This window comes from Lathamus discolor, chromosome W (genome assembly GCF_037157495.1).
Source record: "Lathamus discolor isolate bLatDis1 chromosome W, bLatDis1.hap1, whole genome shotgun sequence".
In the NCBI taxonomy this organism is placed as follows: Eukaryota; Metazoa; Chordata; class Aves; order Psittaciformes; family Psittacidae; genus Lathamus; species Lathamus discolor.
In genome coordinates, this window is record NC_088908.1 from 27,790,349 (window position 1) to 27,862,437 (window position 72,089).

Sequence of the window (72,089 nt, forward strand, 5' to 3'; positions counted from 1 at the left end):
TTTGATACTGTCTCCCACAGCATCCTCATAGATAAGCTAAGGAAGTGTGGGCTTGACGATCAAGTAGTGAGGTGGATCGAGAACTGGTTGAAAGGAAGAAGGCAGAGAGTTGTGGTCAATGGCACAGAATCTAGCTGGAGGTCTGTGACTAGTGGAGTCCCTCAGGGGTCGGTGCTGGGACCGGTGCTGTTTAATATTTTCATCAATGACCTGGATGAGGGAACTGAGTGCACCCTCAGCAAGTTCACTGATGACACAAAACTGGGAATAGTGGCTGACACACCAGAAGGCTGTGCTGCCATTCAGCGAGACCTGGACAGGCTGGAGAGTTGGGCAGGGAGAAACTTGATGAAATTTAACAAGGGCAAGTGTAGAGTCTTGCATCTGGGGAAGAACAACCCCATGTACCAGTACAGGTTGGGGGTTGACCTGCTGGAAAGTAGCGAAGGGGAAAGGGACCTGGGGGTCCTGGTGGATAGGAGGATGACCATGAGCCAGCTATGTGCTCTTGCGGCCAAGAAGGCAAATGGCATCTTAGGGTGCATTAAAAAGGGTGTGGTTAGTAGGTCAAGAGAGGTTCTCCTCCCCCTCTACTCAGCCTTGGTGCGGCCGCATCTGGAATATTGCGTCCAGTTCTGGGCCCCTCTGTTCAAGAAGGACAGGGAATTGCTGGAAGGAGTCCAGCGCAGAGCCACAAAGATGATTAAGGGAGTGGAACATCTCCCTTATGAGGAGAGGCTGAGGGAGCTGGGTCTCTTTAGCTTGGAGAAGAGGAGACTGAGGGGTGACCTCATCAATGTTTACAAATATGTAAAGGGTGGGTGTCAGGATGATGGAGCTAGGCTTTTTTCAGTGATATCCAGTGATAGGACAAGGGGCAATGGGTGTAAACTGGAGCATAGGAAGTTCCACATTAACATCAGGAAGAACTTCTTTACTGTAAGAGTGACAGAGCACTGGAACAGGTTGCCCAGGGGGGTTGTGGAATCTCCTACACTGGAGATATTCAAGGCCCGCCTGGACAAGTTCCTGTGTGATGTACTGTAGGTTACCCTGATCTTACGGGGGGGTTGGACTAGATGATCTTTTGAGGTACCCTTCCAACCCTTGGGATTCTGTGATTCTGTGATTCTGTGAATATCAGCCAACACTCTTGGGCCCCCCTGACCTCCAGGGCTATATCCCATGGAACCTTATTAAGCAGGTTCCTGAAGAGGCCAAAGTCTGCTCTTTTGAAGTCCAGGGCAGTGAGCTTGCTGCACGCTCTTCTCACTGTCCTGGGGATCTCAAATTCGACCATCTTGTGATCGCTGCATCCAAGGCTGCCCTGGAGTACCACATTCTCAACAAGCCCTTCCCTGTTGCTGAGCACAAGGTCAAGCATGGCACCTCTCCTTGTCGGCTCCTCTATTACTTGCAGAAGGAAGTTGTCTTCCACACAATCGAGGAACCTCCTGGATTGCTTGTGCCGTGCAGTGCCATCGTTCCAACACATGTCAGGGTGGTTGAAATCCCCCATGAGAACAAGGGCCTGCGAGCGTGAGGCTTTTCCTATCTGTCTGTAGAGTGCTTCATCCACAGGTTCTCCTTGATCAGGCGGCCTGTAACAGATTCCCACAGTAATGTCTCCCTTTAAAAGTAATTCAGCAAATCTTAACAAGGTGGCCATTGGGGAGCAAACCCATTTAAACTTTAAAACCTTTGGCAAGACTCCAATAGAGTTTATTGCCTCCTTGTGCTAAGCAATGAGATCACACAGACTGGCACCAAGCCTGGCACCACACACCAGATTGGAATGACATGCTGGAACAGGAAGCTTGCCAAGTCTGCCTATTGAGACTTCCGCCAGCAATAAAGGATTAGAGCCAAAGAAGTCTTATCATGTGCTTGTCTGCAACTTAGACACGTATTATTTTCAGCAGTGGGTTGAGTAAATAACTTACATCATCTACAAAAGAAAGGACATACAATACACGGTACATGCCCAAATAGAATAGAATATAGCAGAGAATGAAAGCTTTTAATTCAAAATACTTTGTGCATTTGTTTTTAGTCTGCTGTATGTCAGCTATATTGACAACTACCCAAACTACAAGAAGCTAGTTCAAAGATAACAAATACAGGTTGCTCTTTCAATACAGGTTGAAAATCATGTGTCTCTGAATGTCAACCAACCGCTGAGTATTGTCAAAAAGCAATTTATTTAATATCAAGGTTAACTGAAATATCATTAAAAGCTGATTTCTATTTTACAATCAAAATTAGTGGCTTTATCTGAAAAATCAAATTGGCATTGATAAAGGTTGCTAGCTGATCATAAAATGATGAGAAGACTAGCTGAATGAGTAAAATCATGGACAGGGAAAGAGAACATGAGACATTTGGGTGAACTGTTGAACATGAATATCCTCTACTGCCAGAAAATGATAATTAATAATTGAGTCAATCATGAACTTACTAAAAATGTTGGAAAACCATAGGAGATTTTAGATTCCTAAGCACTGGGAAAGCACATCTCTGAAATTCAGCAGTCTCGGTGAAGAAAATGTAGCAGACTCATAGCTGCATGGGACAAGCTGCCTTTTCTGTCTTCCCTTGCTGGTGAGTACTGCATTTGGTTTTAGTGTTGGTATGATTCAAACATGCTCTTCTTATACTATAGTAAGAGTTTCCAAAAACAAGATCTTAAAAGAATGGTAAAAATTTGAAGTTTGTAATGAAATCTGAAACTAACAGATATTTTTCTTCTACAGTTCTGCTTATGTACATGAAAGCAATCTCTAACACAAGTCTGATACAAACACCAAGGTAAATGTCAGCCTTTCCATTGCCCTCACTGGGGTTTAGATGAGGCCTACAGTGTTCATTTGTTCCTCGTTTAGGCAGGAACAGAAAAGATTCTCAAGCCACTGCAGAACTCCAACCTCCAGACTCAAACAGAAAATTAAGCAGTATGTAAAAAATACCAAAAAATACCAAAATACCAAAACCAGTGAGAAATGATCTTTTGTTTTGTAGCAAACTCAAAAAGCATCACAGCCCATATTGTACAGACTGTGACACTTTCAAATCAGGCCTCAGCAGTAATAAACTCCTATGAAGAAGATGTAAAGGAATGTGAGTTGAGAGGGAAAGTTTGTAGGCGTTCCTTCCACTGGAATTCTGTCCCCATGTAGTAGAAATCTAAAGTAATTAAAATTGATTCAACTTTAGAAAGCAAAGAATGGGATGCTTTTTAGTGACTCAGTTTGGGATTGCCAGACTCCTGCAGAAGACACACGGGATTACTTTTCAAGAACAAACACTGCTGTCCCTATCGTCAGGATCTATCTTAGTAGTGACATTTGGCTCTTTCTCATGGGAGAGAAGTTTTTCCAGTAATGCACCGAGTTTATTATAAAACACAGAACACGTAACATGAATATTCACTTCAAGCAAAACAACAGCTCTGCTGCTGTTTCGCTTTTCATTCCTACCAATTCAATAAGATTAACACTCAGCCGCTGGAAAGCTTTTTCACAGTTAAGCCAGAATGAATTTTAGTCAGTAGAGCAATATGCCCTGAATACAAATAAAGCCCTTACATTTTTTGATTAATGCTATTTCATGCTCCCAGGACACTGGGACAGTATCACACGAGAAACTGGAAAAGTCCCAGTAAAACTAGAACGTATGTTACTGTAAAGAACAGAAATGTACACACTGGGGAAAGAAGTATCATTGGAATTGCACCCAGAAAATGCTTTTCCCCACACCTCTTCTAGGGCAGGTTCCCTCAAGGACACTTGCTACAAGAACAACCAGTCTACTCCTAAATTTCCAGTGTAATGGTATTTCTATCACCTCTTCTGATAGGCTGGATTTATGAGCTTCTTATACAAAGTCATTCCGCTGCTGTTTTCTCTCATCAGTGCCTCCCTGCTTCAGTAGTCACGAAGTACCTGAACAATCCTCAAACCAGAATCCAAACATAGGTTTTGTTCAGATACAGGCAGGACTGAGCATAGTCAGATTTTTATGGTACCAATCAATACCTTCAGCAGATCCCTTCAGTTCACTCACTGCTTGATGAATTTGACACTTGTGCACTGTTAATCTAATGGATAAGCATATAATTTTTGCAGCTTGCATTCAGAAAGCACTCTCAGGTAGTCTGAGCTCTGAGAATCAGGATTCCTAGTTCCTGCATTGCTCATTGGCCTTTTTGACTGATACTGGGCTAATTACTTCAGATCTACAACTTCAGTCTGTACACCTATACAACAGGATCGCAGAACCATGGCAAATGTTCACTTTGTAAATCAAATTTCAGTGGCTTTAACCTGTATACTGACAAATACTAATAATTCTTTTTACCAAATAAAATATCTTGATGGCATCCTTTTTAAAGGATATTCCTTACCCAAGTGCTTTGTTTTCTAATTAAATTCAAGGAACTAAATATTTGTTTTCCTTTTTTAGGAGATCATTCAGGTGTAGGACCTTGCACTTGTTGTGGTGGAACTTCATAAGGTTGGTATCAGCCCACCTCACAAGCGTGTCGAGGTCCCTCTGGATGGCATCCCTTTCCTCCAGCGTATCAACCGAACCACACAGCTTGGTGTCATGGGCAAACTTGCTGAGGGCGCACTCAATACCACTGTCCATGTCAGCGATGAAGATGTTAAACAAGACCGGTCCCAACACCGATCCCTGAGGGACACCACTCGTTACTGGTCTCCAGCCAGACATTGAGCCATTGATCACAACTCTTTGTGTGCAGCCATCCAGCCAGTTCTTTGTCCACCAAGTGGTCCATCCATCAAATTGATATCTCTCCAATTTAGAGACAAGGATGTCTCTAAAAAAAAATTATTTCAGTCAAAAGGATCTACCCTTTTGCTCATAATTTAAAATCATTATTTTAACATGACTTTTTACATTTGATTTAAACTTAGCCCGAGAGCACCTTCTGCTCTCTCTCCATATATATACTGCAGTGTGAATATCAGAGCTGGTTAAGTGTGGACATTTTTTAAATGTTAAAAATGTAACTAACTTTTTGTAGTAAGACAACTAAACTGTGGAGCTGAAAACAGAAACAGTCAAAAATAAAACATTTGGGTTTGTTTTATAATTTCCTAGTGAAAAAATATTTAGAAAAACATCTCCACTGATTGCAAAAAACATTGCTATGAGATAACTCAGTACTCAGTGTAACAGTAGGACACCATTTTCAATTAGCACAAGTTAGCTATGCTGTCTTATACTAAAGTCAGGATTAATTCGTTGTCTTTCTGTTACTCACATCTGGTACAGTCATGATAGGAATTCCAGGACTTTCATGGAGGTTTTAGAAATGGCAGAGGATTGCAACAATCAGCACAAGACCAGGATTTGTCTGGGTGCAACTTTGATTCCCACAATGGCTGGTCGGGAGACTTTTTCTCTTCAGATAAATAGTTTTGCAAACAGAAGTTGAGATGACTATGACTCAGATGATTCTGAGTATTAAATACATGTGGATCTTGTTAATGATAGCAAATAAGTCTTGGTGGCTAAAGCCTTGTGTTGTCAGGTCTTGCCAGCATATGAAACAGTTTCATCTTGCACTGGAATCTGGGACACCATTCTTTCCATAGACTGACCATGAGCAGGGTCTCTTTTTGGTACTATTTGTACACCTGTCCCAGTAAAAATATATTGCCTAGTCATTATTTTAACCCATCAGCACTGCTCAGTGAGAGGGTTAAAACCCATTAGCACAATATAAATACTGCCAGCGCTAACAGCCTCCTATCTTTTCCATCAAGGTTAAGGCAAATTGGGGTTATTGGGGAAGAATAAGCTCCAGCCCCAAAACAGGACAGAAATGCCTAAGCAAATAAATTTAGAGCTCAAGGAGGAGACAGCGAGGGGTGACTAGAACATCAGCTAAACATGCCAGAAATGGTCACCTGAAACTGTTAGAGAAAAGGGCAAAATTTTACGATAACTAAATATTAGAAATGATTATATTTGAAAATTTATAAATCAGTAGTGTGGGTTTGGAAATACTGTAATTTTCCAGTACTGTTTGTAGTTTTGTACCACAGTTATTCAGTAACCAGTGTTAACAATGGTAGGCTAGGTGGCAAGAGCTAACATAATTACATATGGTAAAGGGCATACGGGCGGATTTAAAAGACGATCAAGTAGTGAGGTGGATCGAGAACTGGTTGAAAGGAAGAAGGCAGAGAGTTGTGGTCAATGGCGCAGAATCTAGCTGGAGGTCTGTGACTAGTGGAGTTCCTCAGGGGTCGGTGCTGGGACCGGTGCTGTTTAATATTTTCATCAATGACCTGGATGAGGGAACTGAGTGCACCCTCAGCAAGTTTGCTGATGACACAAAACTGGGAGGAGTGGCTGACACACCAGAGGACTGTGCTGCCATTCAGCGAGACCTGGACAGGCTGGAGAGTTGGGCGGGGAGAAACTTGATGAAATTTAACAAGGGCAAGTGTAGAGTCTTGCATCTGGGGAAGAACAACCCCATGTACCAGTACAGGTTGGGGGTTGACCTGCTGGAAAGTAGTGAAGGGGAAAGGGACCTGGGGGTCCTGGTGGATAGGAGGATGACCATGAGCCAGCAATGTGCTCTTGTGGCCAAGAAGGCAAATGGCATCTTAGGGTGCATTAGAAAGGGAGTGGTTAGTAGGTCAAGAGAGGTTCTCCTCCCCCTCTACTCAGCCTTGGTGAGGCCGCATCTGGAATATTGCGTCCAGTTCTGGGCCCCTCTGTTCAAGAAGGACAGGGAATTGCTTGAAGGAGTCCAGCGCAGAGCCACAAAGATGATTAAGGGAGTGGAACATCTCCCTTATGAGGAGAGGCTGAGGGAGCTGGGTCTCTTTAGCCTGCAAAAGAGGAGACTGAGGGGTGACCTCATCAATGTTTACAAATATGTGAAGGGTAGGTGTCAGGATGATGGAGCTAGGCTTTTTTCAGTGATATCCAGTGATAGGACAAGGGGCAATGGGTGTAAACTGGAACATAGGAAGTTTCACGTTAACATCAGGAAGAACTTCTTTACTGTAAGAGTGACAGAGCACTGGAACAGGTTGCCCAGGGGGGTTGTGGAGTCTCCTACACTGGAGATATTCAAGGCCCGCCTGGACAAGTTCCTGTGTGATGTACTGTAGGTTACCCTGCTCTTGCAGGGGGGTTGGACTAGATGATCTTTTGAGGTCCCTTCCAACCCTTGGGATTCTGTGATTCTGTGATTCTGTGTATTGTGAAAGTCTATCGAAATAGAAATTAATGGACACACCAGGGTAGTCAAGTGAGAACAAGACAATGCTGGCGTCCACACAATGATTGGGATATATCCAAAGAATAGAAAGGTGAAGAAGGACAGAGCGAGGAAGACTTCTTACTTCATCTGAGGAAGACTCCTTACTTCATCAATGCGACCACCAGAGGAGGCTGCGCAAGCGCAGAAGAGGCTGATGTCGTAATAGACTGATGTGGCAATCCTTGATACATATGTATTAGTTAATGATGCAATCCGTGTTAAATATGTATTAGCAACCAAATTTTTAGTGTATAAATTGCGAACGCGATGTGACGAGGTAGAAGCCAGATTTGGGCGAGTGCCCCTGGTTTCCCAGCGCTGCAGTAAAGCACCTCATATAACCATTCCGGTGGTTATGTGTTTATTCTTACGCTAACAAAACTGCACTGGAGGGTGTATTTTTTTCCTGACAAGGCTTACCATAACAGCAATAAGCAAATAGTTGCCAAGTATACTCCCTTACAAATCATGCACGGAAAGCTTCGATTTGCCGGGATGTTGTAAGCTGATCTTAATCAAGTCTTCCTCACAAATCACAGGGGAGAGCAGAGGTAAGTAAACTTACCTTTGTAGGCTTAAATTATAGGTTTAAACTAACAATAGTGTGTGTGATTTTAAACTAATATAGTAAAATACAGTAAACTGTACTAACTTGCTAACATGTAGGGAGAAAAGAATGTCCATCTGATGAGGCAAGGAACATCACAGGACTGATAACAACTAAGGAGGCAGTAAAGACCAAAGATGCTAGCCTTCAAGATAACAGACTGGAAGAGAACAAAAGCAAGGACATACCACTGCTACCTCAGTGCTAGGACCTTGCGAGCATGCGCAAGCACTGAGGTCATTCAGTAAACACAGTGAGGAAGACTATTGGTGACTACCAGAGACCCCCACTCAGCAAGAAAGCACATGTGCAATTAGAACGCAAATATTATAATCCGTTCCTGGTGATCTCATGAATACGTGAATCATTTCCTGGAAAAGCTGTAAATATGCATGAGTATGCTAAATATATAGCTGCTGCTGGCAAGTAACAGGCACGCTCACCTTTGCAAAACTATTCACATGTGCACCCAGTGCTGCAGTAAAGAATGCCTGCTTTCTAAAACTCCAAATTGAGTCTTAGAGAGTTTCTCCAACCGAGTTTTGTGGTAATAATTTGGTGCCCAAACAGGAACCCTCTGCCATGTTTCCCACGGATCCAGGGAGTCTCTGGGACCTTGACACCGGGCCTGGGAATTTCCCGAAAGCAACCACAGATTCCCAGACCATCTTGGGACCTCAGTAAGACTCCTGATTTTATTTCTTTAAAAAGGCATTCTTTCTGGTCCCTTATCCCCATTAGTTTCAGGGGACGCCCTGCGCAGTGAGTAAGGTACTCTGGTTCTGGTTGTCCAGATGCTGGTATCTGGGTGGAGGTCAGGATCATGGGTACCCTTGCCTCCAAAGGGGGAGTTGTGAAGAGGTCCCCACTGGGTTGCATTTTGCAACACTGTAAACAAAGTAGACCCCCAGGTGTTAGCGTAAGAATAAACACATAACCACCGGAATGGTTATATGAGGTGCTTTATTGCAGCGCTGGGAAACCAGGGGCACTCGCCCAAATCTGGCTTCGACCTCGTCACATCGCGTTCACAATTTATACACTAAAATTTGGTTACTAATACATATTTAACACGGATTGCATCATTAACTAATACATATGCATCAAGGATTGCCACATCAGTCTATTACGACATCAGCCTCTTCTGCGCTTGCGCAGCCTCTTCTGGTGGTCGCATTGATGAAGTAAGGAGTCTTCCTCAGATGAAGTAAGAAGTCTTCCTCGCTCTGTCCTCCTTCACCTTTCTGTTCTTTGGATATATCCCAACCATTGTGTGGACGCCAGCATTGTCTTGTTCTCACTTGACTACCCTGGTGTGTCCATTAATTTCTACTTCGATAGACTTCACAATACTTTTTAAATCCACCCGTATGCCCTTTACCGTATGTAATTATGTTAGCTCTTACCACCTAGCCTACCATTGTTAACATTGGTTACTGAATAACTCTGGTACAAACTACAAACTGTACTGGAAAATTACAGTATTTCCAAACCCACACTACTGATTTATAAATTTTCAAATATAATCATTTCTAATGTTTAGTTATCGTAAAATTTTGCCCTTTTCTCTAACATTTCCCCCCTTTGAAAATACTTCACTTAACTTAAGTAAGTATTTTCATTCTCTTAGGTAGCTGTTTCCTGATAAGTCAGTGGAGGTGTAGGGTATTTCAGATGTTTCCTAGTTACTGCCTCTATGATTCGATGGGTCCATGCCCTGTTTTGGGCTATTTCCTTTCGAATACAAAGATACATCAAATATAGCATTAAAAATACAATCAGTATCACTATTATAGTTTGTACGAGGGAATGGACCCATCCTGTGAGGTGAAGGCCTAGATCATCAAAAAGTGCTCCGATCCAATTTTGTTCAATATATTCTTTTTCTTTTCTGCTTCCTGTTCAACTTTAGTCAATTGGGAAATATTATATTCTATGTTCGCAGTTACATTGGGAATATGAATACAACAATGGTCTATTCTATCTTTCAAATATTCACAAACGCCATGTTCTTTAATCAGTAACATGTCCAATGCCATTCTGTTCTGCAAGGTCATTTTAGTTGTGGCTTGTAATTGCAAATTTATATCTTTGAATCCCCTTTTTTTTTTTGTTATTCTGGCTAACCCTTTTGTTTGACTAAACAGGTTGTCAATCATTTCTCTGTTTCGATATGCTGCCACTGGGGCAAGTAGAGATTCAAAAGCCCATCCTATCTTAACTCCTGTTGAGGGCTCCTGCCAAATGTCTTCATCATTATTGTCGTTATTATCTATATCTCTTCTTGTTCGAATTTGTAAGATTTCTAATTTGCCTTTGAATGGTGAATTTTTCCAAATTGGACAAAGAGTCGGTAATCCTAAAGTAATTTCTTTAGCTAGACCTTCCATGGGTAGGTGGGTAGTCCAGGTTCCGTCACTTGCTGCCCAAACGAAATGTCCCATACTATGCACTGTTGAATATTTACAATCTATATTGTCAACGGGGACTTGTATTACTTTTCCTCCAATTTTCAGTCCTTGGCACGCGCATCCTGCCTTTAAAGCAATCTTGATTGGAGGTATTGTAATTTTCTCAGGGTCAGTGTCACAATCTAAGATTCTGGTACAATTCCACCAAGGAACATTTTTGATTATATTTTGACTAACCCTATTTATGGACAGTAAGTTACTGATGTTTATATTTTCTGTTAAGTTTTGTTTTCCTGTCCATCTAAGACACCAAGAGATGTTCCCAATATATTGGAATTTCTGTAAAATGCTCACTGACCAAATTGTATTCCAGTCTTGTTTTGAACTATTTGTTTTTCCACATTCCCACACCCTTTTTTGCCTGTTTATCTTGATTTCTTTCTTATAAATGCATTTTCCCCATTCATCTCTTACAGAGGTAAATTGAGCATTTTGGTATCTCTCACAGACTGACCTCAGTACTAAAACTGCAGGATCTCCAAAAACACCTTCTTCTCGATATTCTGTCACTGTCATGTTTTCCGTTACCTCCTTTTCCTGACACGTGATTGCTCTGTTAATTTCTGAAAGTGAGAATGTTATTATTCCCCATTCAGTTGGTTCTCCTGCCGCTTTGGGTATTGGTAAACAAGCTGTTATTCTACTTGTGTTTTTCATCTTTGCAAAATCTTTAATCAGTCCTATCATTAAATTTTCCTCAGGATTTCGATGATACAATTGGATTATTTGTGTTGAATTTACTGATCTTTTAGTCCTTTTTCTTGTAACCTTAGTTTCGCTATGGCTAATTGTATATCCAGTCCTATAGAACCATTTATCTTTTTCACAACTACCCTTGTTGGTGTTGGTCCTATTGGAGTGGTTTTTGCGAACTTGCAAGTCAGAATGGCATCTTGTTTTAGGTCGTTTTAAAACTTCTTTCCGAGGGATTGCTAGGATAAAAACAGATGTCAGCTCTGTTAACGACCATATGAAAATCAAAGTTTTATAATAGAACCCAGGCATCTTATTTACATTCCAGTTTTAGTTTTGTAGGGCCTAGTACCTGTGTTTCCCAGATTTTTGAAACTTTCTTTATTCGTGTATAATGTATCTAAGAATCTATTCCTTTTACCTTCACTGTTGTGAATGTGGTTAGCAATACTAGATATGGTCAGTCCCACTGTTCTTTTAATGGTTCTTTATTCCAGTTCCGGATGTATACTTGGTCTCCTGGTTGGATATCATGTGCTGGATTTTCCAGAGATAGTGTCCTATTCTACACCAGAGTGCTTCGCAGTCGAGTTAAGGTTCTACCGAGAGATAGCACATAATTATAAACATCCTGATTCCCTTTAATATGGGTATTAGGGTTGGGTTCCGGTATCTCATATGGTTTTCCATAGAGGATTTCTTAGGGGCTTACTGACATTTTACTTCTGGGTTTTATTCTAATTCGTAGCAGAGCTATAGGCAATGTTTGTGGCCATTTTATTTTGGCTTCCTGACATATTTTACAGATTTGTCTTTTTATTGTTTGGTTCATCTTTTCTACCTGTCCACTAGATTGGGGCCTCCAAGGAGTGTGTAAGTTCCATGATATTCCTAATAGTTTACTAGCTTCTTGTACTGCGTTGGCAATAAAATGTGGACCCCTATCTGATGATATTCCTAAAGGAACTCCAAACCGTGGAATGATTTCTCTAAGTAACCATTTTACCACTTCTTTTGCTTGATTGGTGCGACAGGGAAAGGCTTCTGGCCATCCAGAAAAGGTGTCAACCCCTACTAACAGATATTTGTATCCTTGTACTTTTGGTAATTCCGCAAAATCAACCTGCCAATTATCTCCTGGCTTCATTCCTATTTTAATTTTTCCTATTTCAATTTGTCTCCTTACTATCGGATTGTTTTTTTTTTTTTTTTTAGACAAATTTCACATTTTGATCCTACTGCTTTTGCCATCGTTAACATCTGTGTGGAAATTATTCCTAGCCTTAAATAAGTTACCAATACTTCTGCACCCCAATGACATTTTTGGTGTTCAGTTTGTAGGATTTTTCGCATTATTGCTGGTGGTACTATTATTTGTCCAGTTGTTGTTGTATACCACCCTTCAGAATTCTTTTGAGCCTCCAATAGTCCTGCCAGCTTTTCATTTTCTTTTAAATAATTAGGATCTTGTGAAAGATAGGTATGGAGTGGGCTTACCTTGAGAGGTATCAGGGCCATCATGTTCCATACCTTTTGGGCAACTTGTCGAGCTGTCCAATCTGCCAGTGTATTTTTTCGGACATCTTCGAAGTTCCTCCTTGGTGTGCTTTACAATGCATACTGGCTATCTGTTTGGGTTTTTGTACAGCAATTATCAGTTTCAAAATTTCTTCTTGATATTTTATATCAGTCCCTGGTGAAGACAACAGTCCTCATTCTTTTTACAATGTTCCGTGTATATGTATTATACCAAACGCATACTTTGAATCAGTTCATACATTCACCTTTTATCGTCGCTCAGTTCCAACGTTCTTGTAAGAGCTATCAGCTCTGCCCATTGAGCTGACGTCCCAGGAGGTAATGTTTTTGCCTCAATTACCTTTTGTTGCATTGTTACAGCATATTCTGCGTACCGTGTTCTGTTCTCCACAAAGCTGCTTCCATCCGTGAAAAGTTCCCAGTCCGGTTGCTCAAGAGGTACCTCTTTTAAGTCTGTTCTGGTTGCATATATATATATGCTCGATGACCTCTGTACAGTCATGTTCAAGAGTTCCTTCCTCTAGGTCAGTTCCTAGAAAAGCTGCTGAATTTAACAAATTAATAGTCTTTAGATTCATATCATCTTGTTCTGTTAAGATTGCTTGATATTTCATCATTCGGCTAGGGGATAACCAATACCCCCCCTTTTGTTCAAAGACAGTTTTTACCATATGTGGTGCAAACACTTCCATATGTTTTCCAGAGTCAGTTTTCTGACCTCCTGTATTAGAACAATAGTTGCCGCTACCGCTCTTAAACATGAAGGCCATCCCGCACTTACCGGATCTAGTTGTTTTGAAAAATATCCTACTGGTCTTTTCCAGCTTCCAATTTTCTGGGTTAATACTCCCAACGTCAATCTCTGCCTCTCATGGACAAATAACTGAAAGTCCTTTGTCAAATCTGGGAGTCCCAATGCTGGTGATTTTATTAACATCTTCTTCAGTTTTTAAAAGCCTCTTTCTGTGGTTTGTCCCAAACAAAAGCATGTGATTTTTGGGCTTCATACAGGGGTTTAGCAATAAGTCCGTAATTCATTATCCACAACGTGCACCATCCTGCCATGCCCAAAAATGTTCTTAACTCATGTAAATTCCATGGTTCTGGAATGGCACAAATTGTCTCTATGCAGTTTTTATTCCTAGCTGGTTCAGGATTTCAATAGTCACTTTTATGCATAATGATTTCTGTTCTGCCACAATAAAGATACCATCTACGTATTGCAATCGGAGATATTGTGATCTCGGTACCTGTACCTTTCCTTGAGTAGTCCATGTCTCCAGTTCCTTAGCCAATTGATTCCCAAAAAGGGTTGGATTGTTTTTGAATCCTTGTGGTAGTTTGGTTCACATTAGTTCTGTTTTTCGTCCACTCTGTGGATTCTTCCCATTCAACTGCAAACAGTTTCCTGCTATTTTTATTAAGAGGAATGCAGAAGAAGGCATCTTTTAAATCAATCACTGTAAACCATTTATATTTTTCCTTCACAGATGTTAACAGTGTATAAGGATTTGCTACTACTGGGGGATATCTTTTGTTATTTTATTTATTGCCCTCAGATCCTGTACTAACCTATATTCACTGTTTCATTTTCTTACTGGAAAAATTAGTGTGTTATATTCTGATTCACATTCTTACAAAATTCGACATTTCAAAAATTTCTCAATTGTTTTTTATAATCCCAAACTTTGCCTCTAGCTTCGAAGGATATTGTTTAACTCTTACTGGCCTAACCCCATCTTTTAATTCCACTGTTACTGGTTGAGCTGCTTTTGATTTTCCTGGGATTTCTGTCTCCCAAACTGTCGGTATCACAGCCACTTTTACCTCTTTTGGAATTTGAGCAATGGTGGTTTTTTTTTTTTTTTTTTTTTTTAAGAACCAAAATCTGTCCTGCTTTTGATTCGGGGATTTGCATTATTAATACACCATCTTCAAAATTATTATTGCATCCAATTTGGCCAATAAGTCCCGTCCTAAAGGGGGAATGGGGCATTCAGGTACATATAGAAATTCGTGTGTTAATTCCTTCCCTCCAAATCGCAGATCTAGGGGCTGCAAGAATGGCCGTATTTCCTCCTTCCCTGTGGCTCTCACAATTGTCATAGTTCTTTCCCTTAACCCCCTGTGTAAATCATTTAAAACTGAATATGTAGCCCCTGTGTCCATTAAAAAAATTTTACTTCCTCCTCTCCTAGTTGGATCTTTACAAGGGGTTCTTTATTTTCTGCTTGGCTTAGTCAGCTTTGATTAACAAAATCCCCCAACAACATTGTTTTAGCCATGTCGGATCCTGCAAAAGGATTTCTTGTTGACATGAACTGCCCCCCTTTTGATGGACATTCATTTTTCCAATGTCCTTCCTGCTTGCAAAGGGCACATTGATTATATCACATTCTGTCTACATTCATTCTCTTTTGTTTTTTTTTTTGTTTTTTTTTTTTGTTTTTGGAATATTGCGTCCAGTTCTGGGCCCCTCTGTACAAGAAGGACAGGGAATTGCTTGAAGGAGTCCAGCGCAGAGCCACAAAGATGATTAAGGGAGTGGAACATCTCCCTTATGAGGAGAGGCTGAGGGAGCTGGGTCTCTTTAGCCTGCAAAAGAGGAGACTGAGGGGTGACCTCATCAATGTTTACAAATATGTGAAGGGTAGGTGTCAGGATGATGGAGCTAGGCTTTTTTCAGTGATATCCAGTGATAGGACAAGGGGCAATGGGTGTAAACTGGAACATAGGAAGTTTCACGTTAACATCAGGAAGAACTTCTTTACTGTAAGAGTGACAGAGCACTGGAACAGGTTGCCCAGGGGGGTTGTGGAGTCTCCTACACTGGAGATATTCAAGGCCCGCCTGGACAAGTTCCTGTGTGATGTACTGTAGGTTACCCTGCTCTTGCAGGGGGGTTGGACTAGATGATCTTTTGAGGTCCCTTCCAACCCTTGGGATTCTGTGATTCTGTGATTCTGTGTATTGTGAAAGTCTATCGAAATAGAAATTAATGGACACACCAGGGTAGTCAAGTGAGAACAAGACAATGCTGGCGTCCACACAATGATTGGGATATATCCAAAGAATAGAAAGGTGAAGAAGGACAGAGCGAGGAAGACTTCTTACTTCATCTGAGGAAGACTCCTTACTTCATCAATGCGACCACCAGAGGAGGCTGCGCAAGCGCAGAAGAGGCTGATGTCGTAATAGACTGATGTGGCAATCCTTGATACATATGTATTAGTTAATGATGCAATCCGTGTTAAATATGTATTAGCAACCAAATTTTTAGTGTATAAATTGCGAACGCGATGTGACGAGGTAGAAGCCAGATTTGGGCGAGTGCCCCTGGTTTCCCAGCGCTGCAGTAAAGCACCTCATATAACCATTCCGGTGGTTATGTGTTTATTCTTACGCTAACAAAACTGCACTGGAGGGTGTATTTTTTTCCTGACAAGGCTTACCATAACAGCAATAAGCAAATAGTTGCCAAGTATACTCCCTTACAAATCATGCACGGAAAGCTTCGATTTGCCGGGATGTTGTAAGCTGATCTTAATCAAGTCTTCCTCACAAATCACAGGGGAGAGCAGAGGTAAGTAAACTTACCTTTGTAGGCTTAAATTATAGGTTTAAACTAACAATAGTGTGTGTGATTTTAAACTAATATAGTAAAATACAGTAAACTGTACTAACTTGCTAACATGTAGGGAGAAAAGAATGTCCATCTGATGAGGCAAGGAACATCACAGGACTGATAACAACTAAGGAGGCAGTAAAGACCAAAGATGCTAGCCTTCAAGATAACAGACTGGAAGAGAACAAAAGCAAGGACATACCACTGCTACCTCAGTGCTAGGACCTTGCGAGCATGCGCAAGCACTGAGGTCATTCAGTAAACACAGTGAGGAAGACTATTGGTGACTACCAGAGACCCCCACTCAGCAAGAAAGCACATGTGCAATTAGAACGCAAATATTATAATCCGTTCCTGGTGATCTCATGAATACGTGAATCATTTCCTGGAAAAGCTGTAAATATGCATGAGTATGCTAAATATATAGCTGCTGCTGGCAAGTAACAGGCACGCTCACCTTTGCAAAACTATTCACATGTGCACCCAGTGCTGCAGTAAAGAATGCCTGCTTTCTAAAACTCCAAATTGAGTCTTAGAGAGTTTCTCCAACCGAGTTTTGTGGTAATAATTTGGTGCCCAAACAGGAACCCTCTGCCATGTTTCCCACGGATCCAGGGAGTCTCTGGGACCTTGACACCGGGCCTGGGAATTTCCCGAAAGCAACCACAGATTCCCAGACCATCTTGGGACCTCAGTAAGACTCCTGATTTTATTTCTTTAAAAAGGCATTCTTTCTGGTCCCTTATCCCCATTAGTTTCAGGGGACGCCCTGCGCAGTGAGTAAGGTACTCTGGTTCTGGTTGTCCAGATGCTGGTATCTGGGTGGAGGTCAGGATCATGGGTACCCTTGCCTCCAAAGGGGGAGTTGTGAAGAGGTCCCCACTGGGTTGCATTTTGCAACACTGTAAACAAAGTAGACCCCCAGGTGTTAGCGTAAGAATAAACACATAACCACCGGAATGGTTATATGAGGTGCTTTATTGCAGCGCTGGGAAACCAGGGGCACTCGCCCAAATCTGGCTTCGACCTCGTCACATCGCGTTCACAATTTATACACTAAAATTTGGTTACTAATACATATTTAACACGGATTGCATCATTAACTAATACATATGCATCAAGGATTGCCACATCAGTCTATTACGACATCAGCCTCTTCTGCGCTTGCGCAGCCTCTTCTGGTGGTCGCATTGATGAAGTAAGGAGTCTTCCTCAGATGAAGTAAGAAGTCTTCCTCGCTCTGTCCTCCTTCACCTTTCTGTTCTTTGGATATATCCCAACCATTGTGTGGACGCCAGCATTGTCTTGTTCTCACTTGACTACCCTGGTGTGTCCATTAATTTCTACTTCGATAGACTTCACAATACTTTTTAAATCCACCCGTATGCCCTTTACCGTATGTAATTATGTTAGCTCTTACCACCTAGCCTACCATTGTTAACATTGGTTACTGAATAACTCTGGTACAAACTACAAACTGTACTGGAAAATTACAGTATTTCCAAACCCACACTACTGATTTATAAATTTTCAAATATAATCATTTCTAATGTTTAGTTATCGTAAAATTTTGCCCTTTTCTCTAACACAGGTGGTTCAGTTACTCAGGAGACTTTGCTAAAATACTGTAATCAGTGGTGGCCATTGTGCGTTATGGGTTCAAACTTAAACAGGGGAAGTTTAGATTGGATATAAGGAGGAAATTCTTTACTGTGAGGGTGGTGAGGCACTGGAATGGGTTGCCCAAGAAAGTTGTGAATGCTCCATCCCTGGCGGTGTTCAAGGCCAGGTTGGACAGAGCCTTGGGTGACATGGCTTAGTGTGACGTGTCCCTTCCCATGGCAGGGGGGTTGGAACTTGATGATCTTAAAGTTCTTTCCAACCCTAACTATTCTATGATTCTATATAGCCTTTTAAAAACTGGATTTTGGGGGAAAGTGGCCTGTGAACAGCACAATTAATTATAATACTTTGTTACAATTGGTGTTATTCTTGAGACGAGAAGGAAAGTGGGATGAAGTAGCTTATGTGGAAATGTTTTCCACTTTGAGAAGTAATTCGGAATGGAAAAAGGATTGTAGTTTTAATTTTGCATCTCAGGACATGTTAGTATTGTCCTTGGAGAAAGTAAAATTCGCTTAAACGCTTTTGCTCTTTGTGCAGCATAGGACAGTTATGCACTAACCATTTGAGGAATGCGGAAGAGGAGGATTTGGATTTGATGATAGCCCCCCAGAGAAAGGGTATTGTGAATCATGGGGTTGAAGGTGCTGACAATGAGAATCAAGCACAGGCACAGGCACCAGAAAGGGAGATGTTGGAGGGGGGCTGAAGGATTTTTTCCCTACAGCAGGGCAAACTAGGGGAAAACGAGGGGAAACTGTGATTGTGCCTTTAAGACAAGCTGTGGGCAATGATGGTCCAGTCATGATAAAGATTCCCTTTACCATTATAGATTAGAATATTTGGGAACAAGTGGCTGGTAATTATGCACCATGTTTTTGAGAGTGTTGACAGGGATATGATTATTCGTACAGCTTGGACCATAGTAGAGCAACAAATAATGGCAGACACATTGGCAGGTATAGTGAATCTTCACATACCTACCACCGATCCTAATTGGTACCCTAATTGGGACCAGGATACGCAGACTTTGAAGTGGATTTTGTTCAGTATTAGGAATGCACTCCCCAAGGCAGTGAACTGATCTAAGGTTTATGAAACAAGGCAAGATATAAATGAATCACCCTCTGTATTTGTGGAAAGATTAAAAGAGGCGATGCATAAATATACTACTATTGAACCTGAATCAGAGGAACGAAGAAGAGAATTAGGCCATTTAATAAAAGGTCAATCCACGGAAGATATAAGGAAAAAGGTACAAAAGCTTAAGGGAGAGGACCAATATGATTGGTCAAAAATAATGTATGTGGCCTGGGAGACCTATCACAATTGGACCAACATTGCTCTGGTGCAAGTTCCCTGAAATGGTTCAAATGGTGGTGGAAAGGGGTTTAATTCCCCGATTATTAATATTGTTGGTTGATATAATACAATATTGTGTATTGTGGTTATAGTATGCCGTGTTTCAACTAGGAATCTGTTATTGTACATGTGGGGGCATAAGATAAGCTCCAGAGTAAAATCAAAATGTTTAGAAAATAAAATAAAACAAAACAAACAAAAAAGTTGTTGGCTCTAGTTCTCACCCAGGAAACCAGGAAATGGGGGAGCTGCCCAGGAGGAAAGGGTCAGAAAGAAGGATTACATGGAAAGGTTTGTGAACAGACTCCACGGGTTGCACTGGAAGAGAGAATGCCCTCAGAATCAAAATAAACACCGGAGATTTAGTGGAATGTCAGGACAGGCAGAGAAAATGGTGAGAACTGAGGAGTACCAGGGGAAGATTCAGAAACCTCCCCAACAGAGCCCCTGGTTACAGTTAGGCTGGGGAATGATAATATAAAATTTCTTGTAGAAACAGAAGCTACTTATTCTGTTACAAATACTTGTAAAGGGCAATTAATCAAACAGCTTCAGTCATTGGTGCCCCAGGGCAGACAGGAACCTTTCTTTCAACCTGTAAATTTTAAAATTGGTAAAGAGATGTTGACTCATCAATTTCTTTACATGCCTGAGTGCCCCACGCTGCTACTAGATACAGATATACTGAGTAAATGACATGCATAAATTGTGATTAAAGAAAGAAAATTCAGATATATATTCCTGATGAAAAGGCTGTGGAGGCCCAAGTTTTTATGTTGCATAAACCAGCCAATGAGCTGGATATACCAAAGGAAATGGAGAATGCAGACACCCCACTAGTATGGGCTGCTGGAGCACTGGGACGATCATGAAATGCAGAACCAGCAACTAATCATCTGAAACCAAACAAATGTCAGACCAGTAAGACAGAAACAATATCCTATAAAACTGGAAGCAAGAAAAGGACTAGAGCCTCTAATAGAAAATTACACCTACACCTGTGCACAAAGATGTATTACACCAGGAACCAGGGTAGGAGATCATGCTTTTTTAAATGCCACAGAAGTAGGTCACCATTCAAATTGCAATCATACTCTTAATATAGATCGCATCGTAGTTCAGTGGTGGCCCGTTCCTAAAGGGAAAGGATGTTTCCAAACCTAACTATTCTATGATTCTATGATTTGCCTTGCTTGGTCCTGAGTCAGCTGAGAAGCATGTTGCCGAGCTTTTTCATTTTGATGATAAAATTCATGGAATAAGCGAGCTTGTGCAAAATGGTCAGGTAAGACCGTAAGACCTGCAAGCCTGTCAGCCTGTGTATTTCCTTCGCTTATAGGTCGAGGTAGAGAAGTATGTGAGCGCATATGCTGTATAAAGTATGGTGTACCCGTTAATCCAGGAGCCACTTGAGCTCCCAGAGAAAGGCCAATAATGTACCGTTGGAAATTTCCTTCAGAAAAGTGTCTTCTAGCCTAAAAACAAGACCTGCCACATAGGCGGAATCTATGATAATATTTATTTGAGTAGTCCATAATTTAAAAACATGGACCAGCAGAGAGTTCTACTATCTGAGATAATCCTGTGACAATGTGCATATCATTTTTCCAGTGTCCTTCAGCAACTTTCCAAACTATAACTGCTTGGCCTGTCTTGCCAGACCCATCAGTGAATACTGTGAGGGCATCAGTTATTGGTGAATGTTGTGGTTTAAACCGATCCACAGAGCTCGTTCACTCACACCCCACCCCCCCCTTTCTCCCTCTTTCTTTCCTTCCCCCCCCCCCCCCCCCACCCGGAGGGATAGGGAGGAGAATCGAGAGAATGTAATTCCCACAGGTTGACATAAGAACAGCCTAGTAACTAAGATGTAACACAAATCACTACTGCTACCGCCAATGATAATAATGATAAGAGAAAATAACAAGGGAAGAGAATACAATACCACTGCCGAACGGGTTCGATCTCCACACCAAAAACAGCCCGTACCCTTCCGGGTAACTCCCAGTGACCTCCCTGGGCATGACGTACTGTGGTATGGAATGCCTCTTTGTCTAGATTGGGTCAGGTGTCCTGTCTCTGCTTCCTCCGGGCCTCCCCTCATCCCTGGCAGAGCATGAGACTCACAAAGTCCTTAGCCAGAATAAACATTACTTAGCAAGAACTAAAAACATTGGTGTTATCAGCTCTGTTCCCAGGCTGGAAGTCAGAACACAGCGCTGCACCACCTACTAAGAAGGAGAAAAACTGACTGCTACTGCTAAACCCAGGACAGTGTAATAGTTAATTGTGACGTAGAGAACATAGGGATTGCACAATTTCATGTCCTGGGAAATGAATATTTATTTGCCCTGTAAAATCTGCTAGAGCACACTGAAAAGCAAAAGACTGGTGAGTTTATGTTGTGGTTTAAACCGATCCACACAGCTCGTCCACTCACACACACACACACACCCCCCCCCCCGACCCTCCCCGCTCCTGGAGGGATGGGGAGGAGAATTGAGAGAATGTAACTCCCACGGGTTGAGATAAGAACAGCCCAGTAACTAAAGTATAACACAAATCACTACTGCTACCACCAATGATAATAATGATAAGAGAAAATAACAAGAGAATACGATACCACCGCCGAACGACTTCGACGCCCCCGAAGAGAGACCGTGCCCTTCCGGGTAACTCCCAGTTACATCCCTGGGCATGACATGCTGTGGTATGGAATACCTCCTTGGCTAGCTTCGGTCAGGTGTCCTGTCTCTGCTTCCTCCCGGCCTCCCCTCGTCCCCGACAGAGCATGAGACGCACAAAGCCCTTGGCCAGAATAAACATTACTTAACAAGAATTAAAAACAATCAGTGTTATCAGCTCTCTGCCCAGGCTGGAAGTCAAAACACAGAGCTTGAACCAGTTACTAAGAAGGAGCAAAACGGCTCCTGGTAAACCCAGGACAGTATATACCCCTTATTCCATACCATTCACATCATGCTCAGATCCCACATTTTCAATATACCATCTCTCTTACATATATATATATATATATATATACATCTACACACACACACAGCCAAAGAAATCATTTCTTAGTGCATGGACCAATCCCTATAATGCTGTCGAGTCCATTCGGTCCATGATGTCAGGTTCCATCCCCTGTAACAGTCTTTCAGGGCAGGAAAGGCCATGTGCAGTATTGGATCGTTGCCTGCTGATGCTGATTGTTCCTTCACAGCAGAACTTGTCTGGTTCTATCAGAATTCATTCTCTGTTGGGATAATGGTTGGAGGGAAGTCAGGGCCAGTCCCTGGTGACCTGAAGACATCTAGTTGATGGGCTATAAAAGTATTACACAGCAGGCAACAGCATACAATTAAGTTCATTGACTGTTTTCCCCTAAAATCAAATCCCCTTGAGGTATACATCGGACTTCCCCATTTTCCCGTATTACCCACCAAGTATATCCGGGTCCCTGAGCAAAAGCAATCCCACGAGTGGGTTTGCCTTTACCTGAAGCACGAATAACCCAAACTGTCTTCCCCAGCAAATTCTTCATGTGCACCACAGGAACTTTGTCCCCCTCTACAATATGTAAAAGTTCTGACTGGGCTGGGCCAGCTCTATTGGCTTATCCTCTAGTGTTAACCTACCAGGTGGCCTTTGGTAAGTGTGTATCCCAATGCTTGAAAGTTCCCCCACCTATTGCTCTCAGTGTGGTTTTTAACAGCCCATTGTACCGTTCGATTTTCCCAGAGGCTGGTGCATGGTATGGGATGTGATATACCCACTCAATGCCATGCTCTTTGGCCCAAGTATCTATGAATTTATTCCGGAAATGAGTCCCATTGTCTGAATCAATTCTCTCTGGGGTGCCGTGTCGCTACAAAATCTGTTTCTCAAGGCTTAGGATAGTGTTCCGGGCAGTGGCGTGGGTCACGGCGTATGTTTCGAGCCATCCGGTGGTTGCTTCCACCATAGTAAGCACATGGCGCTTGCCTTGGCGGGTTGGTGGGAGTGTGATATAGTCAATCTGCCAGGCCTCCCCATATTTGTACTTCAGCCATCGTCCTCCAAAGAGGCTTTAACCGTTTGGCTTGTTTAATTGCAGCACATGTTTCACACTCATGAATAACCTGGGCAATAGTGCCCATTGTTAAGTCCACCCCTCGGTCACAGGCCCATCTATATGTTGCACCTCTGCCCTGATGGCCTGAAGTGTCATGGGCCCACCAGGCCAAAAATAATTCACCTTTATGTTGCCCATCTAAGTCCATCTGAGCCACTTCAATCTTAGCAGCTTTATCTACTTGTTGGTTGTTATGGTGTTCCTCAGTGGCCCGACTCTTGGGTACATGTGCATCTACATGGCGTACCTTCACCACCAGGTTCTGCACCCGGGCAGCGATATCAGGCCACAGTGCAGCAGCCCAGATGGGTTTACCTCTGCGTTGCCAGTTGCTCTGCTTCCATTGCTGCAACCACCCTCGCAGGGCATTTGCCACCATCCATGAGTCAGTGTAGAGATAAAGTACTGGCCACTTTTCTCGTTCAGCAATGTCCAGGGCCAGCTGGAACCAGCACTGAAAACTGAACAGAACTGAAATGCAGAACCAGCAACTAATCATCTGAAACCAAACAAATGTCGGACCAGTAAGACAGAAACAATATCCTATAAAACTGGAAGCAAGAAAAGGACTAGAGCCTCTAATAGAAAATTTTATCAAATACTTTGGAACAAAAATAGACTGTATTTGTACCTCACATGGTAACAACCATTCTGGAACAGAAAAGCAGACATTGTCTTTCCCCAAGGAGGGTACTAAAATATCAGGCTGTGCTTTTAGAACAAGAGGAGATAGAATTGAAAGTAACTAACCTTTTGAACCCAGCAGTGGTTTTGACAACCGATCCAGAAGCAGGAGAGCTGACTCACAACTGTTTACAGGCTATTGAGCAGGTGTATTCCAGTCATACCAACCTGCAAGATACATCCCTGAAGGATGAGGACTATGAACTGTTTATGGATGGTAGCAGCTTTATGAAAATGGAAACCGGAAAGCAGGATACGCTGTGGTAGCCAAGCATGAGATAAAAGAGGGTAAAGCCCTGTCCTTCCCACCCTCCCCAACACGTCAGCACAGAAAGCTGAGCTGATGGTGCTACTGAGAGTTCTGGAATTGTCAGAAAGTCAAAATTTGCTTTTAAGGCACATGAATTTGATAACACTTCACTGAATATTGGTAATCACATTGCTGACAAGGCAGCCAAAGAAGCTGTTGGTGAGGACCTTTTTTTAATATAGCCTCATAAGTATCACTGCTTGGATAATGAAGTTCCAAGTTATCAGAGGATGAGAAATTGCCTAGTCTATTAGGAACCAAGAAGAATGATGAAGGATGGTGGGTTACACAAAACAGGCAAGTAATAATTGCCCAGCCTCTTATGAGAAGACAAATACCAGGCAACTCATGGGGGAACAGAATCAATGACTGAGGCTTTAAAGCTCCAAGTTGTGAGTATGCAAATGATTGGAATTTTAAAAGTGTTATAAAAAAGTGTGAACCTTGTTTACAAAATAATCCTTACCATGCTAAGAGATCCTCACCTGGAACAACAAAGGCAATTGTCCAGGAGACTATTGGCAAGTGGACTTTACAGAATTGCCAGCATAACTGGCTCAGGTATCTATATGTATTGGTACTAATAGATACATTTTCTGGTTAGCCAGAGGCTTTCCCTTGTCACACCAATATGGATCATGAAGTAGTAAAACATTTATTAAATCAAATAATACCCCAATTTGGTGTACCAGCAGGATAAAGGTCTGCACTTTGTTGCAGAAGTAGTTAAGAAGGTGGGAGAATGTTTGGTAATCAAGTGGGATCTGCATACCCTATATAGACCTCAGGCTAGTGGAATGTATGAATCAGACACTCAAGTTACAATTAAGTAAAATATGTCAAGAAACTTCTTTAACTTGGTTACAAGCCCTACCAATTGCTTTGTTAAGGATTCAAATACAGCCAGGAAGGAGTCATGTGAATCCATATGAACTGATGTAAGAGCAGCCTTACCAACTGCCTTTCGTTCATGGTGATAACAGGGAAAACAGGATCTCAAACAATACCTGCTGCCACTGGGTAAAACTCTTAGCTCTGATAATATCTTGGTAGGACATCACCCAAACTGTAGCTGGACAATGCAACTCCAGATTAAGAGACTCCAAACTGGCTATTGGAATGCTCCAGAAGGGAAACGGTGGTATTGTTTGTGTAATAATATTGCTAGAAAAGCCTTTCCCCCAGGATGGAATGGAACATATACATTAGGTGTTGTACTCCAGGATGCCATACGAGCACCACAGATTGAGGTATCCAGCCTATCCCAAGTAACATTGCAGAAACATATGGCTCTTGGCACATACATAGACCAGAGTAACCAAAGCAGCAGAATATCCACAGATCTAGCAGAAATCTGGAAGCAGACAAAGATCTTACATCAGGCTGCTTAGAGATGATACTTCCTGGGGATTTGAAGAATTATGGCATGGACATACTTCTTGGATACCAAATTGGATATGGTTAATAAAACTTGTTTGTGATCACTATAGTAACAATTTGTGTCTGTATCCTAGCATGTATCATGATTCAATTTTGTTGTTGCTGGTCACGATGGTGTATTAGAATCAAAGGGACCAAAAACTAGCCGTATAATATGAGGAGGGGAAGTTAGGAGGAAGCAGAGACAGGACACCTGAACCAAATTAGCCAAAGGGGTATTCCATACCACAGCACGTCATGCCCAGTATATAAACTGGGGGCAGTTACCAGGAAGGGCTAGATCACTTCTTGGGTTGGGCTGGGTATAGGTCGGCGGGTGGTGAGCGGTTGTATTCTCTTCCCTTGTTATTTCCTTTATCATTATTATTATTGGTGGTAGCAGCAGTGGTTTCTGCTATACTTTAGTTACTAGACTGTTCTTATCTCAACCCGTGGGAGTTACATTCTTTCGATTCTCCTGTCCATCCCTCTGGGAGTGGGGGGAGGAAGGGGGGAAGTGAGCAAGCAGCTGCATGGTTCTGAGTTACCGGCTGGGCTTAAACCACGACAACCAGGTAGTATTGACCCACAGCAAGACAGCAATTTATTTAGGTTTGCTGGTGTTAGCAACGGTTCTCTATTTCATAGAATCATAGAATAGTTACAGTTGGAAAGGACCTCAAGATCATTGTCGTGAAAGGAAGACTTGGACGACTCAATATGAGTTAACAGCAAGCTTCGTTTATTGCAAGTCTTAACACCTATTTATATGGCTTCTAACTAGGTCACACGTATTTTGTTAGATACAATGTAGCTTTACAAGGACACTGTTTATGGTTTCTAATCAAGTTATACATATTCTGCTAGATACAATGTAACTTCCCGAGGATGCTGTGTCCTTGGTGATAACTTGCTGCTCCGTTCTCCTCCTGGTCTTAAACCTGTTGATTGTGGTGTTTACCACATTCCTGCTCCACCAGCTGCAGCATGTCTATGTGACCCTTTTTGACAAGCCATTCCCCCACAATTCCCCCGTTTTTATTTGGGGTGTGAGGGCCCCACATTTGTGTTATTGACTGCAAGACTAACTTATAAGTACATTGTAGAAAGCAAGGAAAAAGCATTAATATAGCAAGCACTACTAATAATATGAGAATTCGAGTTTGAAGGAGCTGGCACAGCCATCCAGTGATGCCCCAATCTTCCCATGGGATACCAAAAAAATCAGTGGTTGTTTTAATCTTAGAGGTATGTTCCTTAAGCCATTGAATTTGTTTATATATGGACTCTCCATGTTGAGATATATTAAAACAACACATACCTTCAAATTCTACGCAACCATGTCCTTGGGCTAAAAGCAAAAAATCAATTGCTGCTCTGTTCTGTAAAATTGAATGTCGCACGCTGTTCATGTCCTGAGATAGTTGTTCTAACACTTGTGTAGTAACATTAGATTGCTTGCTGACCCAACAGGCTAATTTGCTGATTGATGTCAAGGCGTGTGCTGTTCCTATATTTGGTACAAGCGAAGCAAAAACTCGGGAGGTGCTGGACCATAATTCAACGTTATCGTCACAGTTTTGAGAAAGTGGCTGGGTGCTGCGTTTTCTACGAGACGCAGCCCGTAAGGCACTGATTGTTGTTTTATTTAGTGCTAATAATGACAACTGACCCAAATAACATGGTCCCCCGTGTGCAAAGCGAGGTATCCCATGCCATGCACGATCTCCACAAATGAGAAAAATGTTTGGGGGAAGTGCTAAGGCACTTTGATTAGCCCAAATTCACACGTGATTGGACCCCCACCCATAGGCTCGATATTGACCACACAGGTTGGGAATATTAAAGGTGGGGTTTTTAGGTGTTAACCAAGTTGTATTTTGTTGTTGATGAATAAAGTTACCTAAAAGTACGCAACCAGTTTCATTGGCGGTTACGTTTAGACTACGGCTGCCTAACAATTCGATTTCTTGAGGATCCCATGGCAAGGAGACAATTAACCCGGACAATAATAATGCCGTACACTGGCTGCTACTGTCCGCCCGGGTACAATTGTTAACAGAATATGCTGCAAAACTCTGATTATTGTAGCTGGGGATCCCTATTAAACAGGTACGAAAGGGATCCGTGGCAGAGGCAATAGCTAGGCAAAAAGAATTAGTATTAGTCTGATTGGCCCATGTCACCCACAGGTTAACTCGGGGATCAATGTGCTGTAGCATGCCATTTACCCCGAGCGACACACAACCGATGCCCAGGATCAAGAGGCCTAGTGTGGCGACCGCCATTCCCTCTACAGGGGGCAGTGGACTTGCCCTCTGGGCTTGAAGTATTATGGATCGTCAGTTGGTTAAGTTCTGCTCGGCGAGTTCTGTCGAGCTGGCCTCCGTGGTCGAGCCAGGCGTCACCGCAGGTTTGGCCCAATGACTAGGCACCCAGATGGTACCTGTGGGGGTAAGAACACACAGATAACCCCGCCCCATATATATCACCTTGGCAGGGCCCCCCCAAACACCTGTCTGTGGATCCCTGTAGTAAACCTGCATATCAATCGGGGGACGATCAGACATTTTAGGAAAATGAACAACAATGGGAGGTTCATTATGGTGGCCAAAAATACATAGATGATTGAGCACAAACAGCACTTTGGCTAAACGTTCTCTTGGATCAGAAATGTCGTCCTTTAGTTTCGACAAATAGTTTTTTAATGTAAAGTTCGCTCGTTCTACGACTGCTTGCCCAGTTGGGGAGTGTGGAATGCCGGTGACGTGCTTAATGTCCCATAGCTGTAGGAATTGTTTAACGCTGTTGCTGCTGTATGCTGGACCGTTGTCCGTCTTAATAGAGGCAGGCCTTCCCATAACTGCAAAGGAGGCCGTCAGGTGCCTTTTGACGTCTCGAGCTTTCTCCCCTGGCTGCACAGTCACCCAAATTATATGGCTATAAGTATCTATTGTTACATGTACGAATTTTAGTCGACCAATCTCTGGGACGTGAGTAACATCCATTTGCCACAGTTCGTTGGACCGTAGTCCTTTGGGATTTACTCCGATTCCGAGGCCTATCCCCTGATTGTGGAAGCTACACACGGGACAGGCCTGAACGATAGCTCGCGCTTCAGTCAGTGAAATGCCAAAGCTGCGTTGGAGACCCTTTGCATTCTGATGGAAGATCATATGCGCCCGTCGGGCCCTGTCGAAAGCAGGAATCGGGGCCTCTATTATTGCGACGAGGCGGTCTGCTCTTGCATTGCCTTCCCCGAGTCCTTCGTTCCATTGGTGACTACGAATATGCAACACTGCGTAACGCTCCGATCTGAGGTCAATAGCACGCTTTAGCTGCATCAAGAGACTCGCCAGCCGCTGGTTCTTCAAATCACGTATGGCGGCGTCCTCAATACGATTAGCTACTCCGGCCACATAAAGGGAGTCTGTTATAATGTTGATCTTCTGGTGAAGCCATTGGAGGAATACCCACACCACAGCATACAACTCCAAGGTTTGAAGCGTATCCTCGGGTTGCGCCTGTAAAATCTGGTGCCGCCAGTCAGCCCCATCTTTCCACGTCGCCGCTGCTGTTCGTGATCGTTGGCCGGCGTCTGTAAACACCGTGATTGCGTTTGCAAGGGGCTGAAGCGACCGTTTGGGTTTCTTTAACCAATGGTGGTTAGTCATCCATGCCAGGGTAGGTGACTCCAATGGCCGCGTAGTGATCAGCGAACCACTTTCTAATAGTGCCGCTTGAAGTTCCATAGAGGAGCACAGATACCAATCTAAGTTGGTCTGCCTCATGGGAATTTGGATTTCTCTTGGGGATAGCCCCGTTATGGCAAGGATGAGCAGTCTGCCCTTTTTTATCAAGTCCGCCAGAGTAATAATATATTCTTGCACTGTACGACGTGGCTGCAGCGGGGGGGCGATCCATTCCAATACTATACGTTCAGGCTGGCCACTACCCTCCCCCGTTTTTATTTTTACCTGGGAAATGGCACCGAGAAGGAATCTGGGGCCAGTTAGAATGGTTAGATCTATCGGAACATCTGGTAAGCGTCGTGCAGTGACATGATTGGTGACAGATTCTGTGATGGATTGCAACAGCTCCTTTTCTTTTGGGGAAAGTTCCACAGTAGAGGCCGGGTCCATTCCCTTTAGTAGGGGATGGAGACCATCAAGCAGTTCATTTGGAATCCCGACAACCGGGCGGAGCCATTGCAGGTCACCTAGAAGTCTCTGGGCATCATGTAGCGTTCGAATGTGTGTATCCACAGTCAGTTTTTGTGGTCGTATTTCATGATCAGTGATTGTCCAGCCCAGATATTTCCAAGGAGCTGTTTGTTGAATCTTTTCTGGGACTATTATCAGTCCACGGTGTGAGGAATGTGGGTGTGATTCGTGTCAGTAACTTAGAAAACTATTGAATTTATTTTTGTATTTAACTGTATTAACTAAGATAAACTTTAAACTAACACATGCTTATGCAAGGTTGTAACCTCAAGCACAGACGTATAGATATGCTGATGCTAAGCCTGATGCTAACTGCAGATATCCGGTAATGTAAACAAGGCTTGACACCTATTGTGTAGAAGTCACAAAACAGGAAGATTTGAGACCTTCGATTCAGCAATCTTCAAGGAAGGAAGATAAAGACCTCTAGCAGCAGACTGGCGCAGACTCGGATCATACCATAAAAGGACACTTTACAATATGTGAAAGGACACGTATACAAGATACAAAAGAGTATAAAAAGAATCTTTGGGAATAGGTGTGCGTCGTAGGTGGAGCAGAGACTCCCCGGCGCACCCAGCGCTGCTTGCTTATTGCCTCTCAATACTAATCAATTGTAAATAAAATTAATCAGACAAATTCACGTCTGTGGCAAGTTTTTATAACAACGGTCACTCAGTTTTTCTGCTACAGTTTGCAGTTGTACGGTGGTAAAGGGCTCCTTTTGAGCTAATAAAATATCATCCATGTAATGGTATATAACTACATTGGGCCAGGCCTTACGGAGTGCTTGAAGGGCTGCATCCACATATAGTTGACAAAGGGTAGGTGAATTCCGCATTCCTTGCGGTAATACTGTCCACTCATAACGCTGAGCAGGGGCTTCCTGATTAATAGAGGGTAGAGTAAATGCAAAGCGCTGCATGTCATCTGGATGCAGTCCAATTGTGAAAAAAACAATCCTTCAGTTCCACAACAAGTAAGGACCATTGGTCTGGGATCATACTGGGATTTGGGAGTCCAGGCTGTAAAGCTCCCATTGGTTGCATTTGCTTGTTGACAGCACGCAAATCATGGAGTAACCTGTATTTACCAGACTTCTTTCTTATTACAAAAATAGGCGTGTTCCATGGACTTGTGGATAAGCGGAGGTGCCCTTGTTGGAACTGTTCCTTTATTAAGTGATGAGCTTGTTCGAGACTTTCCCTTTTTAGAGGCCATTGCTCCACCCATTTGGGCTCATTTGTCGTCCATGTGAGGCGGATGGGGAAAGTCCATGCAATGGCCTTATCTAAAAAGGTGAGTCGGATGTGAGTATTACCCCCATTTGGGCTAACACATCACGCCCCACCAAGGCATGTATTTGTGAGGGGAGCGGTATTAATTGTACAGTAGAGTCGACCACCTTATCATCAATGGTAATCTGTAGTCGCGGGGATTGACGGGCGGTCGTCACCCCCCCCACACCTGTAATGGTGGCTCCTGTTGGGTAGGTTGGCCAGGTAGCGGGCCACTTATGTTCAGCTACCACAGTGACATCAGCCCCTGTGTCTAGCAAGGCAAACAGGTGAATTTGCTGTCCCTTATATTCCAGTGTCATTTGTTTTTGAGGTTGTTGGCCCAGACCCACTGTTAACATTACTGCTGGGCCCGTGGAGCCAAAGCCCCCTTCTCCACGGCGAGGGGAGTTGGCAGGGAATCCTTGAACAAGGTGCGGTAAAGGTATAAGCTGTGCAATTTTTGAGCCAGCAGGAATATATATTGGCGGGTGGAATGTCTGTACCACGATGTGGATTTCACCTTGACAATCGGCGTCGATCAGTCCAGTTATGATGTTGAGTCCTCCAATGCTCGCTGACGACCGTCCAATCAGAAGGGCCCCAACTGCTTGTTCGTTGATCATTATGGGTCCTTTCACTCCTGATGGGATTCGCTGAGGGGTGTTATCTATTAGGGTGGCATCTACTGCGGTTGCCAGGTCCAAGCCGAGGCTTCCCGCGGTGGCTGGTTGCAGGGTGGGTGGGGAGCAATGTGGGGGGCTACTTGTGCTATCACGCGGGTCCCCCTCGCGTTCTGTCCTCCGTTTCCCTGTAGTCTTCGGCAAGCGGCAGGGCAGTGCGCAGCAGATTGGCATTGAGGACACCAGACTGCCCCGGCGGGGCAGTTTCGCCGGAGGTGGCCCTGCTGGCCGCATCGGAAACAGCGGACTCTTAGAGCTTTTTGCTGGTACTGGTTGGCTGGGCGAGCGGAGAGGAGCGAGGGCTGCAAACCCTTGGTTTCGGGATGTTTCTGCTTGTGCTTTCAATCCCTCTCCTAATTCTTTGATGGCATTCACTAACATAGCCTGATTACCGGTAGGGACTTGCGCGGCACGTTCTAATAACTCCTCAACACTCCAATTCCCTGGCAGTGTCACTACAAGATTTCGAACAACGCTGTTTCCGTTTTGCAAGACACACTGCTTTAAGGTAGCTCCTTGCATATATTCCGGCACCCCTGCTGTTTTTATGGCTGTGGCTATTCTGTCTACAAAGGAACCTAATGGCTCATCCCGACCCTGCCTCAGGGACATATAGGAGGGCAACCCACCAGGGGCCTTAATTCGATCTATGGCGCGCCGAGCCGTGGCCATTGTCTCCCTGATTTTATCAGGCCCTAAGAGGGCCTGCGCCTCTGTACATAGAAAAGGACCCAACCCCATCAGCTCGGGGACAGTCAGCCCGTATAAAGGATTCCCGGGGTGGCGTTGTTCGGCCACTGATTCTTGGCAAAATGCTTGCCAGTGTGCGTTAAATAACAACTGCTGATGTGGGGTTAATATGAGGCGGGTGAGACTCTTGACATCATTGGGGAGTAACAGCCCCCCCCCCCCCCCCCCCAGATATAATCCAACATTTGTTTAGCGGTCTCCCCCTGAATACCACATTCGCTCACTGTCGCTCGCAGCTGCGACAGCAATTTCCAATCTAGCGGTGTGATACTAGCTGTAAGACCACCCTGAGGCCCCTGCTGATAGGCCACCGGGAATGCCTGTAACATATCAGCGGCAGCCTCAAGATCCCCCTCCTGGGCAGCCTGTCCTGCTATCTTTTTCCATGATGTACGTTCACGATCAATACCCACGCCCCTGTTGCCAATTTGCAGGTTTCCCTCCTCCACCAGCTTACTCACGTCCCCAGATTCTGCGTCCCCGGGGTGCAACTTTTCAGCCGGACCCGGGGAAGCAAGGACCGAGGAGGAGGGAAAGCCGGTGGGCGGCTTTTCAGCCGGACCCGGGTGTGAGAAACTATAAATTAGGATATTGTTTATTAGGATTTATGTTAAGCCCAATGTAAAGGTTAGGCAATAAAAAGTATGAAACTGCTTACTCAGTCACCGGACACAGCTTACATAGACTAACAGTCGCCAACCGCAATCGCTTATCGCTTATGCAAACATAGTAGATGTTGCCTAAAGATAGCTATAAGATGTTCCATGTGAGAAACTATAGACTAGTGTATTGTTTATTAAGATATATGTTAAGCCAAATGTAAAGGAACTGACAGAGATAAAACACAGCTGGCCAAGATAAGATAGCCGCAAGATGTCCCAGGAACTGGCAGAGATAAGACTAACAACTCCCTGCAAAGACATATGGATGAAGGATCAAAGGAGGAAGACTTCTCACCTTGGTCTCATCGATCACCAGGAGGCAGGAAACTACCCCCTAACAACAACTGAAGCATGCGCAGAGTACTTCCACTATTTCATGAACAAAGAAGTAAAGATGTATAAAAAGGGGCTGTTTGAAATACTTAACACGGCAGTTGGCGGAGCGCAGACTCCCCTGTCGTCCAGCGCTGTCTTTGCTCATATTCTACTTGCTATAATTAATAAAATTTCAATTGGATTATGATCCGTTGTGGTCTCAATTTATAACAATTTCTGGTGCCGTGACTCGGATAAGGAACGGTGGGCTTTGGTCCTCCGGGGAGGCGCCCCGCGACATTTCGCGGCCCCGCGACCAACAGCTTACCTCATCCTTACCGACGAACCTAAATGCTAGAATACGAGCAAAGAAGGAACCGGTAAAATCCCATAAAAATTCTGTGCACGGGAGTCCGGACGAAGACGCAGGACGCGTAAGTATATTGCGAAACTTTCCGCAGAGCGAAATAGTTCGCGGCGGAGGACTGCAGAGTGAAATTGTTCACGGCAGAGATTGTTCGCAGGTTTGCCGTTCGGGCGGGATTGGGTTTCCTGGAATATAACGAATGAGAGGTTCGATATACTGAACCAAGCGAGTGTGGACCCTTAAGTACTGCGGTTCCCATCTCCCGCGAGGGACTGGGCCAGGAACAAGGGGGAGCGAGTGAGTGTGTGTTCGGAGATATTCCAGAAGATGGGGGCGAAGGGCAGCAAGCCTTCGACTCCCATGGGATAGGTACCCACTGTACCTAAGAATACCCCTCTGGCATATATCTTAGACAATTGGAGATGTCTCCTTGAAACCTTAGGGAAAGATAAGCAAAAAATGATAGAATATTGTACTAAGATATGGGGAGGGAAGAAGATTTTTAAAAATGTTTTTTGGCCAATCTATGGGTCAGAAGAAGATTGGGTAAGACAGCAATTAAACCTCTAGGTTAATAATAAAAAACCCCTTAACCTTGAGGAGAGTCAATATGCGGAAGTGTGGCTAAAAAGACCGGGAGCTAGACTTTACCCGCTGAATGAGATAAAAAAAAAAAAAAAAAAAAAAAAAAAAAAAACCCTAAACAAAAGAAAAAGAAGGTATAATATGAAGCGGGGACAGATACTAAATATGTATAGGCGTAAGGAAATAAATGTAAAGGAAAAACGACCCTGGGTGTGCATACTTTGGAGGAACGATCCCCATGCACCTCAGCGCTGAATAAAGCATACCTACTTTACAACTTTAACGAGTTGTGGAGTCAATCCGCGTATCAATTTGGCGAGCCAGCCAGGAGGCCTCTGTTCGGCTGCAGGATCGGGTGAGGAGCGGATATCCTAAGCCCCCCCCCCCCAGGCCGCTTGCCTGGGGGAGCTCCGCTTCTCATCCGCTCACTGCGGGGACAGACAGGGACCTGCGCCGGCTGCGGAGAGGCGGTATGCTTGGAATTTAGGTACTTTGGGGGGCCTGTAGGGCATACGCGTGGCCGGGGCTGCTGGTAAGGCGTGCAGAGACGTCTGGCGCACAGCGGAGTTCCCCTTGGCAGGTAGGGCTTGCAAGCTGGGGGCTCGTCGACCGATAGCGCGGCTGCAAGCGATCCTGGAGGCGGATCGGGCGAGCCCGGGTTTTCGCTGCATCCCAAGTTTTGGGAGCCAGGGCGGACCTGCTAATGACCGTATAGGAAGCAGGAGAAGGGCAAGCGGAACCATAGCGTGAGTGTGTGGGATCCCATGTGTTTCTGTGTGACTGAGACGTAGCGTAGCTACGAAGCGAGTGTGGAGTCCTAATCCGCGGCTCCGTGTCTCCGCGAGGGGAGCGGCCGGAGACGGACAAAGCGTTTATGTTTTTCTGTCCTGTGTCTTGTCTGTGTATAACCATCAAGCAGCTTAGAAAGCGGGGGAAGGTCCGGCTACCCCTCCCGCAGTGGATAACTTTACGAAATACAAGGGCAAGGGAATTTCCTATATGCCCTGTGAGAGTATGTGCCTTGTAGGAGTGTAACTGTATGTGACGGGTGGCATTTCACGTGGATATTGCCACTCAGGACAGCGGTGGGGCAGATACTGCTCGGGGTGTCTTACAAAACACTGCCAGGTAGAAAATTATAATTATCTAATCGGTGACCAGAAATAAAAGATTACTTTGTGGAGAAAAACCACAAAATCCTGGCGGACTTCCGGGAAGTTAGAATGGAAAACTGAGAAAGGGTTTATAAAAGGTATCAAAGAAAATTTAAGAAGATGTGGTTACAAAAAAAAAAAAAAAAAAAAAATGGGAATACAACAATTAATGTCTCTCTTTTTGGGACAATCAACGGAGGATATTAGGAAAACCTTCGTAACCTGACATATGAGTGCATAATAAGTTTTGAACAGTGGAACCTGCCGTGGATACTAGGGCAGTGTAAATTTTGCTGGAACTGAAACTATGTTCTAATGACAGGGGAGTTGATCTGCAGAACCCAGAGATACTATCTTACTGAATCCCCTGAGAATATCATAAAACTTGTGTGTAGGTGCTCTCATATTTTAAGTGCATTTGCAGAGCACTGGGAAAGAGAAGCTATAGAGATTTGTAAGAGATTGTTTGAAATGGGAGCCGGTCAAAACAAGGGAATTGTGAAGAAAAGCCCATTGGGTTACATTTTGGCACATTGGAAAGAACTGGGAGGTTCTTCTGGGGGCTCAGTAAACAAGAAAACATTGGTAAAATATTGTAATCAATGGTGGCCTTTATAAACTTTGGAAAATCAGGAAAAATGGCCTAAAAATGGAACTCTGAATTCTAATGCATTTTTTTACAATTTATGTTGGTTTTGAGGTGGCCAAGAAAATGCAATAAAGTAATGTATGCAGATATGTTTCGCTTTAAGAAAGCACCTGGAGTGGCAGACAGAATGTGAAATTAATATAACCCTGCCAGATCCCTAATTTTGGTTTTGGAAAAACAGAAAGCTAAGCTGGAGAGATGTTGTTCAGCCTGTGATATTGGGACAGTCATCAAGAAAATTATATATCACAGGTACCTCCGAGAGGAGCACCCTCTGCCTCTGTCCTATCAGGTATTGATAAGGAGGAGGAAATTACTGTCACTGGCAACAAGCAGCACATTCACATTCAGGGTTAAGAAGGGGTTAAACCAGAAGTGCTGTTGCAGAGGCAGGCATCTGTAACCCCTGCAGAGCAGGGTGAGCACCTGTGAAAAATAACAAATAAATAAATAAAAAGGGAAAACCAAAGGGGAAAGGAGGGAAGCTCCCGCAGTTCCTGTGTTTAAGTATGAGATGGGTGCTGGGGCAGGCAGACAGACATGTTGACAGACGGGATTGAACGGTTGATGAATAAATGTGGATGGGAGTGAAGGAGGAAGCATGGAGAGTGTATAGGAATTGGAAATAGGTAGAAAAGAAAAAGCTGGGTCGTGCTACAGCCACGGCTGCGCTGGTTGCTTTAAAACTGGTGGAGGACGAATGTCGGACAGAAGTGGGGGAGTGACCTCCTCTTCTGTGGAACCGGATCGGTGTGAGTGCTATGAGGAGTTTGGAAGCTGGGAGTGAGACTACCCTAGTGGGAGTGCCATGGGGTGGCTCGGGTGACTGAATTGGAACTAGGCTGACGGGACCAGGGGAATCTTCCCTAGCAGATCCACTGGTTATAATGGAATTTTTGGTTGATACAGGTGCAATGTATTCAGTTTTAAACAAAGCTTTAATACCTTTGGGGACGATTATATGATGATAAAAGGGGCGACTGGCCAAAGTGAAAAGGCTTATTTTTGTAAACTACTAAAATATCAATTGGGAAAACAATGGGGCATCCATAAGTTTTTGTATATGCCTAACTCCGCAAAAGCTCTTTTGGGGAGAGATTTGTTAGAACACTTGGGAGCAACCATTACTTTCAAAGGAGGCGAGATCACTTTAAAAGTAAAGGACCAACAGTATATAGAGATGTTAAAAGCTTAATTTTGATCACTAATCATGTCGAGGGAGAAGTCAGATTGAAAATATACTGGATCAGGTATTCCCAGGGATATGGGCTACAAACGTACCTGGAAGAGCTCCTAAAAGAATACCAGGTACAAACGGGAACATGCTGTTACAGTATGTAGATGATCTGCTCATAGCAGGGAATAATAAGGAGGATGTAAGAAAAGAAAGCATTCGATTTCTAAACTTTCTTGCACAAAAAGGCCTACGGGTATCACAAGAAAAGTTACAATTTGTGGAGGAAAAAGTGAAATATTTGGGACATTATTTGTTTAATGGCCAGAAAATATTGGAGCCAGTCGCATTAAAGGCCCAGTGACGAGACCCCACTGGAAAGTAATCAGTACTCCAGGGGACACCAAGATAACCCTGAAAAGATAATGTAATGATAGAAACTTTATTTAATTATTTTGCCGCATTATCTTTTGGTATAAAGCGTGTATTGCTGTTTATATTTGCTATAATTATTTCTCCTCTTTTCTATTATATATGGAAACGTACAAAGTGTGTTGAAGGAAATTGTTAAACTTATGCAACCACACAATAGTGAATATAGAAGATATGCTGATGTAAATAATGTATGTACTCTAGATATACGAATTAGGTGTAATAATTTGAATTGCAATTGTTATCCATTTGCTTGTTTTAGGTGTAAGGTATGTCAGGATAAATGGTGGACACACTATGAATGTGGATGCCCTCCAATAGGAGTTTGCACACAGTGTTGGAAAATCCAAAGAACTCTCACTGAGTGGAAATTAAAACAATTAGAGTCTAAAACAAGAAATTATTTGGGAATCCCATGAGTGGTGGGAGATTTTTGCCAAAGGAATAAACCCTCAATATTATTGTTACCACTCCAATGAACCAGTCCCCTTTATAGCCGAAATTTTGATTATAAAGTGTAGAAGGGAAGTACTAACTGTATCTTGCTTTGCCCCATTAGTTAAGGCTGCAAAGTGGGAAGCCTATGTAAACAGGCAGAAAGCCCGAAACAGCTGTTCTCCTGAAGAATTCCCTTGCTGCCGAGAAGATGGTACACCCCGTGGCTCGAAGCAACCGAGTCGACGGGCGAGGCAGAGGAGGAATAAACTGTGGAGAAAAGAACCAGAACAATGGGATGCAAAACCAGCAATGGCCGAACTTCCCCAGGACTGGTAAAAATATACTTAAATTGGCAAAATTGACAGACACCCTTTTTCCTGGTATACCGTTAGTTTTGTTATTGATAATAACCCAAGCAAATGGAAACCCGCATGAACCATTAAAGTGGGAATTAATATCCTGAGAAACATCCAAAGTGATAACCACTTTCACTGGGACGGGACAACCTGAATTCCCTGTACAACCTTAATATAGAACTCCGGAAAAGGTTAAATCAACGTAAGAAAGATCGTGAGGCGAGCAGGTCATGGTATGAAAACTGGTTTAATGTCTCACCTTGGCTAACCACTTTGTTGTCTGCTCTAGCAGGACCGCTTATCATGTTGATTCTGAGACTTATATTTGGGCCTTGTATATTACGCTATATTTTACACTTTATTAGAGAAGGGTTTGACATAGCTAAACTGCTTATTTTAACTACGAGATCTGGGGTAAAATATAAGAGTGTATCTATTGATGAGGATGAAGATTGTTGTGAATGTGTCATGCCACGTAAAAAATATACCTGTGATTGTAAGGAATTACCTTGTGAGTGTTATGATAAATGTTGGGAGTGTGGAAAAAGGTTGGCTTACAATTCTGAAAATGAAAGCAGCATCTAATAAACAATAATAGGATAAAAGAAAAAGGGGGGGATTGTGAGAAACTATAAATTAGGATATTGTTTATTAGGATTTATGTTAAGCCCAATGTAAAGGTTAGGCAATAAAAAGTATGAAACTGCTTACTCAAACAGTCACCGGACACAGCTTACATAGACTAACAGTCGCCAACCGCAATCGCTTATCGCTTATGCAAACATAGTAGATGTTGCCTAAAGATAGCTATAAGATGTTCCATGTGAGAAACTATAGACTAGTGTATTGTTTATTAAGATATATGTTAAGCCAAATGTAAAGGAACTGACAGAGATAAAACACAGCTGGCCAAGATAAGATAGCCGCAAGATGTCCCAGGAACTGGCAGAGATAAGACTAACAACTCCCTGCAAAGACATATGGATGAAGGATCAAAGGAGGAAGACTTCTCACCTTGGTCTCATCGATCACCAGGAGGCAGGAAACTACCCCCTAACAACAACTGAAGCATGCGCAGAGTACTTCCACTATTTCATGAACAAGGAAGTAAAGATGTATAAAAAGGGGCTGTTTGAAATACTTAACACGGCAGTTGGCGGAGTGCAGACTCCCCTGTCGTCCAGCGCTGTCTTTGCTCATATTCTACTTGCTATAATTAATAAAATTTCAATTGGATTATGATCCGTTGTGGTCTCAATTTATAACACTGGGGAAGCAAGGACCGAGGAGGAGGGAAAGCCGGTGGGCGGTTTTTCAGCCGGACCCGGGGAAGCAAGGACCGAGGAGGAGGGAAAGCCGGTGGGCGGCTTTTCAGCCGGACCCGGGGAAGCAAGGACCGAGGAGGAGGGAAAGCCGGTGGGCGGTTTTTCAGCCGGTCCCGGGGAAGCAAGGACCGGGGGGGGGGGGGGGGGGGGGGCGGTGGGCGGTATATAAACCGTATTGGTGAGGGGCGGCAAGGGCCACGGGTCTCCCGCCCCCCCCCCCCCCCCCCCCCCGAGGTGTTAAGGAAGACCGCGCCGAGCCGCTCAGTGGCGGCTTTTGCCGCCTTCTGCTCGGCACGGTGCTGATCTAACGCGTTAGCAACTACCCGCCAGGTTTTTCCCAAATGCTTTGCCGTTTTATCACCGTCAAGGGTGGCTGCCCACAGCTTATCTCCTAGTTTCCGCCACTCGTCACGATCAAAGATCGTATTCGGGTCGAGAAAACAACCTTTCGCTACTCCATAAGCTACCACTCCCGCTAATTCCTTCTTTAACTCCTTAATACCACGCTTTTCTAAAAAGCAATTTAATAAATCTAGGGCAGCTTGCCTCTCCATACCCCCTTTTAAGGTACTCGCGCTCCGTTGCCCTACGAGGCTTCGGCTGCTCCTCCTCCTTGGTGCAACGCTGCCGATGCAGCCACTGCAAGTCCGGCGGCGCCCAGATCCCATCTATACGGTCGTCCTTTCGCGCGATGCGCCGCTTTGACCCTCCGGGGCAAGATCGGAGCCAAGTGCCACTTTTTCACGGCCGTGGTGTCGGTACCCTCCGCTCAGTGTTCGAATCACGTCGGGGTCAGCATTTGTCGTGAAAGGAAGACTTGGACGACTCAATATGAGTTAACAGCAAGCTTCGTTTATTGCAAGTCTTAACACCTATTTATATGGTTTCTAACTAGGTCACACGTATTTTGTTAGATACAATGTAGCTTTACAAGGACACTGTTTATGGTTTCTAATCAAGTTATACATATTCTGCTAGATACAATGTAACTTCCCGAGGATGCTGTGTCCTTGGTGATAACTTGCTGCTCCGTTCTCCTCCTGGTCTTAAACCTGTTGATTGTGGTGTTTACCACATTCCTGCTCCACCAGCTGCAGCATGTCTATGTGACCCTTTTTGACAAGCCATTCCCCCACAGATCATCAAGTTCCAGCCCCCCTGCCATGGGCAGGGACACCTCACACTAAACCATCTCACCCAAGGCTCTGTCCAACCTGGCCTTGAACACCACCAGGGATGGAGCATTCACAACTTCCCTGGGCAACCCATTCCAGTACCTCACCACCCTTACAGTAAAGAATTTCTTCCTTATATCCAATCTAAACTTCCCCTGTTGAAGTTTTAACCCATTACCCCTTGCATTTTTAGATCCCTAGGAAAAAGCTTTAGATGCTATTTGAGTGTTAGGAAAGATTTTTAAAAATCGAATAAGTGAGTTGTCATTTCTTAAAAAGAACCAAAACAAACCATCAAGACAGTTAAATTTCTGAGCTTAAGCTCTAAGACAGGAGGGGAAAAAAAAGACCAAATACATGACAATAAGAAAAATAAAACTATAGTATTTTCAATTGTGAAAATATTAAGAGAATAAGAATGATAGCAGAGCATGTCACAAGCTAAAGGAGGTCAAGAGAGAAAAGAAACAGCTGTGATCTATAATCAAATTCTAGCAGTTGGGATGCATAATGTATAAATAAATACATGTAATATACTGTGTGCATTCACGGTGCACAGATTTATTTTTTATTTAAATCACCTTACAATAAAGCAATATTCTTCTCACCCACCCATGGAGAAAATTCATAAGGCTAATGTGAGTGATCACTTATGAGATCACTGGCCTCAACTTTAAATGAATGCAACTTATATATGAACTGCACACAATACTCCTGGTGAGGTCTCACAAGAGCAGAGTAGAGGGGCAGGATCACCTCCTTGCTGGTCACGCTCCTTTTGATGCAGCCCAGGATACGGTTGGCTTTCTGGGCTGCGAGCACACACTGCCAGCTCATGTTCATTTTCTCATCGACCAGCACCCCCAAGTCCTTCTTCGCAGGGCCGCTCTGAATCTCTTCTTTGCCCAACCTGTAGCTGTGTCTGGGATTGCTCCGACCCAGGTGTAGGATCTTGCACTTGCCGGAGCAATCCCAGGCATGTGAATCTCCTAGTGAAACTAGCATTTGAAAACACTACAAAATGCATTAAAAATGGCCGAAGACCCTTCTTTGTCCCACCTCAGTATGAGAGGATAAAAATTTAGCACTTGCTAAGCATCATATCAGGCCTTGCAAAAGTATTCATGTGAGTTGTGACTGACATTGCATAGCAGGGATGTCAACAGGGACTGCTGTCCTGTCAGCTCTGTCTGCAGTGAGCTTTCACAGGACTGTGGCAGTAGCATAGACAAAGTCCATCATGTTTTAGTAACTTATCTGCAAAACAGCAACAAAAAATTGCCATTATTGTTGTATTGTTTTTGGTGTGCATTCCACATGCAATCCAGCAAGCCTTCTCAGTCTGGAATAGCTTTCACTTTGTCCTGGGTTCAGCAGTAGCAGTAATTTTTCTCCTTCTTCGTAGCTGGTGCAGTGCTATGGTTTTGACTTTGAGCCTGGGAACAATGCTGATACCATTGATGTTTTTAGTTGTCGCTAAGTAATGCTTACTCTGACCAAGGACTTTCTGAGTCTCATGCTCTGCCAGGGAGGAGGGGAAGACGGGAGGAAGAAGAGACAGGACACATGACCTGAACTAGCAAAAGAGATATTTATACCATAGTATGTCATGCCCAGTATATAAACTGGGGGCAGTTACCTGGAAGGGCTAGATCACTGCTCGGGTTGGGCTGGGTATCAGTCAGGGGGTGGTGATCGGTTGTATTCTGTTCCCTTATTTCCCTTACCATTATTATTATTGGTGGTAGTAGTAGTAGTTTAATATTATACCTTAGATACTAGACTGTTCTTATCTCAACCTGTGGGAGTTACATTCTTTTGATTCTCCTCCCCATCCCTCCAGGAGCAGGGGAAGGAAGGGGGGGGAGTGAGCGGATTTGGGGGGGAAAACAGCCAATGAACTCAATTGTATGCTGTTGCCTGCTATGTAGCACTTTTATAGCCCACCAACTAGATGTCTTCAGGTCACCAGCGGCTGGCCCTGACTTCCCTCCAACCATCATCCCAGCAAAGAATGAACTTTGATGAAACCAGACGAGTTCTGCGGTATCATCAGCAGCCAACAGTCCAACACTGCACACAGCTTCTCCTGCTCTGTTACAAGAGAAGGAGCCTGACAGCATGGACCGTGTGAACTCAGCAGCTTTATAGGGATTGGTCCATGCACTGAGGAATGATATCTCTCTCTTTGTGTGTCTGTGGATGTATATATATATATATGAGACAAGAGTGATGGTATATTGAAAAATGTGGGATCTGAACATGACATGAATGGTATGGAATAAGGGGTGGATACTGTCCTGGGTTCAGCAGTAGCAGTCATTTTTCTCCTTCTTAGTAGCTGGTGCAGTGCTGCGTTTTTGACTTTCAGCCTGGGAACAATGCTGATAACACACCAATGTTTTTAGTTCTTGCTAAGTAGTGTCTACTCCGATCAAGGACTTTCTGAGTCTTATGCTCTGCCAGGGAGGAGGGGAAGCCGGGATGAAGCAGAGACAGGACACCTGACCCAAACTAACCAAAGGGGTATTCTATACCACACCATGTCATGCCCAGTATATAAACTGGGGGGGAGTGACCAGAAAGCCCCAGATTGCTGCTCGGGTCAGCTGGGTATCAGTCGGCAGGTGGTGAGTGGTTTTATTCTCTTCCCTTGTTATTTCCCTTATCATTATTATTATTATTGGTGGTAGTAGTAGTAGTTTAATATTATACCTTAGGTACTGGACTGTTCTTATCTCAAGCTGTGGTATTTACATTCTTTCAGTTCTCCTCCCCATCCCTCTGGGAGCTGGGGGAAAGGGAGGAAGGAGGGGAGTGTGCGAGCAGCTGTGTGGTTCTGAGTTACTGGCTGGGCTTAAACCGCAATACCTTCTATTCTTTCCATTCATGTGCTTAGTTTGAATAAGAACAGTGGGTTCAGAATTGAAGCTTGACCTTTGCTGCCTGTGTAGAAAGTAGCCTGTTACATGGGACTCTGCTGCCACAAACTGTGAGATGCTTGACCAAGGCAGGGAACTTCTGCTGCTAGACTACTCTAAAGTAAACAAAACCCCATCTGCCTTGCATCAGCACTACTTTGTACCCCATGAATGGTTATGTTAGTAGGACAAATACATTCAGGAATCTCAACCAGGTGTGTACTGTGGCATTTCTGACTTGAAATTTGCTAAGCTGTGAAAGCATTATGATTTCTTGGGCATACACCATCATAGTTATTTGCTATCCCTTTTATTTTCCATTTGGAATTTATTTTACATTCATGATATGTTCAAATTGAGTAGTACCTCTGTGGGCTTTGTAAAGTAAGAAGCTTTATACTTTAGTAAGAAGCTTTATACTTTTTTTAGCCCTAGCCCTGGGGCTGATTTCCAAAGGACCCCACATCCATCCTTATGGAAATGATTTGTCAAGAGCTCTGTTCCTATTTTGACACTGGAAGGATTAGTTAGCCAGACTTTTCTCAAGTGCTCAACAGATAACTGAGAATTCAACGCTTTTATAACCAGCATTTCTGTATCAGTCATGTGAAAAATCATTCTCATGTTTCTAACAGACTAGGCGATGTGGACAGGAAAGTATCTGGCAACTAGTAAATGGTCATATTCTATGATTCTGTGTTAGAGAAATAGCATGTATCTGTCTAAGTTGACATCACTCAGAATATACTTCTGGTGACGCTTCCTGAAGATATATGTGCTAAGCTTCTAGTTCTGCTTGTTCAGTATCTTTTGGAGCTATTTAGAGATCTTTAGAATTAAATTATGTTCTCATGAATTTTGTCCTTTGGCAATTGCCCTTCTTTCAGAAATTGTGAAATTTGTGTGTCAGCAAAGTCCAGGAAAATTCATTTAACCAGTGAAGAGAATGTTGATATAATATTTTCCAGTAGTGGGGAAATGCCCGTTGTTTGTATTTCAGTTCTGCTTAAGGTAAATGTGTCATATGCTGAAGATATATAACCAAGGAAAACCAAAGACCTCTAAAAATCTAAGTTACCCTTATTGATGGTTTTCTTTCTTTGATCTTTCTCTAGTCTTTGCTAAAAAGGCCTTCTAAGGATCAGTAACATCCTTAGGCGTGTGAATTAGGATTAGAAAACTTTCCTTAGTGACCAAAATATATTGTTCGTACTTATATATTTTCCATTTAAAATCTTAATTTCTTCAGAAATTGAAACCTATATTTTGACAAAATAGCCCTGAGCTATGAGAAACCTCATGCTCTTAAATAACCTCTTTGACATGGTGTCGTGGGTTCAGCAGTAGCAGTCATTTTTCTCCTTAGTAGCTGGTGCAGCACTGTGTTTTGACTTTTCGGCCTGGGAACAGAGCTGATAACACAAATGTTTTAGTCTGACGAAGGACTTTCTGAGCCTCATGCTCTGCCAGGGAGTAGGGGAAGCTGGGAGGAAGCAGAGACAGGACACCTGACCCAAACTAGCCAAAGAGGTATTCCATACCACATCACGTCATGCCCAGGATGTAACAGAGAGTTACCCGAAGGGATAGTTGACTGCAGGGTTGGATGAGGTATCAGTCGGTGCTTGGTAGGGTGCGGTGGGGTGAGTTATCTGTTGGCTGGTGGTGAGGTGTTGTATTCTCTTCCCTTGTTATTTCCTTTATCATTATTATTATTGGTGGTAGCAGTAGTGATTTGTGTTATACCTTAGTTACTAAACTGTTCTTATCTCAACCTGTGGGAGTTGCATTCTTTTCGATTCTCCTCTCCGTCCCTCCAGAAGTAGAGGGAGGGAAAGAGGGGGGGAGTGAGTGAACGAGCTGTGTGACTTTGTTTAAACCACGACACATGGTATCTGCTTTCTCCTTTTCCTAAATATATTTTTGAAGAGTTGTCATTATCAAAGACTCGCTGTTCATCAGCTGATTGCATTTTTCTGTATGTTTTGTATAAAAGGACAAATTTTGGTCCTTTCTTCAGTGGGGCTAAAGAAACCAAATTCATCAAGGCAATTCAGAATCCTCTCACTGGATCTGTGAGCTCATGCCAATTAGGAAAACTACTGTTTAGTGTCAGTCAGTATGAAGGATGATTCATTTTCCCTTCTCTTAGCCTCTCAGGAAACATCCTGACCTTATCAGATTGGAAAAAAAATGTTCCCTAGAATGCTGAGACATGTTTGAAATGAAGTCCCACTGAACCTACCTAATGTGGAGACATTATTGAGATTGTTTCCTTTAAGGAAGATATTTTGTCATGTGTAGCTTTGCAGGAGGAAAAGCTGCATTTGCAGATTTTTCTATGGAATTTCCTGTTCTCTTCCTACTTTTTTGAAATTCACCCTATATACTCTACATTTTGAAAAAAAAATATAAGTAAAGTCCAATAAAGATCTAACTGAGCATGGTTCAAGGCTTACATTTCCCCAAACAGCCATGTCACAAGTACAGAAGGCATTAATCATCTGTATCTTATCTCTATGAGAAGCCATCTTCAAAGCAGAAAGGAGAATTCTACCCTCTGGAGGCATATCAGAAATAGTGTGAGGCACTCAGATACTGTGATTGAGGTCTATAGAAATGCCTATAAATAAAGTAGGAAATACCCAGATACTACAGTTTACTTGGGAAAATAAATAAACCACATAAAAATCTGACAAGATGCAAGCTTCTCTCCCATATGAGGACACTTCTCGTTCCTTTTCCACTCTATTCTGAGAGCAGGACCTGCTGTGCAGGGACTAGGTCCCCATCCTTAACTTGCAGTCCCTTGAGACAATGAAGTTAATCACCTTGTACATAGCACGACAGCATTAAGGATGGAAAACTTATAGGCGTGCTTAGCTGTGTATCCTTTCCAGATTTTGAATCTAAGAGGAAAAAAGAAATGTGCCTGAGCAGAAACTTGTAGAATCTGAAATTCGAGGGTATTTGAATATGAGAGTGCAAATTCTGGTATGACGGAAGGAAGAAGCAGATTGTCTACTGACTTCAGTGGGGGCATTAGATACAGATTTCACAGAAGTGCTTGGAGCAATAATGCATAGCTTCTGGTGGCCACCCCATTTATCTGCTGGAGCACTGTGCTGTTCACTTGGCAAGATCACTAAGGAAAAAAAGTCACTGATTGCAATTGCTCCTTTTTGTATATAATTTTTTTAGGCAACTTTGAGGTGTTCTAGTTCTGGCTCTCTTTCACGGACACCCCCTTGTCATGGGGAAAGAGCTTGCATGCCCTTGTGAGGTTAAGAGCTATGCTGGTGGTGGCATATGCCTCCGGTAGGGTCTCCCATGCCAGACAGGTTTCAACTGAAGGGTCAAACAAAGTGTGTCCATGGGCAGAATGGTCTCACTAGCCTTCGGGCAACCATCCTAGGAGAAGGACAACTCTAACTTCAAACCCGGGCAGATGGAGCTCATCTAGCCTTGTAAGGCCTTCCATCTAAGAGAAGGACACTCTAACCAAAACTACAACCTGAGGACTTTGCTGTCACCATCCAAGCTTGCTAGGCCCTGGCAGATAAACCTCAGGTGTAAAGGGTGGGGCCAGTTCCACGCACGCCCTCACCTAAAAAATCCACTGCGCAGGCCCGAAGGGTTTATTCACACTTGCAAAGCCCTGTAGCAACAGGCAAGGGATGAAACGGTAAGCACTGGAAGCCACAGACCAAACCCTGCATGCAGGCTGTTCAAAACATTGGTTACTCGAGATTGACCCAGGAGATGACAGTCTTGTTCAGAAACATCCTGAATGACCAAGCAGGCTTTTTTCAAGGAGAGAACTGCTTGCTCCATATGGAGAGAGGCCTAGAAAAGGTGGCCTAACTAAAGCTCATCTCCCCTTCCACCTGGTTGGCTAGCTGTGGCCAACGGGCATCTTCTGTTGCGGTCGATCAAAGACAAAGAGACAAAGGCATACACCTGCCACCAAAGGTGTGTCCAGATTGACACTTGCATGTTGGAACATCAGAAACATGCTTGATACAGCGGACAGTGGGCGTCCCGAGCACCGTTCTGCTCTAATTGCCCATGAACTTTCACGACTCAACATCAACATTGCTGCTCTCAGTGAAGTTTGCCTTCATGAGGAAGGTAGCCTTAAAGAACATGGTGCTGGCTATACATTCTACTGGTCAGGCAAATCCAAAACTGAAAGCCATCTTTCTGGAGATGGCTTCATGATTAAAAACTCCATCATCTCTAAATTTGAAAATTTGCTGATAGGTCATCCAATCGTATTATCACCTTACGCCTTCCACTACACAATAAGCAACATGTTGTTCTTTTCAGCATATATGCTCCAACTCTGCAAGCTGACCCTGCAGAAAAAGACAAATTCTACTTCGACCTGCGTCGCCTCACTCAAAAGGTTCCTATAGATGATAAGATCATAATCCTTGGTGACTTCAACACCCAAGTAGGTAAGAACTTTGAAGCCTGGAAAGGAGTACTAGGCAACCACAGTGTTGGTAGCTGCAATAACAACAGACACCTCTTGCTAGAGTTTTGTGCAGAGCAGCAGCTTACCATCACCAATACTATTTTCCAGCAGAAAGACAGCCTGAAGACAACCTTGATGCATCCTCTATATAAACATTGGCACCTTATTGATTATGTCTTAGTGTGCCTGAGAAATGTTCATGATGTCTGTCACACCAGAGTGAGGCCTAGTGCAGAATGTCAAACAGACCACCAGCTTGTGCATTGCAAACTTAACCTCCACTTTAAGCACAAAACTAAGAGGGGCAGCATTCCGAGGAAGAGGCTCAAAGTTAATAATCTCCAAATAGCTGCAGTGAGGGACAGCTTTCAGGCTAACCTTCAAACTAGGCTTGAAGACCCTTATAGATTCTTCTGAAGCACTTTGGCAACATATTAAAAATAGCATCCTGCAGTCCTCCATAGAATCCTTTGGGTTCTCCTTAAAGAAAAATAAAGACTGGTTTGCCAATAACAATTAGGAGGTCCAGGAATTACTGACAAAGAAGAGATCTGCCCATCAAGCACACCTCACTCAGCCACCTTGCCATGTAAGAAAAGAAGCCTTTTGTCTTGCATGCAGTAAACTCCAACAGAAACTTCGAGACATCAAGAATAAGTGGTGGCTCAACCTACCAGAAAAGACTCAACTATGAGCAGATTTGGGTGACCACAGAGGATTCTATGAGGCTCTGAAAGCAGTGTATGGACCCACAGATCATCTAGGATCGAAGATCATCTAGGTCCAACCCCCCTGACATGGGCAGGGACACCTCACACTAAGCCATGTCACCCAAGGCTACGTCCAACCGGGCCTTGAACACTGCCAGGGATGGAGCACTCACAACCTCCCTGGGCAACCTATTCCAGTGCGTCACCACCCTAACAGGAAAGAACTTCCTCCTTATATCCAATCTAAACTTCCCCTGTTTAAGTTTTAACCCATTACCCCTTGTCCTGTCACTACAGTCCCAGATGAATAGTCCATCCCCAGCATCCCTATAGCGCCCCTTCATATACTGGAGGGCTGCAATGAAGTTTCCACACAGCCGTCTTTTCTCCAGGCTGAACAGCCCCAACTTTCCCAGCCTATCTTCATAAGGGAGGTGCTCCAGCCCCATGATCATCCTCGTGGCCCTCCTCTGGACTTGTCCCAACAGTTCCATGTTCTTTTTATGTTGAGGACACCGGAACTGCACACAATACTCCAGGTGAGGTCTCACAAGAGCAGAGTAGAGGGGCAGGATCACCTCTTTCAACCTGCTGGTCACCCTCCTTTTGATGCAGCCCAGGATGAGGTTGGCTTTCTGGGCTGCGAGCGCACACTGCCGGCTCATGTTCATTTTCTCATCGACCAGCACCCCCAAGTCCTTCTCTGCAGGGCTGCTCTGAATCTCTTCTTTGCCCAATCTGTAGCTGTGCCTGGGATTGCTCCGACCCAGGTGTAGGACCTTGCACTTGTCATGGTTAAACTTCATAAGGTTGGCATCAGCCCACCTCACAAGCGTGTCAATGTCCCTCTGGATAGCATCCCTTCCCTCCATCGTGTCAACTGAACCACACAGCTTGGTGTCATGGGCAAACTTGCTGAGGGCGCACTCAATCCCACTGTCCATGTCAGCGATGAAGATGTTAAACAAGACCGGTCCCAACACCGATCCCTGAGGGACACCACTCGTTACCAGTCTCCAGCCGGACATTGAGCCATTGACCACAACTCTGTGTGCAGCCATCCAGCCAGTTCTTTATCCACCGAGTGGTCCATCCATCAAATTGATATCTCTCCAATTTAGAGAGAAGGATGTTGTGTGGGACAGTGTCAAACGCTTTGCCCAAGTCCAGGTAGATGACATCAACTGCTCTGCCCCTGTCCATCAGTTCCACAGCCCCATCATAGAAGGCCACCAAATTGGTCAGGCAGGATTTCCCCTTAGTGAAGCCATGTTGGCTGTCACCAAGCACCTTGTTGTTTTTCATGTGCCTTAGCATGCCTTCCAGGAGAATGTACTCCAAGATTTTGCCAGGCACAGAGGTGAGACTGACTGGTCTGTAATTCCCCGGGTCATCCATTTTCCCCTTCTTGAAAATGGGGGTTATATTTCCCTTTTTCCAGTCATCGGGAACTTCACCTGACTTCCGTGATTTTTCAAATGATGACTTCTGTGATTTTTCAAATATGATGGCCAGTGGCTTAGCAACTTCATTTGCCATCTCCTTCAGGACCCGTGGATGGATTTCATCAGGTCCCATGGACTTGTGCGCGTTCAGATTTTTAAGATGGTCTCGAACCAGATCCTCTCCTACAGTGGGCCCAAGGTCTTCATTCTCACAGTCCCTGCATCTACCTTCTAAGACTTGTGGTTTAAACCCAACCACAAACCTCGTCCACTCACTACCCCCCCTTCCTGCCCTCCCCCTGCTCCTGGAGGGACGGAGAGGAGAATCAAAAAGAATGCAACTCCCATGGGTTGAGATAAGAACAGTTTAGTAACTAAGGTATAACACAAATCACTACTGCTACCACCAATAATAATAATGATAAAAGAAGTAACAAGGGAAGAGAATACAGCACCTCAACACCAGCTGACCAATAACTCGCCCCACTTCCCCCAGCTGAGCAGCGACCTATACCTCCTCCAACCCTGCAGTCCTCTAGCCCTTTTGGTAACTCCCGGTTACCTCCTAGGCATGATGTGCTGTGGTATGGAATACCTCTTTGGTCAGTTTGGGTCAGGTGTCCTGTCTCTGCTTCCTCCCAGCCTCCCCTCGTCCCTGGCAGAGCACGAAGCTCAGAAGGTCCTTGGTCAGACCAAGCATTCGAGCAGCAACTGAAAACATCAGCCTTATCAACACTGTTCCCAGGCCAAAACATTAAAACACAGCACTGCACTAGCTTCTAAGAAGGGGAAAAATAACTGCTACTGCTGAACCCAGGACAAGTATCCACCCCTTATTCCATACCATTCACGTCATGCTCAGATCCCACATTTTCAATATACCATCACTCTTATCTCAGTGCACTCTTATTGCATGGACCAGTCCCTATAAAGCTGCTGAGTCCATCTGGTCCATGATGTCAGGCTCCATCTCTTGTAACAGTCTCTCAGAGCAGGAGAGGCTGTGTGCAGTGTTCACACTCGTGAATAACCTGGGCAATAGTGTCCATTGATAAGTCCACTCCTTGATCAAGAGTTCATGTCTATGTTGCATCTCTGCCCTTGATGGCCTGAAGTATCATGGGCCCACCAGGCTCAAAATAATTCACTGTCCCCTTCAGCAGTTTCTGTAGCTTGTTGCTGGGGACTCCATAGAGCTGCCTTCCATCTCTGATGCTTCCAAAGCACTGGAGGTGCCCTGTGGACCAGATACTCGCTCATACTGTCCCACACACCCTGCCACTCATGGCTGTCCAGCCTTGGAGAAGATATCTTGGTCCTCCCATATTGTTGTCTAACCCTAGACAAGAAGCAAACCTGACTCTGCTTAACTTCTGAGATCAGACAAAATGGTCATGGGTAGAACACACTCTTTGTGTGCCACCATGCTGATCCCCATCACAATCAGCAGGCAGGTCCCAAGGGTACCCAAAGGCCATTCAAACCCTTCAGAACTCTCAAATGATGCTGATGTACTTGTCACTGGGGCTGGTGCAGCTGCTGTGCTTGCTGGCTCTCCCACCACCAGCTTCTCTTTTCCTGAGTGCAGATCTTCCTCCTCTGCCTTGCTGGGAAATGCTGCGTGGACTCCTGCATCTGCCTGGGGCTCGGCGGGCGGCTTCCGCGGGACGTTCTTGGCCGCCGCGGGGCTGGGCTCTGCCGCGGGGCTCGGCTCCTCCGCCACCTCCTCCCACTGCTTGGCAGCCGCCTCCTTCCCGGCCTCCGGCCCCACTCCCGCCGCCGCCTGGTCCCCGGGGCCGCTCTCCCGGGCCGCTTCGGCTGCCGCCGCCTCCCAGGGCTGCTTCCCCTCGGCTCCCCGCAGCCTCACGAAGACAGAGGCAAGGACAAGGGCCAGGATGGTGAAGAGCAGCGGGACCGTCAGGTACAAGTCCACAGCCACGTCCTTCTCGCCCTGCTGCCGGAGCCCGTCTGTATTACAAGTCATTGCCATAAAGTACAGTGAAAGAAGAACCTTAGCCCAAGCCCCACACTTGATAAACACTATCACAGCAAATACCGGCTCTAAGTAATGTACAGCATTCTGAAACTGTGAGATCAAGAGAAACAACTTTGAGAGCCAATAAATTAGCATTGTGACGACTATTAATCCGATCATCTCTGTCGTTATCTCAACCCTTCGAGCCCCACGTTGGGCGCCAAAAAGTACTGTCATGGTTTAAACCCAACCACAAACCTCGTCCACTCACTACCCCCCCTTCTTGCCCTCCCCCTGCTCCTGGAGGGACGGAGAGGAGAATTGAAAAGAATGCAACTCCCACGGCTTGAGATAAGAACAGTTTAGTAACTGAGTTATAACACAAATCACTACTGCTACCACCAATAATAATAATAATAAAAGAAATAACAAGGGAAGAGAATACAACACCTCAACACCAGCCGACCAATAACTCACCCCACTCCCCCCAGCCAAGCACCAACCGATACCTCATCCAACCCTGCAGTCCTCTAGCCCTTCCGGTAACTCCCTGTTACCTCCTGGGCATGACGTGCTGTGGTATGGAATACTTCTTTGGTCAGTTTTGGGTCAGCTGTCCTGTCTCTGCTTCCTCCCGGCCTCCCCTCCTCCCTGGCAGAGCATGAGGCTCAGAAGGTCCTTGGCCAGACCAAACATTTGAGCAGCAACTAAAAACATCAGCATTATCAGCACTGTTCCCAGGCCAAAAAATCAAAACACAGCACTGCACTAGCTACTAAGAAGGAGAAAAATAACTGCTACTGCTGAACCCAAGACAGTGGTGCGGTCAGAGCCTTTGCCAGTGAAGACCGAGGCAAAGAAGTCATTCAGAACCTCAGCCTTCTTCAAATCCTGTGTAGCCAGTTCTCCCGAGAGCTTCCTCAGGGGGCCTAGGTTGTCCCTAGTCTGTTTTTTATTTGCTACGTATCTGTAGAATCCCTTCCTGTTATCCTTGAACAATCATGATTCTGGATGCACTAATAGCACACTGCACCTTCAGTCTAATCGTGCTCATGAACTAACATGGCCACACTGAAGGATTTGGTCATGTTCAATGAGAAAACTATTATGACTAGCTACTTAAACAGTGCAGTTTATTAAAGCAACAGCTACAGTTTCTTATGGATTGCCAGTGATAAACACACTATCTGTAAAAGCACGTGCAAATAACAGGTTATACAAACGCGCGATAACGTTATGAATAACAGCCTGGTTTTAAAATATAAAAGTAAAAAGTGAAAAGTAACTGTATATAGAGTTTTTTGATTTTTCCGGGGAAGCACTTAATACATTGCAAGTCTTACCCAAAGGCGTCCCTATGGGGAGAGGGAGAAAGGTCCAGCCTGTTGACCAGTCCCAGGAGTCAAGGGTAATCTGCTTATGGAATTTTCCTTGACTCGTCCATGATGATGTCTTCCCTAATATTCCCCCTTTGTTGGGCCGTTTTATACTATTTTTCACCTTCAAGGTGGAACTTGAGTGACTCTACTCATACATACCTTTATCTTTATTGGTGTAAAATTCTCTTGCTTTGCTTTAAAAGGTATATACCACAAAGAATTCAAAGAGCATGCTCAAAGAGGGGTGATTTCACTTCGGAGGCAGGTAGCATTAGAGATGGAGGTGTGGTTTTGTATTATAATGTATTAAAATGCATTATAATGAAGCAAAGTTCACACAAAGGACAGCACTTTGTCGAAAGATGACAGACTGTTGGCTCAGGGTAGCAATTAGGCAGCTTATCAGTTTCTAGTACCACCTAGTTCCCATCTCTGCTGGTGTTAGGACAGAGCATGGCCACAGAATCTCCACTCTGCTCCATCCTCCATATAGGTTGCCATGGGAACTGCTGTGGAGTGCATATTCCTGGCATACCAGGTGTAGCTGCATCTTCCCCTGAAAGTCCATTTTCCCTTTATGTGTGAACAGTGCAACATTTTAAATATAAGTTTAATTTCTAATTATTCCACAGGGGGAAAGGAGATGGATTAGATTAAAAAGTGCCTTCAACATTGGGTACTTGGCAGCAGCTCCTACCCTCTGTGAGAGACTGAACCAAAATCAGACTCCACTGTCCATTGTCTCAAAGATTGGTATAAGAAGCTAAGATGGGATTCCACCAATCCGTTGTCTCAGAAATAGGTAGATATTGATATAAGACTCCAATGTCCATTGTCCAAGAGGTGGGTATGAGGAGCTGAAATGGGACTCCACAGCCTGAGAGATGGGTGGGAAGAGCTAAGACTCTTTGGACCATTATCTCAAGGACTGGTGTGAGGAATTGCTGTCCATTATCCCAAGAATTGCTGCAGACAGGTGCAGTTGAAGAGCTGGCTGCAAGACCAGGGAAACTGGTCCACCAGGTATGCGTAATAGGTGACATGAAGAACAGAGGTACTCCCCCCAACTCATAATAAAAGGGGGGGAAAGGTAATTGCCATAAAGCACACCTTCAAAGGGACAACTCCAGGAGGACATCAACACATGGACACCCACCCACCTCCAATGACTACTACGGACTCTTGGAGACACTCTGCTACAATACCAACTATGGACCCTGGAGGACTCCCACCACCTCCGACAATGCAACAGACCCCCAGGACACCGCTGGATCCACAGTGGTGACTATCTCTCTCTGGACCCCAAATTCTTGCTTCATTTCTTTTTTCTGATCTGTCCTATTGCTTTCCTTATAATAATTTCCCTTCTTATAATAATTGTCTTTTTGTAATAAACCAACTGATTGATTACGGTACTTGACCTCATTTGTGTCTTAATTTCACTCTTGGGATCACAAAGGAAACAGGTCCAACACTGGGGTTTTCTCCATTCGGACCCTGATACCCCCACATCACACCATTGCTATTGATGATGCACTGAACTGTCCACTTAAAAGAACACAATCCCACAAGTCATGATTGATGGTGTAAAGCAAGTTGTGTTTAGAGAGCCACTACATGTTTAAGTATCTGTTACTTGGAAACCATGTGCCAGTGTCTGTTTTTTAATTTACATGTACAATCTCACAGAAACATTTACACCACATGAAAGACAGCATATAGTATTTCACTGTGATTTCCAATTCTACTAATGATGTCAGTCATACCTTTACATTTACTTGCAAGCTTGCCAGGTCCAAGAGCACTACAGACATTCATCACAGGATGCTGCTTTGACACTACTTCAGCATACCTTTACAGCTATCTTTCTAGCATTTTTCTAAGCTTTCAGTCTTTCTACAACTAGAACTTACTTAACATATTTAGAGCTCCATGTCAGCTAACCAGCAAAAGGTGACTAAAGAACTTAAAAGTTTACTAAGTTACAGTGACACACCCAGCAGGAATGCAGCTGGTGAGTCTGCAACGCTAGGTTACAAAACAACTCAATCTAGTGCAAATCCTTACTCATTCCAAAAAGTTTTACAGTGGCCACATACCACCTCTAAAACCTTTCTGGTTTACTACTGAATTTATTTCTGGTTTTGGACCCAGATACACAATATTAAGTTGCCTACAAAGAGGGGTTAAAAACAATGCAAGATTAACACCAATGCCAAAACAAGTCTCTAGTTACACTATTTCTGATTATTATAACAAGCACAAAAAGAATCATAGTTTCTACATTGGACAGAAAGTTTACAGCAATTTGAGTTCTGTCAGCCAAGTCATGGATGTGAATCTCAGAACAAGTGTGTCTACCTTCTCATCTTTCAGGTAAACCAGCCTAGCAGTTACTGGTTACAGCCTTCTCCTGCTGAGAAAGTGTCAGTGGTCAGTGTCATGTATAAACACAGACTTTTTCCAAAGAATTAGTGATGTAAAAAATTCTACAATTGCATTTGCTTTTCTTTAAACAGGAATTCTGATTTTTTCCAAAATAACTTTGACCCACAAACTCTCTGTTAACTAAATTACTCATAATTACTTCTACTTTCCTCATCATTGTTCTATGAACAATGGTCCCAGTAACTCTCACAATTAACTTTGTAAACGTTTCATATATTTAAAAAAAAAAAAAAAAAAAAAAAAAAGCACACGTTTAGGAGAAATTCCTAATAGCAAAATTGCTCCAAGCAGTCTTACGCTGGTAAATGAGCTGGTAGCATTAGTGATGGAGAAATCTCATGATGTTTTATTGTGTACACTTAGTGTGGTATTTTCAGATTTCTTTGGTTTGCCAACACTGACTACGATATATTTTGGAACTCTTATTTCTGGACCTGAGATGAAGAAATAATACATGAGAATACTGCATCATCAAAATACATGTTGCATTTTTGGACAGTAGTTTAATTTGGGACTTTCAAAGACCACCCATAACACTCAAGTAATGGAAATATAGCTCTTATCCAAAAAAGGTGACCAAATTCCGTCCAGCCTCACAAAAAACCTAAGATGCAAGGTGTCAACTTACATCAGAAAGGATGCAATTACCTAAGTGAAATGAAGCTTTAAAAAACAGTTCCACAGCTCAGGCTACTCCTTTATTGTCTGAAAACACCTTTTACAGATACATCTTACAAAGATGGTCAAGTTTGTTCTTGCAGAGGTCACAATCTATACCCTTGAGATAAATATAAGGCTCAGTTATAACAGAGACTAGATAGGTGACCCTGGATAATAATCCTTCCTGTATTATACCCCTCTGTTTTTACACTTCCGAAGCCCAGTGCTTCCATACAAGCTAACCACAAATACAGCTCTCATTGTCAGCGACAGTGCTAACCTAAATACGATTCAGCCATCAGTAGAGTCATTTTCTAAACTTACTGCTTCAGTAGGCATTTCCTACCAAGGCAGGACTGCAGAACATCAGCATATATGGTACACCATCCTCCTCTGATGCAGAACTCTTTCTACTGTATATTCACAGCAGACCCCACAAAGGTCACCAAAAGCTCAGGAATACTACTGATAAGCTGACATGCCTGTTCTGACTAAACAACCCACTGAAATAACCAGGGTAGCAGGGGAATAACTACATTCAAGGTAATAAGGCTGTGGGAATCGCCGGGAGACGAGCTCATCAGATGATGACCGACAAGTCTCGTTTATTGCTAAGCAGATGTATACTTATATACCTTGCTTGCATGTTTATAGTTTGGTTACAGAGAGATCATTGGCTTATAGCTTTTACATGTTACAAGATCATTGGTTTATAGCTTCTACATTTTTGCAGCTATACCGTGCACCCCCCCCACCATCCTCCTTCTCATGCACTTATCACTTAGTGGCCTTGGCTGTGATTGGTCATAGTATGTTGCTGTTTGCCGGTGTCCTTCATTTCCTCATTATCTGGCATGAGAGGTTTGCACCATGTTCTACACAGATGTCTTGTTTCAGCTCGTTGATGGGAACGTGACCTTTTGACCTTTTTCGACAAGCCAATCCTCCACATAAGGCAAATGCATTAGAACAGATTCACATGCCAGTCTGAAAGCCTCTGAGTGGATAGTTTAAAAGCCCAGGCAGCAATGTGCTCACAATTCAGATTTTGCTTAACTACCTCAGTACAAGAAAAGTTAACAGAATATAAAAAAAAATAATTTTGATCAAGTTCCGCTTGCATAAGCTTTCTGCAATTAACAAATAAAATACCTCTACAGCTTCTGCTTTAAAACTGAACCAAGGTTATCATCAATTTGATTTTGATATAAGAAAGCAATTTTCATGTACTTACATCTGCTCTCAGAAGGAAAAGAAAACTGTTGGTGAAGTTCCATTAACATACAGAAACAGTAACATCTGCTGGGAGTTTAAGAGGCTCATTGCTGTTACTTAATCAGCACCACAGGCTACAGCTGGCCACCTCTGCCCTTGTCAGCACTCAAGGTATGGTTTCAAGAGATGAGACCACACAACAGTCCCTGCAAAACATCTGTATCTATAAAGAAGTTCTATTCTTATTTGGCTGAGGATAGGTAATCCACCTATACAGATTCCTCCTTGCATAAACCTGTACATAGTATTGTGTGGGCAGGTTTGTCATAGCTATGAGCAGAGGCAAGAGGCCTTGGACAGAACTCGTGCTTCTTTGATTGAAATAAAGAGAGCTTGGGCCTTAACATAACCAGAGCGTCTGGGGAGGCATATTAGGGAAGTAAGATTGCTGATGCTGTATAGTCTTACAGCTAGAAACAGGATGCGAAACCGCAGAATTAAGATGTTGAAAAGTTGTGGTCGGCAAGCAATGTTTAGCAAGTCGACATTGTTAACTTTTGAATGCTAGAACGTTAGCCAATGGAATTGTTGTTGCTAAGTGTATGACGTAAATTAACCTTTGAATGTTAGCCAATGGAATTGCTGTATCTAAGGATATGACACAAGCTGGAAGAACGAGATCAGTATGTAACCCAGTGTATACGCAATAAACTTTGGCAATTGCTTGATCACATTGATCGTCTCTGCATTGTCCGTGACTCCCGCATCAACAAGTGGCGCCCGAACAGGGACCCTCAGATCAGTAATTCGCAGAGCTGAGTTTGAAAGCCTGACAGGAAAAGAGGGGGCGGAGAGCCGGCCGAAAGCAGCGCTGCCCCGGCGCTGGAAGTCAGACGTCTGCAAAACTTCGGAGAACTCACCCTGATCAGGTGAGCAGCCGAGGAGGAGATGGGGCACTCGCTATCCAAAGAGGAACAGGCAGTGGTGAAGCTCCTCCAACATATTCTCTCTAAGAGAGGTTTGCAATATGATAGTGCAGCCTTACAAAGGCTGTTAAAATGGGCTCGCGATCGTGGCTTTATCCCCACTGTGCAAGCTGCCTTTGAAATCTCCGAGTGGGAGCACATAGGACAAGCACTGTGGGATGAGATCAGTAAAGGAACAAAAGAAACACAAAAGCACTCCACTCTGTGGAGGATGATGTTAGACACTTTAAAAGAGATGAAATCTGAACGAGCGGCGGTGACGTCTGTACTTGTGGCTACCGCCCCCCCTCAAACTCAGTCCGGAGCAGGTGCAGGCGCAACATCTATGGCGTTTGCTCCTCCTACTGTGCCTGCAACTGTTCCCCAGAAACCGTCACAACTGGCAGGGAAGAAAAAGCTTCGACAGCGATCACAGAGCGCAGTAAGAGTAGAAAGAGTGACCCCTGGCGTCCCAGATCCAGAGGAGGGAGACCCTGAGTCTGCATTGGACCCGGGTCCGGGATCTCCAGAGTCAGAATTGGACTTATATCCTCCCGACTCCGACTATGATTCCCACCAATCGGGCTGTCCATCTCATCGACAGAGGATAGCTGGCCCGGCAGATGAGCAACTTCAACTGATCCTGAAAAGGCTGGAAGCTTTGGAGACTGGGGGAGTTTCTGGGCCGTCTGCTCCACCCTCATATGATCCTTTTTTGAAGGAAGGGATTCTGGGGGAGGAATTGGGGAAGGGATCGGGAGGTGGGAAAAATCCGGCACATCGTTGGCATGGGTTTATTAGGGATGCAATTGTAGATGGGGAATTTGCTGACATGGGGCCTTCTGCTTATCCAGTGTTTACCACCCAGCAAGGGGTAAAGGAGTGGGAGGCTTGTCCTGGGTTTACCAGGAGCCGTTTTGCTCCTTCTTAGTAACTGGTGCAAGCTCTGTGTTTTGACTTCCAGCCTGGGCAGAGAGCTGATAACACCGATTGTTTTTAATTGTTGCTAAGTAATGTTTATTCTGGCCAAGGACTCTGTGAGTCTCATGCTCTGCTGGGGACGAGGGAGGCCGGGAGGAAGCAGAGACAGGACACCTGACCCAAACTAGCCAAAGAGGTATTCCATACCACAGCACGTCATGCCCGGAGAGGTAACTGGGAGTTACCCAGAAGGGCAGGCTCTCTCTCCTCGGGGAGGTCGAACTCGTTCGGCGGTGGTATCGTATTCTCTTGTTATTTTCTTTTATCAATACTATCATTGGTGGTAGCAGCAGTGATTTGTGTTATACCTTAGTTACTGGGCTGTTCTTATCTCAACCCGTGGGAGTTATATTCTCCTGATTCTCCTCCCCATCCCTCCGGGAGTGGGGAGGGTCGGGGGTGGGGGTGAGTGGACGACATGTGTGGATTGGTTTGAACCACGACAGTTCTTTTTGGCGCCCACCGTGGGGCACAAGGCGTTCAGATAACAACAGATCTGACCGGATTAATAGTCACTTGTCACAATGCTGATTTATTGGCTCTCAAAGCTGTTCCTCTTGGTCTCACAGGTTCAGAACTCTGTACATTACATACAGCCGGTATTTGCTGTGGTACTGTTTTTCAAGTGTGGGGCTTGGGCTAAGGTTTTTGTCTCATTGTACTTTATTATAATGACCTGTAATACAATAGAATCATTGATCATGAAACTGATCGGTCTTCTGTTCCCAGTGTGGTCACCACCTTTATACTTTGGGAGGTATATAATACAGGTGCTTAGCAATTTCACATCTTTTTTCTCCTTCTCGGGTGGTCAACCTGTGAAGGAAACATTCTTTTATCCTCCTAGCCCCCCTCTCAGACCAGCTACAGCATCACTTGAGAGTTTTGAAGTTCTTGAATGGTCTTTTAATATTGTTGAGACCTGTTTCCTGATTGTGATGGGGATTTCCATGTTGGCACCCATACGGAGTTTGTTTTGCCCACAACCATTTCGTCTGATTTCAAGAGTTAAGCAGAGTCAGGTTTGGGCCTTGTCTGGGGTTAAACGACGATATAGGAGGACCAAGAGATTTTCCCCGGGGCTGGACAGCCATGAGTGGCAGGGTGTGTGGGATACTATGGGCAAGTATCTAGGTCAGTGGGCTCCTCCCGTACTTTGGAATTTCACCACCGAACAAGTGCAAAATCCGGAAGAATTAGTAAAACACTTAAATGAGGTGTGTGGTTGTCCTGGTTTTGAGCAGCAGCAGTCATTTTTCTCCTTCTTAGGAGCTAGTACGGTGCTGTGTTTTGATCTTTTGGCGTTGGAGCAGTGGTGATAACGCCGATGTTTTCAGTTGCTGCTCGAATGTTTGGTGTGGCCAAGGACTTTCTGAGCCTCATGCTCTGCCAGGGAGGAGGGGAGGCTGGGAGGGAGCAGAGACAGGACACCTGACCCAAACTGACCAAAGAGGTATCCATACCACAGCACGTCATGCCCAGGATGTAACGGGGAGTTACCCGGAAGGGTTGGGACTGCAGGGTTGGAGGAGGTATCGGTCGGTGCTCGGCTGGGGGGAGTGGGGCGAGTTATTGGTCGGCTGGTGTTAAGGTGTTGTATTCTTTCCTCTTGTTATTTCCTTTATCATTATTATTATTGGTGGTAGCAGTAGTGATCTATGTTATACCTTAGTTACTAAACTGTTCTTATCTCAACCCGTGGGAGTTGCATTCTTTTTGATTCTCCTCTCCGTCCCTCCAGGAGCAGGGGGAGGGCAAGAAGGGGGGGAGTGAGTAAAAGAGGCTTGTGGTTGGGTTCAAACCACGACAGTGGTCAGTCTGGCCATACCAGAGACGGACAAATCACGGCAACGTGCTGGGGCTTGGCCTATGCTTACAGGGCTTTGTTCAACACTATCCAGCACCTTCAAAAGAAAAAAAATGCCCCTGCATCTGAGGGCAAAGCAACAGTCAGTGCAGCTACTCCAGCTCCAAGTACAGCAGCTACACCACCCCCAGCGACAAGTACAGTAGTTACCCAAACTTTGGCTGCAACAGACAGGACGGCTACCCCAGCTCCAAGCACAGCAGCTACACCACCCCCAGCAACAAGTACAGTTGCTATTCAAACCACAGTGAAAATCACTGTAGCTAAACCAGAGGATCAATTTGTACCAATATCGGTTGCCCCTGTAAGCAAGAGAAAAAGCAAAAAGGAGGCAAGAAGGGTGAAGCAAGATGAAGAAACAATGTATTCACCACCTGGTCCAGAATCTGAGGAGGAGTCATCATCGCATGATGACGAAGAAGAAGAAGAGGTGACTTCTCGACCTCAGACCTCAACTGAGCTACGGAATATGCGAAAAGATTTTACCCGTCAACCAGGGGAGCACATCATCACCTCGTTGCTCCGATGCTGGGAAAATGGGGCCGATGGTCACGAACTAGAAGGTAGTGAAGCCAAGCAGCTGGGATCACTTGCTAGAGAAGGGGGAATTGACAAAGCAATTGCAAGAGAGAAAAAGTCCCTCAGTCTTTGGAGGCGGCTCTTGGCAGCTGTGAAAGAAAGGTTTCCATACAAGGATGATGTTATGAGTCGTTCGGCCAAGTGGACTACTTTAGATAAAGGCATCCAGTCTCTAAGGGAATCAGCCATCGTAGAGATGATCTATCACATCAAACCAAATACCGGAGATATACCCATAGACCCAGATGAAGTCGAATGTACACAACCCATGTGGCAAAAACTAACACGGAATGCACCGTCATCATATGCCCATTCATTGGCAACAGTAACCTGGAATGATATAGTACCACTAACAGTGGATGAAATGATTCATAAACTCCGAGAGTTCGAAGACAACCTCACCCCTTCCTTCATCTCAGCTGTGGAAAAACTGTCCCAGGATCTCAAACAATTGAGGGACGATCTATCTGATTTATCCAGCTCCTCACGTGTACCAACACACGTCTCAGCTATTAACAAAACGCGTCCTATTCTTCGAGAGAGAAGATATAGGAGGTATACGCCACGGGCCACCCTATGGTTTTATCTGCGGGATCACGGAGAAGACATGACGAAGTGGGATGGAAAACCTACTTCAGCTTTGGAGGAACGGGTGGGCGAATTGAAGAGGGGAGCAAGGCCCAAGACTCATCCCATGACAGCTGCGGCTTCAGTCTCTGGTGAGCAGGCCCCCAGATGGAGTGGAAGAGCTGGCTTTACTCCAGCTCCTGTGATAACGAAGAATAATCTCTTTCAATATGACTTAAGTGTTCCCAGAAGGGCAGGCTCTCTCTCTTCGGGGAGGTCGAACTCGTTCGGCGGTGGTATCGTATTCTCTTGTTATTTTCTCTTATCAATACTATCATTGGCGGTAGCAGCAGTAATTTGTGTTATACCTTAGTTACTGGGCTGTTCTTATCTCAACCCGTGGGAGTTATATTCTCCTGATTCTCCTCCCCATCCCTCCGGGAGTGGGGAGGGTCGGGGGTGGGGGTGAGTGGACGACATGTGTGGATTGGTTTAAACCACAACAAGGCTCTTGATTTAAAAATAGTTAAGGAGGCTCGGCAGGCAATGACTACATATGGATTGAAATCGTCTTATACTCAGGCCATAATTGCTCATATATTTTCGGCTTATATTTTAGCTCCGTATAATATCCGGTTGCTTGCCCAATCATTGCTTGCTCCGCATTTGCAACTTTGGTCTTTTAACAAGTGGGATCTAGCCTGCCAAAGGGTTGCTAGTCAGCCTCGCCAGCCAGGAGACCCATTGTTTGGAGTAATGGCCGATGTCTTATTAGGAAAAGCTCAATATGACGATCCGCAGGTGCAGGCTAGTCTGCTAACGGCTGTTCTAGCCTTGTCTCAGGAGCAGGCATTGAAAGCCTTGTACGCCTTGCCTGATGACAAAACTGCTCCTGGGTATTTGTCTGTTAAGCAGGTACCAATGGAATCATATCAGCAGTTTATTGATAGGCTGTTTGACACCTTAAGAAAGAATCCTGATCTCAGCGATGATATGAAAGGGAAATTGCTAGACATCATGGCCTTTGATGGGGCCAATGATCAGACGAAACAGATTTTAAGTAGTTTGCTGAGGGGGACGTCTGCTGCTCAGTCGCTTGAAGCAGTAGAACACATGGGGCATAAGCTGAAGGCGGCATATATGGCTGAGGCGCTTGGTGCTTCTGTCCAACCATTTGTCCAGGGGAAAAAGGGAGGAAAAGGAAAGGGAAAGGATAAAAGATGCTATAATTGTGGAAAGTTGGGTCATCTTTGAGCTCAATGTAGGGCATCGGAGAGGCCACAACCCAACAACCGGGCAGTCAACCAAGCTGGATCAAAATGGTGTGTATGGTGCCAAAAGCCCACACATAATACGGCGGAATGTAAGGGCCCGGGAAATGGGAAGTCGAGCGCTTACCCTCGTGCTCAGACAAAAGTGCAGGGTGCTTGGACAGCCTCACCTCTGCCACAGCCAGCAGTGTCGGAGTGGACGTGGCACCCGCAATAGATGTTACGCTACTGGGTACTCAGGTGCGCCTGGTTGATTCTGCACTTTGGGGTCCGTTAGGACATGGACTAAGTGCGTTGTTAATAGGGCACTCCTCAGTGTCACGTTGCAGAATTTTTGTAATACCGGGATTAGTCGATGCAGATTTTTGTGGTAATATCAAAGTCATGGTTTATACATTGCACCCTCTGGTGTCCATCCCGAAAGGGGAGAAGATTGCACAATTAATACCGTTTGAAGCAAAGGTGCCATGTCAGGGTAAACGGGAGCGGGGATCAGGAGGTTTCAGTTCCATGGGACGGCCTGAGGTTCTACTGGCCAAGGAAATTTCGAAAGGGAAGCCCACAGAGTCTGTTTGTTTGAGTCATCATAACAGACAAATGATCAAGCTGGCCGCCATCTTAGATACTGGGGCAGATGTCACGGTTATTCCGACACACAATTGGCCCTCTGATTGGTCCTTAACTCAAGCACCAACCTCTATTATGGGGATTGGTGGTTGTCAGCAAACTTTAATTAGTCAGGACTTAATTTGCTGCACCCTCTCAGATGGGAGCACAGCAACTCTAAAACCAAAGAAAAGCTTTACAGGGGATTATAAACAAAATCGGTTCAGCAGTAGCCTCTTGAAGAATTCATGAGCTACCGATTTTGTTCTTTATTCTCAATTCTAGTTCACAGAACACCCATCCATTTGGAATTATCGGCCAATTGCCTGAAGGACAACTGCATATTTTAGAATGGATTTTTCTCCTGTATCAACCAAAAAAGACTGTTGTGACACACCCAGAATTATTTGCTCAATTTATCATGAAAGGTTGTAACCGAGTTATTGATATTGCTGGTGAGGAACCAGCCTCTATCACAGTACCAATAACTCAGGACTATTTAAGTTACTTGTTAGGGAATTCACTTGCCCTGCGAGTAGCTCTTGCAGATTATCCAGGAAGTACCAGTAGTTCTTTTCCCCAGTCCCGATTATTACCTCTGTTGACATCTCAAACTTTTGAACAATTTCCAATTAGATCTGAAATACCAGTAAAAGGATTGACTGTTTTCACCAATGCTGGATGAAAGTCTCGGCGTGCTGTGGTTACGTGGTATGCTGATAATCATTGGCAACGGCACTTAATTGATGGTGAAGCAGCTGATTCGTTGCAGACTTTGGAACTAAAAGCGGTGGTTTGGGTTTTTTTACATTGGACCGTCCAGCCAATTAATATTGTTTCTGATTCTCTTTATGTTGTGGGAATAGTCCAGCGTATAGAACCATCTCTCATTCATACGGTTAGGAATTTGCTCTTGCTGTCCATATTGCTACAGCTACTCCAGGCTGTCAATCAACGGCTTGTGCCATATTTTATCACTCATATCCGAAGTCACCAATTTTCTGAGGGTTTGGCGCAAGGGAATTTGCAAGCAGATCAATTAGTTGCAGCTCCTATATGGACTGGGCCTGCCCCGAATTTATTTGAGCAAGCATGTAAATCTCATGATTTTTTTCATCAGTCTGCTAAGGTGTTAGCTCGTCAATTTAATCTATCCTTTTCTGACACGCAGGGCATAGTGCAGTCGTGTCCTGCTTGTCAGAAATCGGGCCTTGGTTTGGGGCTGGGAGTCAACCCTCATGGCCTTCTGGCCCTGCAGCTCTGGCAGATGGATGTTACCCACGTCCCAGAATTTGGTCACCAAAAATATGTTCATGTCTCTATTGATACGTTCTCTCTGGTGGTTTGGGCAACGGCTCAGACCGGGGAATCTGCCAAGCATGTAATTCGCCATTTACACATGGCTTTTGCAGCCCTGGGAGTGCCTTTAGCCATCAAGACAGACAATGGTCCTGCGTATACTTCTCACAATTTTGCCCATTTTTGTGCCTTATGGGGTATACGCCACTCTACAGGACTTCCGCATTCCCCCACGGGGCAAGCTATCATTCAACGCACTCATGCAGTCTTAAAAGCACTATTGCAAAAACAAAAAGGGGGAGCCCCTGCTCCACCCACAGACCATTTAGCAAAAGCTAATTATGTTATGATTTTTTTGTGGCTAAGTGGAGACCGCACGGAGCCACCTATTGTTGTTCATAGCAGCACCTTGTCATCCGGATGTGTTAAAAAAACAGGTGCTCGAGTCATGTATAAGGAACTGAGTTCAGGTATGTGGAAAGGGCCGGTTGAAGTCATAATGACTGGGAGAGGATATGTTTGTGTTTTCACAGACGCTGGGCCAATATGGGTTCCAAGTCGTTGGGTGAAGCCATATCGATCCGTGTCGGGATCTTGATGATGGCTGTCACAATCACTGTGATTTTGGACGATCTGCTCATCGATGCAGCAAGGCAACAACAGAATATGTGGGTAACATGGGCAAACAGAACCAACACTTCTAGTTTTTGTATATCTTTAACAGCCGTGTCTGATCCATTCCGCGCTTGTTTAATTGGTATACCCTCTTTGGAGCCAGAAGGATTTGTGGGATAAGTAACATTTCGTTAACTAACCAAACCATATTGCAACAAGAAGGAGAAAAGGCTAATGCCTCTGATGCCTGGTGTCACAGAAATCAGACGACCTGCCAGCAGCCCCAGGCTAACAAACAAGTTTGGTGTGGAGGTTGTATCAATGGTAATATCGCAAACTGGACACTAGCTTAGATGTCTGTTTTATTGATTCAGCATTTGAATAAAACTTTACCGTGGGATCCACAAGAATTGCAGCTAGCAGGGTCCATAAACAGAACTAAAGATGGCTTGTGCTTTGGCTTTAGCGCTAATATAATTAATACCCCGGTTAAAGCGAGGTGTGTAAGCTCTAGCACCGGTGTGCAATGCCAGCCACTTGAGGTGTGGACAGATGTGTCTGGATCAGGTATTTATGGGATACGGAATGCTTCTGAGGCCCAAGCATGGTGTGGGGGAGCTGTGGGGCTAGAAGAGTTTGGTTGGCATGAACTTTTTCCAAACATGTCATTAGCTTTGCCTAAGGGAGTCTTTTTGATTTGTGGTGATCACGCTTGGCAATGTATCCCAAAATTTCCAGTTGGAGGGCCATGCTACTTGGGAAGGTGTGGAGAGCTTTGCAGAGGACTGGCTGCGTGGCAGAGGCCATGCAGATGGTGACATACTGCAGCTGGTGCAGATCTCAGATGGAAAAGTACAAGGGAGCAAGATGAGCGCACCCTGGAGATAAACCGCGGCAGAAGCAAAACGATAATTAAGTTTGTGACCTTCAAGTTGCTCAATGTTTATCTTACTGACCAGACTCCTTGTCCCTGATCCTATTTTGTATCCTGTTTTGCTGAATTCCTTTACTGTATCTTTAACCGATAATCTTGTAACCTGTAAAAGCTATAAACCAATGATCTTGTAACATGCAAAAGCTATAAGCCAATAATCTCTCTGTAACCAAACTATAAACATGCAAGCAAGGTATATAAGCATCCATCTGCTTAGCAATAAATGAGACTTCTAAAGCAAGTTATGCTCGTGTCTCCCAGCTCTTTGCGACATTTGGCGCCCGAACAGGGACCCAGGGACTTTGTACAGAACAAGGAGCTGAAGTGGACAGACCTCGTCGCAGCAGGGGTGGCCTAAAAAAGACAAGAAGATTTGTCTCGAGGCTCCTGGTGTCACAACGGTGAATCAGGCTGTTACGTGCCGCCGAAACCTTGAAAAAAAAGCTGCAACAGCGCTGACGATACGGTATGGAAAGGCAAGCAGCATATAAACTGTTTGAGGACTTTTTGAAAGTTAAAGGGGCGGATTTAGATTATAAGAAGGAATTATTTAGTTTACTAGATTATGCTAAGTCATTGGGTTGTTTTATTAATCCGCATACTGTACATACTTTAACAGAATGGCGAATATTCAGGGTTATTTTGTGGGATAGAACGATTAAGGATGATAAAGTTGCAAAGAAATATGGTAAACCTTGGCAAGCTATATATAATACCCTGTTAAAACAAAAGGCTGGGAAGACAGCAGGGATCGGGAAAGCTCCGAAGAATGCAGCCTTCGGAAGGCAAAGAACGCTTCGCTGCTGGCAGTGTCGGTTCCGAGAGCCTGAGCAAGATTTTACTTGGCTCGCCGCCAGGAGGACAATTATTAATTGCCTACATAAGTATGCAGTACTTCAACTCTTCCGACATATCCTCTCTGCGAGAGGGATAGCGTATGATGAAGTTATGCTAAAAAGATTGTTGCTCTGGATTAAGGAGAAGGACTTAATCCAGGGGGTTGGAGAAGCCTTTGAGCTTGGGACTTGGGAAAAAATCGCTAAGGAAGAAGTCTCTGTTTTATGGATGTTTTCAGTCCTTAAAGTGAAGGGGGCAACCGTTAAAGAGACAGACTTAAATTTAATGTTGAAATGGTCGAAGACGCATTGTCCAGAGACTGATGAGTCTACCGTATCTGAGGTCTCTTTGTGGAGTGGTGCACGAGCTGAGATGTGGGACGCAGCCACGGAGGGCAGTGACACTGTGAAACATTTGTTGGTTATTTGGAGAACTATTTTAGAGATGTTAAAGTCAAAAAGTGAGATCATGGAACCCAGTGTCCCGTCCCCCCCACCCCTGGCCACCCCTGAGCCTCTGACAGTTGCCGCCGTGGCTGCAAAGACTGAAGACAGAGATGAAGACACTCTTTTTGACCCGGACCCTATTGACCCCAAGAAGGAGCTTGTGCGTGCTCATCAGACTGCTGTTGTTGCGTCTGAAGTTCTGACGCCTGTTAATTCTGATGCTGACCTGGATGATCCTTTTGACATGGAGCCGGAAAAGAAACCTGATTTATATCTCCCAGATCCTCATGATAAATGGGCAGCTGTAAAGGGAGAAGCGAGATGGGTGTGGGATGCAGATGTATTGTGTGCTTTCCCTGTTGTTATAAATTGAGACCACAACGGATCATAATCCAATTAAAATTTTATTAATTATAGCAAGTAGAATATGAGCAAAGACAGCGCTGGACGACAGGGGAGTCTGCGCTCCGCCAACTGCCGTCCTGAGCAGTTCAAACAGTCCCTTTTTATACATCTTTACTTCAGTGTTCATGAAGTAGTGGAGGTACTCTGCGCGTGCTTCAGCTGTTGTTAGGGGGTCGTTTTCTGCCGAAGTGAGAAGTCTTCCTCTTTTGTCCCATTGTTGACCCCTCTACTCCTATGTCCTTTGTTCGTCTTATCTCTGCCATTTCCTGGAACATCTTACAGCTATCTTTAGGCAACATCTGCTATGTTTGCATAAGCGATAGGCGATTTGCGGTTGGCGACTGTTAGTCTTATGTAAGCGATTTCATACTTTTTATTGCCTAACCTTTACATTGGGCTTAACATAAATCTTAATAAACAATATCCTAATTCATAGTTTCTTACAATCCCCCCTCTTTTTGTTTTATCCTATTATTGTTTATTAGATGCTGCTTTCATTTTCAGAATTGTAAGCCAACCTTTTTCCACACTCCCAACATTTATCATAACACTCACAAGGTAATTCCTTACAATCACAGGTATAGATTTTACGTGGTATGACACATTCACAACAATCTTCATCCTCATTAATAGATACACTCTTATATTTTGCCCCAGATCTCGTAGTTAAAATAAGCAGTTTAGCTATGTCAAACCGTTCTCTAATAAAGTGTAAAATATAGCGTAATATACAAGGCCCAAATATAAGTCCCAAAACCAATATAATAAGCGGTCCTGCTAAAGCAGACAACAAAGTGGTTAGCCAAGGTGAAATATTAAACCAGTTTTCATACCATGACCTGCCCGCCTCACGATCTTTCTTACGTTGATTTAACCTTTTCCGGAGTTCTACATAAAGGTTGTACAGGGAATTCAGGTTGTCCCGCCTCAGTGAAAGTGGTTATCACTTTGGATGTTTCCCACGATATTAATTCCCACTTTAATGGTTCATGCGGGTTTCCATTTGCTTGGGTTATTATCAATAACAAAACTAACGGTATACCAGGAAAAAGGGTGTCTGTCAATTTTTGCCAATTTAAGTATATTTTTACCAGTCCTGGGGAAGTTCGGCCATTGCTGTTTTTGCATCCCATTGTTCTGGTTCTTTTCTCCACAGTTTATTCCTCCTCTGCCTCGCCCGTCGACTCGGTTGCTTCGAGCCACGGGGTGTACCATCTTCTCGGCAGCAAGGGAATTCTTCAGGAGAACAGCTGTTTCGGACTTTCTGCCTGTTTACATAGGCTTCCCACTTTTGCAGCCTTAACTAATGGGGCAAAGCAAGATACAGTTAGTACTTCCCTTCTACACTTTAATCAAAATTTCGGCTATAAAGGGGACTGGTTCATTGGAGTGGTAACAATAATATTGAGGGTTTATTCCTTTGGCAAAAATCTCCCACCACTCATGGGATTCCCAAATAATTTCTTGTTTTAGACTCTAATTGTTTTAATTTCCACTCAGTGAGAGTTCTTTGGATTTTCCAACACTGTGTGCAAACTCCTATTGGAGGGCATCCACATTCACAGTGTGTCCACCATTTATCCTGACATACCTTACACCTAAAACAAGCAAATGGATAACAATTGCAATTCAAATTATTACACCTAATTCGTATATCTAGAGTACATACATTATTTACATCAGCATATCTTCTATATTCACTATTGTGTGGTTGCATAAGTTTAACAATTTCCTTCAGCACACTTTGTACGTTTCCATATATAATAGAAAAGAGGAAAAATAATTATAGCAAATATAAACAGCAATACACACTTTATACCAAAAGATAATGCGGCAAAATAATTAAATAAAGTCTCTATCATTATGTTATCTTTTCAGGGTTATCTTGGTGTCCCCTGGAGTACTGATTACTTTCCAGTGGGGTCTCGTCACTGGGCCTTTAATGCGACTGGCTCCAATATTTTCTGGCCATTAAACAAATAATGTCCCAAATATTTCACTTTTTCCTCCACAAATTGTAACTTTTCTTGTGATACCCGTAGGCCCTTTTGTGCAAGAAAGTTTAGAAATCGAATGCTTTCTTTTCTTACATCCTCCTTATTATTCCCTGCTATGAGCAGATCATCTACATACTGTAACAGCACGTTCCCCGTTTGTACCTGG

General features: G+C 44.1%; 2 long non-coding RNA genes across 2 annotated transcripts; one reads left to right on the forward strand and one right to left on the reverse strand.

The window, feature by feature from the left end:
• Positions 1-26,475: 26,475 nt before the first annotated feature.
• On the reverse strand, positions 26,476-35,047 carry LOC136004291 (uncharacterized). Its single transcript, XR_010608362.1, has 2 exons — positions 34,889-35,047; positions 26,476-28,202 (listed from the first exon to the last, which is right to left on the reverse strand). It is a non-coding gene; the product is annotated as an uncharacterized LOC136004291 (long non-coding RNA).
• On the forward strand, positions 33,264-39,325 carry LOC136004292 (uncharacterized). The gene is made up of 2 exons (XR_010608363.1): positions 33,264-34,100; positions 38,587-39,325. It is a non-coding gene; the product is annotated as an uncharacterized LOC136004292 (long non-coding RNA).
• Positions 39,326-72,089: the final 32,764 nt, after the last annotated feature.